The sequence below is a fragment of the Agelaius phoeniceus genome, chromosome Z, assembly GCF_051311805.1.
Source record: "Agelaius phoeniceus isolate bAgePho1 chromosome Z, bAgePho1.hap1, whole genome shotgun sequence".
Classification (NCBI taxonomy): domain Eukaryota; kingdom Metazoa; phylum Chordata; class Aves; order Passeriformes; family Icteridae; genus Agelaius; species Agelaius phoeniceus.
Genome location: NC_135303.1, coordinates 89,219,515 through 89,291,603, shown reverse-complemented (window position 1 = coordinate 89,291,603; position 72,089 = coordinate 89,219,515). Strand labels below are relative to the sequence as shown.

The 72,089-nt window shown below is 38.2% G+C and overlaps 1 long non-coding RNA gene across 1 annotated transcript; it reads right to left on the bottom strand.

Annotated features, from left to right (window-relative positions):
- Window positions 1–18,739: 18,739 nt before the first annotated feature.
- Window positions 18,740–57,187, bottom strand: LOC143691989 (uncharacterized). The gene is made up of 3 exons (XR_013179829.1): window positions 57,066–57,187; window positions 49,634–49,749; window positions 18,740–18,751 (listed from the first exon to the last, which is right to left on the bottom strand). It is a non-coding gene; the product is annotated as an uncharacterized LOC143691989 (long non-coding RNA).
- Window positions 57,188–72,089: the final 14,902 nt, after the last annotated feature.

Below are 72,089 nucleotides of genomic sequence, written 5' to 3'. Positions count from 1 at the left end.
TGCAATGTGTTAGGATAAGAGCTCTGAAGGACCAGCTTTTCCTTCTCCCTAACAAAGAAAACTGAATATTCTGCTGGTGATAATAGTCCCTACAGAAGCCTTCAGAAACTTCTTTAAAGTTCATGTTTGTATTAAACCAATGCATTGAAGAAAACTAAATAGGTGAGGTTTATGAGGTTTCATGGGTAAAATACTTTTCTTAATTGAATTTTTTTAATTCATTCTCCCTCATTTCACTATGAAACTAAAACAAAATACAAAGGAAGTTGTGAAAAAAAATTAAAAAATCATTTCTGTAAGAAAATGAAACTATGTTTGGAATTTGTATCCATTTTTCAGGGTTGATATTGGAATTTTTTGTGTGTGTTTATATTTGTGGCCTTTTCAATAGATATTTATAACAAAATAATTTCTCGACTAAATAATTTTCATCATAAGAAGTCACATTTTCTTGTTATATGGTTAACTTCATTAAATAGATAAGGCAAAAACTGTGTCGTAAAAATGAACTTGATAAATAGAAGTGCACAATTTCAAAGAAAACATTAATTAAAATAAAACATTACAACAGTAATAATGTAAAATTTTTCACTACACATTTCTTTTCTGAAGTAAAATAAAAGGTATTTTTAATGAGGAAAACGGCTTGTGTGGAGTATTTTCTGAGCAGTTTATAGGAACGAGATCTTGTGCTGAAATAACCCATCTCCATGATGAGAGGTTCACTAAAAGACAGGAATCCCCTTTCTGCAGAATAAATCTTGAGAGATCCTGTTGTCTTATTATAGTAAAAGGCAAAGTTCTTTAAAGTACTAAGTGTGCTTTCAGTCAGCTCCTTGATCCTTTGCTTGTAATGAATTGTAGGACAGAATATGGGGGATTTTTTAGCAGTTTTCAGGAAGTCTTGTCCTGATTTAAAACTTACAACTGTTGTGCGTGATGATCAGATGATCACGTATCCCAGAGTAAGTTCAAAAACAACCTTCAGGAAAACGGGGATGAGACTCACACTCCCATGCTAGGCCGGCAAGATCTAGCAAAGTGAAAATCTGCAGTCAGCTGGGACTCCTCTCAGAGTCAGAGGATGGGAAGAGGAAACCCAGAAATCACTTTTCTTGGCAGCTTTTGACACATGCACACTAAAACTTTTGCTTTCTTTCTGTTGACTTGAAAGGGGGAGTTGGGGGCTGATAGGGATATCCATACAGATATCTCTACTAGTCAGATAAATGCAGGCCATGTTTTCCCACAAAGATGTACACCACAGTATTGGACTAACTTTTCCTTTTCATTTGACTAAATCCAAGAGGTGTTATTTCTCCTCAACACAAGCAGTTGGCTTGGTCCCTTGCCACTGATAAGTCAACCAATCCTATCCCAAGACCATAACCAACAACACCCCAACTACCACAAGCTTCCGGTTAAGGATCAGCTGCTAATGACACTGAATAAACAAACACTACCAACATCCCCCCTAAATAAACTATAACCAGCACCAAAGGTACAAAAGAAACCCCTAAACTTACTAGTCAACCGCACCCTGCAACCGCTGCTCCAACTAGCCCCAACACCCTGTAGTAAGAGGGAAAGCACACCTTATTGGCAGTAAAATATCTGAGATGTGGTTTTACAGTTTTAAAGTCCTGACCTCCTTACTTCTCCTCCCAAGTCCCTGCAAGCTTAAAGACAGCCACCTTTGCAATTCAGACGGTCTCAGTCACCATCCAGGTTAGAATGGAAAGATATGGACCGCACCTGGCTGTGCCTCAAGCTGCCTGCATGCTCAAACTGCTCCTAGCACTGTGGTGAGATTTGTTTCATCTTCTCATTGTCATCCTGACAGACGCACAGAGCAGAAACTGCTGGGTATTTTACCAGTGACTGGGCTTCTTTTACCTTGACATGATTGCTAGGTTGGGGTGTGGTTACCCAGGAGCATGCAAGCTCATCGTGGCCGTCTGTGCTCCAACCCCTCTTGCACAGGGGACTGATGCCTGGAAGGAGCTGGATTCTCTGCCCTGAGCCTCAGGGCTGATAAAGTTTTCTGTTTGCTTATCTCTGCTTAGAGGCACAAGGATGTTTTCCCCTCCTCCCTCACCACCCCCACGCACTTTTTTTTTTCTTTTTTTTTTTTTGGATGCTTAGAAATTCCCATTTGAAATGTTAAACTGTAGATGAAGGTTCTGATGTTTGTGTCAAGATTAGCATGGTGGGTGGGAGGGAGAGTGAGATGTTTTCCTCAGGAGCAAAGCCCTCAGCGCAGGAGAGTATGTCAATAGAGATGAGGGGAATCTAAAGCATAAAGGTTGGCTTTTTAAAGGGCTAAAGTCAAAAAGAGTGCTCTTTGTGAAACTGGTCACAAAGGGAGCAAAGTGTCTGCACCAGAAAGACTGAGTGACCTTTTCAAAGCGTTAGGCATTGTTTATTTTTATTGAATTAAGTATGTATGTGCATGTGAGTGTGTTGGGTGCTGAACAACTGACAGATGCTGCAATTTTTTTTCCTAAACTTGCTGAGTCTCTACTAATGAGAACTGGGATGGAGCTGCATTTTGTAATTCACAGTTAAATTCCTAATTTTGAAATACCTCCCAAGCCAAAATGGACACAAGTAGGACACAAAGTTTCCCTCCTTAAATCTGTTACTAAGCAGATTCTGGAGGAAGTTTTCTTGGTTTAATTCAGCACTTCATTCACATTTCAATACACTTTTTTATATAGTATTCACTTCAAACACCTCAATGTTGATTGGAGAGACAAAACAACAGAGCAGGGGCAGCCCAGGAGGTTCCTGGAATGTGCTGATGACAAATTCCTTCTCTGAGTGGTAGAGTAACAACAATGAGGAGGGTTGCTGCACTGGACCTTGTGCTCAACACCAAGAAGGAGGTGGTGGGGAACGTGAAGCAACAAGGACACATTTCCTGTCCTGGGCTTCAGGAAAAGGAGACAGGTCTCTTCAAAGAGCTACCTGGTACACTGCTGTGGAAAAAGGCCCTAGAGGCCAAAGAGGCCAAAGAAATCTGGTTAAAAATTAAAGATTATCTCCTGAAAGCTCAATGGTTATGTGCTCCAACAAAGAGAAAGTTTAGGAAAAGCCACCAGAAATCCTGCATGGATAATGGGTTGATTGAGCAAGATTTCAAAGTGAAAAAGGGTTGGTTTAGATCAAGAAATTTACTTGGAATATAGAGAAATATTTGAGCAGGTTGTCTAAAAATGTTGTGGCTGTCCTATCTCCATAAATGTTCAGGACAGGCTGGGTGGGGCTGCGAGCAATGTGGCCAAGGGAAAGTGTCCCTGCTTGGTGGAACAAGGTGAACTTTAAGGTCTCTTCCAACCCAAACCATTCCAGGCTTCTACAACCCAGTGTTGTGCTGTTATGTAACACAAAATGTGAAAACAAAACCACATCTCTACTAGTAAATGATACATGCCCAGAACTCGGTTTGGATGCAGAAGCCATCTGGCATGGATCAGTCCAGCTCCTCACAGGGAAGTTCTTCTGGGTGGCCACATCCAAAATGTCTCTTTAGAGTTATCCATGTTGTCTCCTGAATTTCTGTTCCCAGAAAATGTCTGGGGGAATGCTGGCTACCAGATGCCAAAACTCTACCAGGGACAAGTTTGACAATTTAACTTTATGGGCAATTGTATTCCAGAACACAGGAATATTTTCTGGCACTGATTAGTTTAGCAGTGCAAGTACATCATTAAATCCTTTGGACTGTGCTGTTCTTAATTTGGTCAAAAACCAAAAGAAGAAGCAGGTCTTATTGTGTAACACTCTGAGGAATATCTCTTTGGCTTGATCCTTAGATTAGCCTAAAGACTGTATTCACTCTCTTGGCTGACAGCTCTAGGTGATAGGAAAATTATCCTTCATTTGTCTCTTACATGCTTCTCTGTAAACAAAGCTTTAGGTTTGGACAGAAAAGACTATACAGCTAAAAAACACAAGTCAAAGGTAGCTGTGCATTGGTGACTCTTTGTATGTAGCTAAAATATGTATTAATTTTCCTTGACCTGATTTTATGCACAGGAAAAGCTACTTTACTTTGCTTTCATATATCAAAGAAATAATTTTGGATTAACTAGATTATTCTTTACATTAGAGTACATTTTAATTTTAAGCTTTTTGTAGCAGCAGAGAAAATGCCATATTATGACAGTTCAGCCCAGATGTAGATGAATAAATAGATAGATAAATGGGGAGAAAGCAATTGCAAATTATGTTTTTTTTTTTCTGTTGAATTTTAGTTTAGGAGGTAAGATCCTAATTTTATTTTCTTTTTGGTTAAATTTTTCAAATATTTTTGTTGCTTCCTTCAGCTAGTGAATACTGTTTCTACTGAAGATGTTTCAAAATACTTTAAAAAATACCTATGTTGTCTTATTGTATTATAGGCAATACAGGACAAAATAACGAAATTCTTAGAGTAACTGCAGAAACAAAGATTTCAACATGATCTAGTTGAAGGTAACCCTTCTAATTGCAGGGGGGCTGAACTTGATGGCTTTTAGAGGTCCCTTCCAATACAAATTGTCCTACGGTTCTATGATTCCATCAGTGACCTGAGTGGCTGGACAATTCCACTCGTGATTCTTAGACACAGTCCCACAATCTCACTCTGCAATGGACTTTAGATGTAGGCACTCAAAGAATGGATTATATGAACCTGTTCAAAAGTCTCAGCATCTATTTAAATACTAAATATCTATGTAAACAACAGTGGAATTTCTAAAAGCACTAATTTGAGTAATGCTTTTAAAGAGGCTAGCTTTTTTTTTTGTTTTGGTTTGGGCTTTTTTTTTTTTTGTTTGTTTATTTCTCTGTGTGTAGGACCTGAGCTGCTTTGAAATCCAGCAATAAATCTACTGGAAAAGAGTCAGAATCACACTGAGAATGATATTTAGAGCTACACTTTCAAAACTAGTGAATAATTTCTATTGATCATCCTGGAAAACAAAATCCATAGATGTCAGGCATTTCCACATATCTTGGAAATCTAGGCAGCTGTCTTTTATGGTGAGGCACAAATTTTTACTGCTGTTTCTGGCGGAATGCCAAGTTTGGAAGAAAGTTTGTACCCTTCTTATCCCCTTCCCCTCCCCCAAATATACAGAAAAGCCACAGTGAGTCCATTTTAAGTCATAATTGAAATCTTCATGTCTCTAAAGAGAAGCACCCCTTAAAATAAAATAAAATGCCACATAAAATGCAATTCCTAGTACAATATAAAATGTGCTTTCACTCAGGCTCCTTGTAGCATTATCTCTAACTGCAGTGTAACTAAAAACTAATAACCTCATTTTTAATTAGCTGGGTTTGTGGCATTTTGCACCCATCTCACAGTTGTTCTTTCTTCAGTGTATATCATTATTAACTCTGGATGTCTTCAAGGAGATCTTAAATATACTTTACTTGCTTTCTCCTTTTTCTCCTTTCTGAAAATTGTTCTCAAAACCCTCATATTCATTAAAAAGAGAAGAAAGCCCAACATTTTAACAGTCATCTTAAGCACAGTATGAGTGATTCTGACTTTATGTAGCTATTCTCTTTGTTCTTCCATTATCTGAATTCTTTCCTCTTTGTTTAGTCAATAGAGTGGGAATATATTTTTTAAAAAATATTATGGTGTTTCAGTCTGACTGCCCTAAAAATCATTAAGGTGTGAATTTAGAAAGGAAGACCACAAATATTGTGCATTGGTTCCTTTGATGTCAAAATAGTACTGAGTAATTACGGAGGGTACATAATGTGTTGTGGCTTTCAGTTCTTTTAGAGACATTACTTATACTGAGGGCTGATACAAAAGGACACTTTTATATAAAAGTTTTCACTGCACAGCAGAGGTGTAAACAGGAAGCTCTCTCGGTTTACAGCCCTTCATCACAGCTGTCAGAGAAGACAAGACACCTTGTACACGTTCAGGAAAAAACTTGTAAACCATTGAAAATCTGACCTGGAGCATACCCTAAACCCAGCTGGGTCATGTCACTCACCCATACTTACCAACAAGAGGCGCAGGCTGTGGCCATTGCACCTCCAGGTGTCATCCCATCACCTCTCAGGGTCCTCTTGGAGCTGAGCAGGGCTGGGAAGGGAAGCATGGTCAAGCCACGGAGGGCAGAATTCCCTGTCCACAGCAGCACAGGTTTTGGAATTAGTTGGTCTGTAAACATCCTTTCCACCCAAACCATTCTATGGCTCTGTGATTCTAAGAATAAAAAGGCGTAATGGTCTGTACGTACTGGCTTGTGCCAAGGGACAGAGTACCTTTTTCTTTTTTTTTCTTTTTTTTTCACATTTAGACAATTGGAATTATTCCCAACTGAAACCTTTTCTTCTTCTTCACAAAAGATGAACCTATTTTTAAATGCATATAAGGACGACTGTTCAGACCCCTGTTTCTTTAGAAGGCCTTTGTTAGTGATCAGTTAAATTTCTTTGCATCTGCAGTTATCTAGATTTAGAATCACTGATTTTTTTAGATTAGAAAAGACCTCTAAGATTGGGTCCTGCTGTTAATCCAGCACTGTCAAGCCCACCACTAAACCATGTCCCCAAGTGTCACATCTACATGGCTTTCAAGTTCCTCCAGTGATGGGGACACCAACACTGCCTTTGGCAGACTGCTATGCCTTGTCAACCCTTACTGTGGATAAATTTCTCCTGTTATCCAATCCAAACATCCTCTGATGCAACTTGAGGCTGTTCCCTCTCCTCCTGTCCCTGTTCTCTGTGAGCAGAGCCTGACCCCCCCTGGCTGTCCCCTCCTGTCAGGAGTTGTACAGAGGCAGAAGGTTCGCCCTGAGCCTCCTTTGCTCCAGGCTCAGCCCCTTCCCAGCTCCCTCAGCCTCTCCTGGGGCTCCAGACTCTTCCCCAGCTCCGTTCCCTTCTCTGGACAAGCTCCAGCCCCTCAATGACCCAGGATTCAAGGTGCAGCTTCACCCAATGTCCAGCACAGAGAGGTGGTCACTGCCCTGGTCCTGCTGGTGCACTGCTGTTATCCTGTGCTCTGCCGTGAAGCCACATCCCTAGCAAACATACACCTTGATATTTTAGAAGTTTGGGCAAAGACAAAAACTGCCTCTTTTATTGTGAAAAGCTGATGCCCAGTGCTGGAGCTGACGCAGCCTGAACACATGAAATTTTTTCCTTCCACATGTTTACATAGATAGTAAGTAAAATAAAGCAGAAACTTAAGAAGGAAATGGGAGTTATTAATTCGACTGACTTAAGCATCTATCCAAAGTATCTACAATTTAATCCATAGGGTGACTCATTATACAAATTTTCAGTTTCTCACCTGAACTCATCCCCGATCTCTCAGGGATTTTATCTCATACCAGATTAGGAATTTATTTTGAATGTCTATGATTTGGCCAAATCTGCACTCTCTTCATAACTTCATAACTCTCATGGCTAGAGCAAATCTGCTAAAAGAGACATAGGTTCTTGAATTTGAACCTTAAATGCGGGGAACACATAGTTTTCTTCCTATATGTTTTTCCTTGCAGGAATTTATGCTTCCAATTGTCACCTGTACAATTGCACCTAGATCCATTTGGTCAAAAAACTTCTATGAAATAAATATGAAATTCCTGCTACAAAGATAATGAAACACTGAAGGACAATGGGAACGTATTTGAGGAACATTTGTTTTTGTAAAAAGCTCAAGAAAATATGTTGCTTTGTATTCTGCTTCTTTTTCTTTCTTAGTTCTCACTGACTGTCTCCTTTTCTGTCTCTATGTTCTTATGTTTTTGGGGATTTTATTAGATGGATTTCTAATCCTGTTTTTAGTGTGTCCTTGAATAGATTTCTATAATTAGCAATTATAAATAGAGATATAGTCTTGGGTTATGAAGTTTACTTTTATTGACTGCAACAGAAGGTTTAAGTTCAACTTCCCCTTATCTGATTATATTTACCAGAACTGTGGGAATTCACTGTGCTATAAAAATGGACCTTGCTGCTAGCTGGCATACCCAAGAACATTTAAATAAAAATAGCAATGAAAACCCAAGCAAATATTATTTATGTCAGTTAGATACCAATGAAATCTAAGGCTTTCAGGAGTAGACAGGATCGATTTTTAAATTTTTTTCTCTCTCTCTCTCTCTTTTTTTTTTTTATATGACAGAATGACACACTCTTCACTCAGCCACTCAAGCTGAAGAATGACTCAAGAACCCTGTGAAGGTCAAATGCATTTTCACCCAACTGATGCTCTTGTAAAACTGACTTAACCCTCCTTGTGCATTTCTGCACAGCATGGAAGTTAGCTGCGTAGCTCCAAATCAGATGAAAGTGCAGCGAGACCTTCCTTTTGTAGAGCTCTTTTGTTTTAAGCAGAACAAATTCCCTATAAGCAGAACTGTAATTTCCACATTGGAATGTCTTCTGCCTATAATGATCTCGCCGGCAGAAAGCACTGTCATTTCACAAATGGCCCCGCAGTGCTCCCCAAAGCTGTGCAAAAGTGCACAGACACAAACAGAGAAAGGAACTAATACAGGCCCTGATCCTGCAATGGACATCTAGGGTACAATGAGGGCAGCACTATCAAATTGGAGAGATAATGCTTTGCTCACAGTATGCCACAGCAGACAAGGCAATGTGAGAGAGAAGGGAAAGGAAGCTTGGATCCACTGCGGGTCGGCAGAGACACGTTAGATTAATATCTAAATGTGTTCCAGTAAGTAAATTTAAGCCACAGAATACTATTTGTGGGGAGGGAAATAAAAACAAAAACAGGCAAAACCACCTAGGCACAGTTCATTCAGACTTGAGAAGTCCACAAATCACAGAATCACAGATTTTGCTCAGTTGGAAGGGCCTCATCAGGATCATTGAGTCCAGTTCTGGTGCTTCACAGGACACCCCAAGAATCACACCATGTGCCTGATAGCATCGTCAAAATGTTCCTGGAACTCTGTCAGGTTTGGTGCTGTGCCCATCCCTGGGGAGCTGTTCCAGTGCCCAAACACCCTCTGGGTGAAGAACTGTTCCTGATATCCAACCTAAACCTCCCCTGACATGACTTCGGGCCACTCCCTCAGGTCCTGTCTGTCCCTGGTCACCACAGAGCAGAGATTAGTGCCTGCCCCTCCTTTTCCCATCTGACTTCCTTATGCTTTTGGAGAAGAACAGTTTGGAGACGAACGGAGATGACATAACCCACTGACAGATCTTTGCAGTGCCCACCACCAATTCCCTGAGCAGGGAAATCGAGGTGTCAGGGGGGCCAGCAGCCTTAATGAGCCTCACACTGAAAGAAACCTCACTAGAAGAGGGATGCTGCTTTTCCAGGCTCTGTTGCACATCTCATCGTGTTTCAAGTTGCGGATTTTTCCTCATAATATCAATCAGAACCTTAAAGAAGTAGCTGTGTTATACAGCCATATTCTCAAACATCAGGTGACAGTGAGCACTGTAGCACTAAGAGGACTGGTAACAGAACATGGCCCTGTAACTCACAGTTCTGAGCAACACAAGTTTTTCTTGGCTATTAAGACAATATTCAGTTCTGAGCACACATTGAAGAAACTTTCCTTCAAGTTAGGACAGTGAAAAGAGAGAATAAAAGTAACTTATGTGGAACTTCTGGTTGGATCTGGACATTTATATTATATTTCTGATGATCTCCCTTGCAACAGTCAATGATATTTGTGAAGAAAATGTAGAAGGAGAAAGAGATGAGTAATAAGACAAAAAATACAGAAACAAAAAGCAGTCAAAAAGGATTAAACTTGGTTCTTAGAAAAAGGAAGCATGAGAGGAAGGTAGAAGAAAGGTCAGTGCTAAAAAACTGTACTTTACAAGATGTCCATTCTTATAAGGGCTGTAATTCTGTACTTCATACTGAATTTTGTCCTATGAAGAAAGCCTTCCTTTTAACTTGTAAGTACATGAGTAACAATAAAGAAAAGAATATTATTTTCCATAATCGGGGGAATATATGCAAAATACAAATTTTGAAAAATGGGGAAAAAAATTCAGATATGAGTTTTATAAAAACTTAGATTTTCTTTAACTACAGGGTAAGGATTGTTCTAGAATCCATCACACCAAAAGCAAGGATCTGCAAAGGAGGTTTAAGTTCTGTTCTGGATATTTTTTGTATCATAAAATATGAGAGGTTTCAGCTCACATCTCCTGGTGAGACAGACTAGATTGTGATTTTTCTTGAGCATGAACCCTTTGTTTCCATGTAGGTTCTGTTTCTAAATGCCTGGGACTATTCCAAATAAATTTGGACATTTAATTGCAATGCCAAATGTAGAAATTTAGTGACTATTGTTATAGTGAGTAGAGACACTGAAATAATTCAATCCTTTTAAGACCCTACTTATTGAATTCTCTTCAGTAACCTGTTGAAATTTTTGAGTGATGTCTATTTCCACTAAGCTCACTAAATTCAGAAACAGTGGCCCTAATATCTATAATATTAAATATCCCCTTCCATTTTGTGTTTTTTCCTTTAGGAAAATGAAGGACACTTGTACATTTCCACACTGCCCAGCATGTAAATCATGATATGGTCACTGCCTCACTTCTCTCAGAGGCCTCATCCTTCTCATGTTTGTGTCTCTCCACAGCACCTCTTGGCATGAGAAAATACTCTGGAAGTAAGAACTTTTGAACTTTGTCAGCTCTAAGCCTTGCAAAGCTGAGGACCTTCCTCCTGTACCCACTTTTCACTCACTGTGTAGTGGCCTTTTATCAAACTACCCAAGGCTTCTGCCTCATTGCCATAGCCATGGCACCCCAAGTGTTCTTTTGCACCTTGCACCGCAGGATTCTCACCAGAATCCAGTGCCCAGTTTCTACTCAAAACCTTTTTTTTTTGTGATGTTCAAATAATTTTGTTCTTCCTCTGTCTCTTCATGTTTCACCTAGTAGCTACTAATCTTTGCCTGTGTGTGTAGATCCATCCACTCTTCACCCTGTGGGTTTTAGTTTGCAGTTTCATATTAAAACAAACACAGCTTAGGAGAAAATGAATGATACTAATTTTAAAATCCAGAAAATGTTATCAAGAATATACACACCAAAACTTAATGGCCAATTAGTGTGCAACACCTGCACCTAATCAGGCATGCACCAACCAGCACCGGCAGTGACATAAACAGTAACTACCAATGGGGAGATCTGAGCAAGTCTTAATGAGAAGTATAATTGTACTCTTCTTTCTGAGAAGAAAACAAGAAGAAAAAAAAAAAAATTTTAAATCATTTTCAACTTAATCATTGCCACCACCTGCTGCCCTGCAGAGGATGCCCTGAAGAGAAGGCTTGTTAGGGTAGTTCATCATTTTACTTTCCACCTGGACTTGGGGGAGAGGGTTAATTTTTCTCTCTTTTCTCCTCCTTGTTTCATCCCCCAGCCTAAGGCAGCTGTGAAGGCTATCTATACTGTCAGCTGAGGCCCCCAATAATAAGCTATATACAGGTAAACCTATTTGAACTTTCAATGTGCAGCAAAGGAAGGCATAAAAGGCAGGGCCAAGTAGAGAACAGGAAGCAGAGAAGGCAGGCCTGGATTTCTCTGCAGACCAGTTCATGTCCTTGGATCATTAAACTTGTGCCAGAGTCAGGTATCTACCAGGGGAATAGCAGCCACAAACCAAACAGTTTATCCAAAAATTAGAAACTTTCCTTCCCCCTTCTTCCCCTCGATCTGAATCAGTAATGTGAACATCAGGGGGCCCTCACATCTCCGGTCAAATTGTTTTGCTGATGATACTTTCCCAGCATTTTATGTTCTTAAACTCTTAGTCACCTCTTCGAAGAAGCATTTTAGAGACATTAAGCTGGAAGTCCAGGGGTAATTGTATCTCTAGAAAGTAAAAAGGGTGCCACTGACAGGTATTTCAAAAATACACCAGGGGACATACACAAAGGCAGAGCACCTTCAATGTGAAACTTGTTTAGACACAGGACTGGGAAAGAGAAGCCATTTCAAGACTCATTTCAAATACTACAGGAGGACATGTTTTTCCACTATAAAACAAAATATCTGGAATTCATTTCCATGAGAATGTGTTAAGTATGATAAAAATTCATTTTGCTGAAAAATAAACAAGCCAGAAAGTATAATCAAATGGAAACTCTTTCTACCTCAGATGATTTTCCTTGTTGGTTTGTTTGGTTTAAGAAGTTATTAATTTACAAATAGATTTGTTACATTTAATCATAATACTTAAACTTAGAAGTAGATTATAAATAAATATTTATGGGTGCTGGCCATCATTCAAGGGTCCAACTGTGCTGATGAGAATTGATAAAGGGAAAAAGAGTGATTTGAACAAGGGTAGCACATCTGACGCTCACATCACAGCACCATGCATACGTGAAAACTGAAGAGTTCCTCATATTCACTGTATGATCCCATGGTTGTAAATAATAAATAAATAAATAAATAAATAAACTCGTTTCAGGGGTTTAAAAATGTTCTGCCCCTGAGCCAGCTGCTGCCTCCCTTCAGATACAGCATGGCAACCACTAACAGAATCTCTTCTGGACTGATACAGTGCAAAGTTAACAGCTAACTTAAAACACCATCATTCTTGGTAATCTTAAACCTCTCAGCAAAGCAGCACTTTGATAGCACTCGTTCAACTATATCTCATATTGACACTAGAAAACAGTGGCTGAAATGAGGACAGCCCCATGACAAGATCAGAGTTTATATTTTCTCCTTTTCTCTCAGAGATGTTGTGGAGAATGAGGAAATGATGGATGCAAACAATATTCAGGTAAACATATTTTATATTTACAGTTCCAGAAAGGCCTCTGAAAGGGAAGGGAACGTGTGCTTTACAGGAATTCAATCTTATGCAATACAATTTACTCAGAGGAAAAGGGTTCAGCTGAAAAAAAGAAATTATAAATTTGTAGAGCAAAACTCATACCTATGTAGTAAAGCTCTTTACAAATACATATGAGACTGGGTTTGCTTACTAATGTGCAGAGGAAACTGAAGTCTGAGATTATTTTAGGGCCAAGTACAATTTCAGGTTAAATTTTAGCTCCATTTCTAAAGGAGTGGCAACCAATACTGGGGAATGATTCCTGGGTTTCTTATGGATCAGAGGAGTGATCAGATTATTAAGTTACTGGACAAACCTTGACTTTCATCTGTTTTATTCCTTTTCCATGAGAAAGGACAAACCTAGCTCAGTCTCTCAATAGCTGAAGAAGATCCCTAAGTGTTCCAGAAACATCTAATTTTCCTCTCTAGGGGCAGGCAACATCCATGCTTAACTCTTTCCCCATCTTTTTATGATATTAAGGAGCAAGTTTAACTACCTCTCCCTCTTGCAACGTCAGAGGAGTGTCACCTCATGTTCTAGGTTATGTGCTGAGACACATGCTTGTCTGCTTCCAAGAGGGAATTGGTGACCAAAAATACTCGAGGGGAGGAGGAGGAGGCCATGCAAGCAGAGGAAAACCTGCTCAGCTCACCATTGACTGAAGCAGAGGTGCATAGAAAACAGACTTTCCTGAAACCCCACATGCAGGGCTTCCTCCTGACCCAGAACAAAGTTTTAAGAAGGTTGTTTTTTGTTCTTTCATTGTGTTCAGTTCGGGTTTTTTTGTCAGATCCATAGATTTGTGCTGAAGCCTTCCAATGAGAGGTGCAATGAACCATGAATGAATATGTGAATATATATCTCTATATTGTGATATGTAAATATGTAATATTTAAGGGTTTAGATGTAGCTCTTGAGTAGTTCAGGAGTTCTCTGCAAGACAGGATTACATAATGTGAGTAGTTGTGGTGTTATGGTGGAGAGATTTACTGGTCAGCCTGACTCCACAGCTGCAAGCCAGCCCAAATTTCCTGGTTTCAGATGCTGAAATCTTACTGCAATCCCAGCAGTTAAGGGGGAAAGAAACCTTGGATTGGCAAAGTAAAAACTATTGCTTTATACAATACCATGAAAGAAGATAAACCTGTGGAATTAGTATTATCAATTAATTCTCTTAAGAAAAGGCTGTCTCAGGAGATTTCTGGTAAGTTTTGTTTTAAATTGAGTCTGAAATACTGTAAGAAAACGTCATCTTTCCACACAGCTGTTTTTACACTTATTCTTCAAATCCCAGGCGATGCTGGGGATTGCAGATGAGAGTGAAAATGGGAATGTGTATCAGAAGTACATTACAGAACAGTAATGAGGTTTTATCAGCATGAATTTGGAGAAGCTGGAGTGCTTAGGATGCAGCAGAGCTGTGGGGATAGGACAACATGTGTTTCTGTTCCAGTGACATTAAAGCCAGGATCTCTGAACAAAAACCCATGTGGTCAATTGAACTCTGTATACAAATTATTTTCATTACACAAGAAACCACTGAAGTCACTAGTTTGGCCTTTAGGGAATCTGGGTTTAAAAACTTACTTGCCATTTCAGGTTAGATCACAATAGGGACATCCAAATTACTTAGTTTAAGAACGCCAGAAATATTTTCTTAACAGTGAAATTTAATTAATTACATCATTAAATTAGTAGAAAGTTCTCTGGCCTGGTTGAGACACAGTTTAATGTGACCCTATGTGCACTGTGCAGCCAAAATCTAGCAAAGGAATTCCAGTGCCAGATTTCTGGGACTGTATTCAATTACTCAGTACCTATTTTTCTTTATTTCTTTGCTAACTTTTCATGTCATTTATGATCTTGCCTCTTAAAGCTCAGATTTTACTTTCTCTCATACTGCATCTGCCTGAACCCTTTCTAGTCTTGTTCCAAGGTTTTTATGGACTCTGTCTGCTTCCATGACTTTTCTGGCTTCTCAGTTTGTTTTTAACTTGGGCTCTATCTTGCTCCTAAAGAATTTACACTGGCTCTCTCTCTGTGACCTCTATCCATGCCTTTGTGTAGTTGCTGAGAATTAAATTTCCCCTTTCTTTCTCTTCCCCTCTTTGATTTTATGTGGAAAAAAAAGTCACTCTGGGCTTGACAGTCCTATATTTACCTGTACTTTTACCCCACTCCCTTCTAGCAATTAATTAATGAACATACCAAACCCTGTCCTGTTTTTCTCTTGTACTGTAGTGTTTGCAGCACTTTCTTGCAGGCCTCTAGTTCTAAATAACTTTGGTATTTAATGCATATATTTACCTGATCAGAATTTAAGGCATTCAAAGTATTTATGTCACTGCAAGAGCCTCATCTGGTTGGCCGCCACATGCTGACCATATCACCACAAAAACTGTGTTATCAGGAGTGTCCCTTTCATCATCACTGCTGCCAAGACAGAGACAGATGTTCATGACTGACTGCCTCTTGAAAACTGGTCTGATGAGGAGACACTTCCTCTAGGACAGAGAAAACATCTTCTGGGGCTGTGTAATGCATGAGCTTCCCACCCTCCAGCCCCTGCTGTCCTGAATATGTCCTAACCCTCAGGTTTATGAGACGTGAAGGAGAGATGTAATCCCTTCTGCTGGAGATGGGCCACTGCAAGGAAGGGCATGGAAGATTCAGGAGGTAAGAAAAAAGGAGTCCCAAATGTAACTGGGCAATTAAAGGCAGCCTGTGGATAAGAGGGGCCCTTAATCTGGATCTCTAGCTCCTGTTCCTCAGCTAGCCTCACTTTAAAAGGGAAAAATGAGCCCTTCTAAATACATAAAAGTGGTTTTCCTCATGGGAGCTTTCTGGGATGAGGATTTTGAGAAGACAGAGAGAGTGACCCCTCCTGCAAGGTCTTCAAGTGCCTGTCTCCTGAGCCCAGATACTCAACAGACAAAAATGACTGAAATGTCAACCCTGCCTGTGAGAGCAGATACCCAACGTAGGCACACAGTCCAAGGGAGCAGGATGAGACTGCAAGCTGACAGGGGGGAGGGACGCACACTGCAACAGCAAGACAATTATGATTAGTGTGGACAATTATGATTATGATTTAGCCGTAGGATCCCCAATAGCCATTAACATGATACCACATTTTCCTGACAAAAAAAATTAAAAAGGAAAATTCAGTGGCTGAGCAGCAGCACTGAAACCCAGGGGTAAATGTTTGCCTTGAACAGGGCTGTAAGCCACACAAGAGAGACTAATTAAATGAGTCTCTGGTCCTTAGTTATGACAGAAATGAGAGAAAGGGGGGATTGTTGAGGGGTTTTTAATCCCCCAGCTGAGGAAAAGCAATGTGGGGAGAGGCATGGGGAAAAGAGGGGAAGCAAAAAAAGATATTCCAGGGCAAAACAGGATTTCCAAGGTTTCTTTTGTTTGAAAAGCCAGCTAAAGGAAAGGAACGCTTCCCCTCCTCTCTCCCAAAGATGGAGCTGTTGGAACAGGAGAGGAGAGGCCGTTCGAGCTCACAGGCAGGCACACAAAGTTCTGCATTCTGCAGCAGGACTTCCAGGCTTCTCCGAAAACATGACCGCTTCCTTTCTGGAAGGAGAAATAAAAATCCGTATTATTATAGCAGCTGCGTTATTGCAAAATTCTACCCAAACACAACGACTGATATTAAGTATCTAACCCCTCTTAATTGTCTATTTCATGGGCTTTAGATTTCTGTATTGCTAAAATAACCATCTGAAGACAAGACTTCAATTCATTTTGTTTTATTAGTATTATTATTTCCTTACAATAATAATAACACTTTACACTTATACAGCACTCTTCATCTGCAGATACAGACAATAAGGACTGGATTGCTGCTATTATCCTATCATACCCCACAGATGAGAGGGGATGGGAAATTCTTTGGATGAAGATGGGGCTGAGGGAGAAATTTCCTGAAACCCTGAGGCCCAGGAGTGATTCAGAGGGAAGGGTAACTAACTCTGTGACTGAAAGGTCAGCTACTTTGGTGAATTTCTTTGCTGATAAATATTTCCAAAAGATTTTGGCGTTATAATTTTCATTGAAATGTAAATTAATAATAGAAAGAGTTTGGTACTGTCATCTGAGCAGTCTTGAAGCCAAAAATTTGGGGGTCTGGTATGATTTCTTTGGAAATATACGCTCCAGCTGAAAGAGAGCTGGACAAATGCAAAGGAAGGCAAATGATTTTCTACAGGACACCAGCCTTGACATACAAAATGCACTGTTTACTTTTAAAGTCCGTGAAGAAATTAATGATCTGGTGATACTAAAGCCACTTACTTATGAATTTGTGGGGACTGTATGGAAGTTAATGACTTTTGAAACCATTTTTTTTCAATTCCTTTTCTGCTCAGAAACACACACATTCTGTTGTGAGAAATACCAGGGAGTCTAGCAAGTTCAGTCCCAATTCCTTTTGCCATGCAGCCTAGACAGAGACAAGAAGTTTCAAGAAAAAGGAAAGGGGCAGAAGAAGACATGGGGTTAATATTTCCCTTTGACTGTGTTGACGTGGCTTCTCTTCCCTAGGCAGGCTAAAATACCCTCATATAAAAAAGAAGGTGACAGCAAGACAATTAGGTATGTTATAATTAATTGTTGTCCCATTATCTCAGTTTGTACACAGGCAAACTGTGGCCTGCTCTCTAACACCAGATTTCTATAATGTGGATGGACATCTGAGCTCCTCACCTCTGGCTTCTTGCAATATAAGGATTAAAACATTAGGCTCTTTTAGCTCATGGTTTATTTGCAGTGTTAGCCAAGAGGGGCCTGTTCCTCTTCACTCACGAGTGGGGAAAACAAGATGAACCAGGAGAGCCCCACATGTGGCAAATTTGGGTTGTGAGACACGTGGCTGCAAACTCTGGCATGAGAGGCGCAAACAGCTGTGAGTGCCACCACTTTCAGGCTGTCCTTCACAAAGTGACAAGGTGAGAGCCAGATCCAGTTTGTGCAGACAAGAACAGTCAACAAAAAGCTCCTCTCTGGAGGACACAGTCATCGTTGTGCAAGGCATAAGACATGCACCTGCTCAGCTCCAAGGAAATGGAGCAGCATCACACAGCTCATGGGGATGATCACACATCCATGGTGGAGGCAGGGAGGGAAGCCAGAGCTTGACTCCCAACCCTCATCTCACCCTCAGCCACATTCCCCCTCTTCAGGGTCTTGACTCAGTATCTCCACGTGCTCCCTGCTGCCCCTAACACAAAGGGAGCAAAACTTACGGCAGGGATGGAATCACATAATGCAAACCACTCTGCTTATTTTTAAAAATAGATACAAAAGAAAAAGCATGCTCATTTGACCTGGCACATGGCTCTCCCCTTCGGTGCTGCTATTATTCCCATCTTAGACTTTTTCACTTTCTCTTTTGCCAGCAGGAAAGAAGTAACACAGAGATGTTTTATGCCACTGAGACAAAGAGGTATTGATCCTTTTTGCCTCTGGAAAAGGTTTCTAATAATTTCCAGATATATCGTAGATTGTGGTGCTGCTATCTTTAATTAAAACATGACACAGAATAGAAAGCAATTATTTGGGGTATTTTTCTTTTCTATTTTTTCTTTTAAGATTATGTTAGTTTCTTTTATTTTAATGGGCTGTGGTACCAGACCAAACGACTTGTAAGTTGAGCACACAGAAAGCAGAAAGTGAGAGGAAGAATACTCACCCTTGTGTTTCTTATTCCTGACATTTAAATATGGTGTTTTGTCCTTCATATTCTAAGAATTTCATAATCTGTGGCTTGCCAACCCTCTTGGCCAGAGGAAAAAATATCCTCTGTCCAAAGGAAGTCTGTGCTTGGATCAACAAAACATTCCTCTGTCAGCACTGGCCCTTTGCAACAACTGCAGCAGCACTTCTGTGCACAGGCCTTGGCCCTGTGGATTTGGGAGGTAGCTGTTGGCAAAACAAAAAGGATAATGTGAACTCAGTGACCCTCTTTCTATATAAACCTCTTCAGGCAGAAGCAGAAGTGAAGAATTGACTTCCTTGTTGGCTGCACTCAGATCAGAGTCCCATTCCAGTCAAAATGGTGGGTAAGATGCTAAGGATAAGTAATACTGGTAATATATTATAATTATTGGTAATGTTATAATTATTGGCTACATGCTGGGGAAATTTGTCCATGGACATTAACTTCTTCATTGTTCTATTTTCTTACAATTCTGGCAATTATTGGTTGACCAATGAATTGCTAAGGCTTCCCCAAGTCCACCATGGAAAAATAGTTAAAACAAGGATCTAGTAACACCTTAGATTAAATTAACTTTTCTAGAAACTCACAAAGATACTATACTGGGTTTTTATATACTGAATTCAGGTAGTTTAAGGATTTTTACCTGGAAAAAAACAGGACAAAGGTTCAAGGTACTTAGGGTACACGTAGAGTTTATTATTGTTCCCTGCTTACAGAATAAACATTTCCTGTTAAATGCATCAGGCCTGAGATTTCGCTTTGTCCGGAACATCAATTACACTCCTTTCCATAACTCCAGCCTCACAGGCATTTAAATTTATGATTAATCTTTTCAGGAACACATAGAAATTGAATCAAAGGAGCACTTTGCAAAACAAGCCTGTACAAAACACACGGTTCTCTCATTAGCAGCCGAAATGAAATGCACTGAGTGTTTAGGAAAGAGCAGATATATCCATGTTATCCTGCTTTGTTAGGAGTCCATGGGCACCCTTTGAGTGCTTATAACCTGCCACAGATTTCACGAGACCCACAGGGCCTCTTTCCCCCTGACATCCAACCAAGTTTGGGGTCGACCTAGTGGGAGAAAGGAAGACCCCGCTGGCTTTCTCTGTGGAGCACTCACCCCTGATTCCAGATTCTCTTTCACAGGGCATCTTCAGTCCCTGCCAAATGACCTTCTACAAATCTGCAAATGTGGACAGAGGGTTCAGGTTTATTTTTGGTCGAAGCTCCCCTGTTAGCATAAAGATGCAGGAATTTATTGCCACAGATTCTCTCATTGTAGCAGCTACAGAAATGATGTGCAGAAATCAAAATGGAGGCAAATAGCCTCCAAACTATTTTTGTCCTAAACTGTCCCAAAGCAAAGCAAAGCAGTTAAGTAATTTTGCTGATATTCATGGGGAGCTGGTGACTTCAAAAGCTGACGTTTGAGTGTAGGAGTTGCTATTTATTAGCCCAAGATCACTTCATTGCAGCATGTTGGTTGTCATGTTTTCAAAACAGCAGCTCTTGTGGGACCTGAACAGGATTTTCTTTTTTATTGTGGTAATGACAAGAAAAAAAAAAATCAAATTATTGGTTCCTATATTTACTTATATGTATATAACATCTACTTGAATATTCTTCTGGAAATCTTGCTGCATATATTTCCTTCTCACATAAATATGTCTTTTCTTTCGTGCCCTATTACTCTGTATATTTTATTCAATAATAAAATTAAATGCTGCAAGAGGTTTTTAGTGATGTCTTTCTCTAGCCTGTGAAAAGGATGCTGATTTCATATGCCATAAAGGTTAGCTAACTGATGAGGGAACTTTCATATGCTTCTGATTCAGATAAATATTGATAAACATACAATGAATGTTTATTCAGTTTTTACCTGAGCTAATAGAATCTCTTGAATCTGAAATTTTGGTCTGAAAATGTCTCAGGAGCAGAGCTGTTTCTTGAGAATTCCACTATAACCTCCTGTTCCCTTAAATCAACAGGAAATTGAAAACAAAGGTAATAAAGAATAGAATTTTTGTGAACTTCTATGAATGATCAGTTTGGGTCAATGTCATGTCTTGCATACATGTTAGAGTGGAACAAGCTCTAAAATAAGAGTAAAATAACTTGAATTCATTCAGCCACTTCTTGTGTCAAACAAAACAGTGAAAGACAAAGGAATCCTGCCACTATCACAAAGAAGTGGCAGCAATACATAAGCAAATAAATAAAGCATTTGTTTTGACCAAAACCAAAACCAAAGCAAGCACTTTGACCAAAACCAAAACCAAAACCAAACAAAAATAATCAAAACAAATAAACAAAAGCAACAACTAAAACCCCAACCTACCAACCAACCAACCAACAACAAACAAAACCCAAACCAAACAAAAAAAAGAACAAAAAACCCAAACAATAAACTTCCCCCATTAAAAAAAAAAAAAAAGAAAGAAAACCAAGCTGAAAGAATTTCTTGAGCTGTGGCAAAGAAGAAAAGAAACAAAGCTGAATGACAAACAATGAGTGATAAACTAATATGCCAGGGGAAGAACTACAGGAATGGGAGCAAACCACACCCTTGAACTCCTGTGAAAGAGAAGCATATTGCAGACAGTAATGGCTCATTTGTGTGTGCTTAAAGGGATTTCAGGAATGCCCCCTGCATCCCATGTGCCACAGAGGAGTGGACCTGAACATGTGGTCTGGAGCAAAAAATAATCCAACAAAACCAAAGAGGACAAAAAATGTGGGAACATAAAAACGGCTGAACCTGGCTGGTAGAGATACCAAATCTTACCTGAGGATGTTAATTTGGAAATCACCAGTGTGGCAAACCCCATGAGCTTCTGTGGGCCTGTGGGTCTGGCCCAGGTGACTTTCTGAGGACACTTTACCCTTTCTGCTGCTGGTAACAAAAAACCCTCTGACTCCTCCCTAATGGGGAAGAGCTTTGCTTTAAATCTTGATACTTTAGGGAAGGAAGGGAATACCAGACCTTATACAAATCAATTATCAATTTAGCTAAAACTCCTGTTTCTTGTCATGACACTCATAAAAAAAACAAAAAACCCCAATTTCAGTGTTAAGTGGATATAAAATATAATCTTCTTCCTAGAATACTTTCTCTTCTAGTCTATGCTGCAAAAAGTAGCCCATATTACTAAAGCCTTCATCTGCCATAACCTAGCAGTATTTCAAAATCCAACTGGAAATGAAACTAATTTACTAGAAGAAAGTAATTCTCTTTACATTTTCGAAATCTTATTTACAAATCCTCCAGAGCAATAAATCTCCTGTGCATTTGCACATTGGTACTGGTTGGGATGCTCAGCACTATCCTGTAATATCATATTTGGCTCGAGTGATGGTGGCAACTGCTGGAGTCATTGTCATGTCCAGTGTGATTTGAGGTGAGTGTTCAGAGAGTAAAGGGATTTTGGAGCACTCAGCAGTGAAACAGCAATACCCATGAAGGAGATGGAAAGGAAAAAAGGAGAAAAAAAAAATGTAATCTGGTCATTATATGCTCTGAAACTTCTGACTTTAAAAGAATTTAAAAGAATTGTTAAGAAACTTCTGAAGTGGATAGCCAGGAGTCTAATGACTCCTAAAAAAACCATAAAAAGACATTGAAAAGAAAGGAATGAATTACCTGTAAAAGGAATTCATAACATGTGTTACTGATGCTGCATCAGATGCAGCAGTAATTTATGGGTAGAAGATAAAATGGAGGACTAAAGATGCTTTTTCAAGTTTTATAGAGAACCATCCCTAATTGCAAAATTTTAGTGAATTGATTACTTGAATTGAATCTACATTTCTTTAAAAGAAAAGCAAATACTGATATTACAGTCAGACAATAATGTGGGAAAGAAAGTTAAATAAAGTTAAATTTGTTACTCGTTATGAAAGCTTCTTTTATATATATATATATATATATTTGTTTCAATGACTATCTGATATTTTTATCCTTGTGATCCTGATATTATGAATGCATAACATGTAACAGTGCATATGTTTACACAGACACACACAGAAAATGCAAAGGATAGCTTCTGCCTGGGATATGGCATTCCATGTTGGTAGCTGAGATATTCACTAAAAGCTGTTGAAAAAATCACCTCAAAGAAATACTCCCTGTTCCTAACACTTCTGCAGGTTAAGTGCCCTCTAAATCCTCTAAGAAGATGCAGATGTACCGCTGAGGAAATCCACAAGTCAGTGCAGAGTTTTAAAAGGTCATTCCATCTGCTTTAATCTCCCCTTGTAACTATTTTAGCTGCTTTAGATATTCCACATTGGAAAGAAGCACATATGAGGCTGAGGCAACATTTGCTTAATGAAAAGAAAACATTTTTTACTGACTCTGATGATCTATTTTGTACCAAATAAGAAGTTTTTCAAAACTTCTGGCCCCAGACCGGGTCTGAGTTCTGTGTGTCTTACCTGAATTTTCCTTCATAAACATTTTTAAGAGTACTTGTATGTATTTATGATAAAATGCGTGCAAGCACGTAGGGTAAGTTTAGGATATTATTATTGCCATGATTGTTAATAGCATAAAATCAATAGATGATATTGAAGGGTGGAGAAGGGAAGGGAAAAACACTCATAAAATTATTAAATCTTGGTCAGAGACAAGGGTTAAACACACTGTACTCAAAAAAAGCACATTATAGCTCCAAACACTGAAGCAAGACGCACCATGAGGTGGGAAACAGCCTGGTTGTATTTAAGAAGCTGCAGCATTTTGCTGGTGGGCAAGACCATATGTAAGCATGAGCTTTTGACTTCTTTATATGTGTGTCTTCCTGGAGGTGAAATGGTTAAGCCAGTGGAGCCAAAAAGAATAGATGAGGTCAAAGTGCTGGGGAAAGGAAATAAAGCATTCCCTGTTGCTGATGATAAGCTGTACAGAAAATTCTTTCCTTGACTATTTATCTTGCACCTAAAACCTTCAAAAAACACTTTTAGCTATAAAGAGCTTTAAGTCGATGGACAAGGCTTAACTTGGTCCATGAGTCTAGTGGGTAATTCACCACCTCCCCATTGATCAGGAAGCACAAATGTCACCACCTGGCTTAATAGTGACCTGTGTTCTTCTGCTGCCAAGATCTGCTGAGCAGAGACAGCAGAATCAAGGTTGTTCCTCTCACAATAGATGAAATCAGGAGCTGATATCATTATTCTTATATATGAGCTCGGTTTTGTATGGCTGATACTACAGTTGTCCTCCAACACTCATCCAAATTGATCAACATGGATCAGAAGACCTTTATTTTCAGAGGGAATTATTTGACTTTGGAGATCCTGTCTGAAAATTATCTGCTTTTAATTAATCTCTGAGGGTTCAAAATTACTGATAGACTAAATGAAACAGCATTCCATTGACTGAAAGACATAATTATGGGAAAGTTTCCATCACACTAATTGAACTGTACACCTTATTGATGAAACTGAGACTTTTCCTGGGTTGGACACGGTGGACTTTGGCCCTGAGGAGCACAGCAGAGCTCTGTTGTCTGCCCCACACCTGTGCATTGTGCAGGAGAGTGGTGTGACCACACAGGAGCAAGCAGAACAGGCGTGGCAGATCAAGAAATCACATAGGAAAACGCTTTGTGTGCTTCTTGGACCAACCACATTGAAAAGAGAAAAGATTTTCATCTATTTTAATATCTCTGGAACAAAGCAGGAGAAACACCTACAGTGTATAACAGATGCACAAATTTACCTTGGGTGATTAATGTATTTTGAACAGGGAGCTGTCATATCAGGTCCTATATGTTTTTATCTGCTTTAGTGCTGTACACCTGTGGTTTGTTGATAAAGCATTTACTTTGCAATGGAGACAACTGGCAAATTTAGTGCTTTTGCCCCTTAATTACCACCTGACTTCACTTCATACACCTGTGCATGTGTACACATTGTGATATGCTCAAGTAAAATCACAAAAATTAACAAACCATGACAAGAAAAAATAATAATAACATACAGGATGAGGCAAATGCACCATTTGTGAACAGCGTGAGGTCTTTAAACTTGTGTACCTGTGAGAAACCCAGAGGACTGTAACAGAGGACCCACAGCTTTACAAGATCATCATATGCCTTTCTTTACTCACACCTTGGACTGGGGTACTTATTAAGCTTCAGGAAAAAAATCCTTAGTAATAACCTGTCATCTTAGTACAGGAGAACAACTTCTCCTGTTTTGGTAAGCAGGAAAAGACTTATAACAACATAACCAAAAACCAGGTGTGGGACCAAAACAATAGGTTGTAATAATACAAAAATTTCAAGTGTCAATCTGTCTTTTTATCACCCAGATGGTGATATGCTTTTAAAGTCACAAATTGTCCCATCTAACTTAAGAAATCAATTTTTACTTTAAGTATGAAACTTTCATTGATTTTCACTTCAGAGGAGTACATATTTCTGGTATAACTATTACCACTGCATTGCAATTAAAAAGATAAAATAGCACCTTTTTGTGAAGGTATTAAAATTGAAGAGCTGGACATTTAAGCTTGAAATGTAGTTTGCACTGGCCTAGAAAACAACATTGCTCACTGACAAATGACTCTGCAGTTCTTGTGAGTTTATCTCCATGGAACAATAATTCTGCTATAGATCATAGTCATAAGGTCCAAAATATTGGCCACTGCATTTATGCGACATGATGCTTCATGACCTATCAAACCAGATCACTGTCATAACCAGCCATAGATTAAAATGCATGTCTGCAATTTCTGGAAATTATTTCAATAGGCAATTTATCTACCTTAAGGCTTTCTGATAAAATACTCATATTACAGTTGATGTTTGTTAAAAATATGTATACAACTGTACATTTCATGTGTATTTACATACCTGAATGTTGTCATCACAACATTCAGGTATGGGAGACATGCAAGCTTATTTTCATCACTGTTTGATTATTATATGGATTCTTTCTCCTTTTCAGAATGGCTTGAGTTAACCCACATTACAATCTCAAATCACTAGCTGAGGTCTCAGTTGCCATGGCTGTATTGCTTAAGGTTCATATGAAGATAGATAGCAACAGAAAAGAGAAAAATTAAGAAAAAAATTCCACTTAAAATGAGACAAAATGTACCAGGGAAAATTCACTCACCTCTCTTGGAAAACTTAGCTCTTTTATGTGTGTATGTGAGTGAATGTTCATTCTCCAATTTCCATTGAACTACACTTTCCTGCCTAGGTTGTTGAAAAGGCAAGAGATGGCAGTATTGACACATCTATGAAAGGCAGCAGTTCATTGAGCAAACTAGAATATTAGGATTCTTCTTCACATTTCATTTTTATAGTTTCTTTTTTTGTGCTCTTTTTCCCCACTTTCAATACATACTTTCTAAAAAAAAACCCAAAAAAGCCAAAAGTAAACCAACCCAAATGTCACAAACCAAAATCACCCCAATACTCTCCTCACCACCCCCCTTGAAAAATTCTCTCCTTCAACTCCTGCTAAAACAAGGGAAATATACAGAGAGGACAATCTGGAATATTTTCTGTTATGTTGAAATAAAGAATAAAAACCAAACAAAAGCACAGGGAGAGGGAAAAAGGGGTGGGAGGAAGCAAGCATGATAAATTACTGATTACTAAATGGATTGTTTCAATCAGGAGCTTAAAGAAATGGGGGTGGGGGGGAAGAGAGGAAAGAATGAACTTGCTTCTTTCCTTGATTCTAGCTTTGTGCGAGAAGATCAAAGAGATTTATGACCTGTGTCTCTTTGAGTCTGATGCCAGAAAAGAACATGTTCTCATTAATAGTCATTTTCTCATCAAAACAGAGCTTTTAGGCAGACAATGTGCAAAGCTTTCATAAAGTTGATTGTTGACAAAATTTTCAATAAGTTTCTGTTCTCTGAGTGGCTCTCAGAGAAGAAAACTATGAGGGTGGCTGATAACTGCAGCACATTCTGCAGGAAAAAATAAAATCTGTTCTAAAAACCAAACCCCACTAGTGAATCTTGTGAGAATCTCAACTGTTTGAGCTTACAAGGAGAGAACCTCACTGTTTTTTGGATGGTTTTTGGAGCAAAAGTAAAAGCAGTCAATTTTTTGTTCTGTTTCTTTGAACTTCAGTAAAACTTCTTAAAACTGGAAATCCAGAGAGAATAAAGTTTCCTCTTGAGATTTCCTGTTCATCCAGGTTTCAGATGAGTTAGTAATACAGGCAGCTGGGGACAATCTCCCATGGTATATTACTGCATAATTAGTTACAATACGGGGATTTTATGCCTCCCACTTCAGACTCCAGAGACCAGATACTGGGTAGAACGGGCCATTTGTTTGTTCTGGTGTGCTGGTCCTCGTTGCCAAAGTGCCAGTCTCACTCTGCTTAGAGAGAATTTTCCAATCTTAAATAATAACAAAGTGATCTGCAGTTATAAAGTGAATATGCAGGAACATTTTCACAATTAGAGGAATATAGGATGTAATGCACTTATGTTTGAGGTTGGGTTGAGCACCTGGTCTGAGTCTTAGCTCCAGTGTCATCCCTATTGCAGAAGGCAGTCCAGCTGAGAAGATTCCTACTCCTGCCTTCCAACAGAAATGCGTTCTTTCATCCATTGACCTGTGCTTGGGTGTTTTTCTACTCTCTCCTGCTGTGATGTTGTCTGGTTTAAGAAAATGTACCTACCTCCCCTCAAAACTAAGCTTTTACTGATCTTGTTTTCAAAACCAGCATATTTTACTGAAGTGTTTTAAAGAAATGTAATGAAGTGACAACTTTTGAAAATATAGAAATAAGCTGAAACTAACATGAGCAGAAACTTGATGTATAATGAATCCTCATTTATACATTAGTACTTGTATCTTTTGTGGATTTGGTTGTTGGGTTTTTTTTTTACTTTGTTTTTATGTGAATTTTTTTGGTTTTTTTTTTGTTTGCTTTTTTTTTTTTTTGCTTTGTTTTTAATCCTTTAATACAGAGAAACTACTCAATGTGTTGTTCAGGTCCCATCAAATATATATAATAATTGAGGACTGGAGGAACTGCTAAGGGAAAGATCCAAAATGGACACAGAACACCACAGGATAAGGTCTACAGTATAAGATTTACAGAATTATAAGTGCAACCCATTTGATGCAAAAAAATAATCTTAAGGCATTTCTGCATGATGCAGTTGTTCTTACATGACTGGAAGCAAGCCCTGATCTAGGGCTAAGGAAAAAATAGAAGTATTTTGAGTTTCTGAGAATTTTTTTCTGTCAGAAACGTATCTTTGATGCATCCACTCTCTCTGCAGTGCACATGCAAGGCCGTGCTTCATACATATAGTTATGTATATGCATTTATTAATATAAAAACACCACAGATCACAGCAATCCCAGGATATTCTGAGTTGGAAGGGACACAAAAGGGCCATTGAGTTCACCTCTTAAGTAAATGGCCTGTACAGGGATCAAACCCACAACCTTGGAGTTATTAGCACTGTTCTCTGGCCAACTGAGCTAATATATATCCATATTCAGATTTGTGAGGCAATATACAGATTGTGGGTTTATACTGTAGGTTTAGAGATTTACTGCACACCAAACTAGTGAAAAGGAAAATTATTGTTGAAGGCCATATTTTTTTTACAATTCTCTCTCTCTTTCTTTGCCTTCATAGCTCTTCCTATTGTCACATCTTGACGTTTTGTGCAAAGGCAGAAGCAAATAAGCAATCATGAAAAAGAGCAGGAAAGCTGTCTGTTAACTTGCTGTGTCACGGGAAGAAATGTAACATCAGATTATATCCTTAGGAAGCCACCGGTGCAGTCCTCCCACAGCACTCAGCAGTGCTCACAGATGCCTTTCTCCCGCTGCACTAGTTACATGATGCCATAATTTGCCATGTTTCTGTTCCAAGGCATCTTAGGTCTGCATGCATCAGATCTCTGCTACTCCCTGTCTAGTTCTCTGCCTTCCATTCTCTTCCATTCTCCCACCCCAGAGGTCTGCAGGGACTCATTTGCCCCTCTGCTTTAGAGTCCAGGTAATCATTCCCTGGAGTAGGCACTTGCCTACATCACCAGCTGCTGTAGGTTGGGGTATGGAAACAGTGAAATCTGAAATTTCTGGTGCATGCAGCACATAACCACAGAACCTGGGTAGGTAAGCTGTTTTGTGCCAGTTTAGGTGGTGGGTGTGCATTTGTCAGCCCTCAGTACAGACTGGGCTGCCAAACTAGTATGGAAGCATACTGAAGGAAACAATTGAAATATCTAACTCCAAAGCTTGTTTTCTTTGTCTGCAAGCAGTAAGTGTTAAGACACGGCAGAGCATTCAGTAATGAACTGAGGAAAAACATTGTTATCATTCCTGGCCCTTAAGGAAATTTCTAGGACAAGGAAATACTTGTCTGTAGATTTGAAGAAAGAGAATGTGACACATGTTTAAGCTAAGTGCTTTTTTTTCAGACTGTTGTTCAGTGTATCTTCAGCATTCTCATTTCACTACCACAGAAAGCACTTGGCTGACAAGAACTTGAAGGACAGTAAAAAATTCGGCCTGCACCAGTGTCCTAATTTAGAAATCGTTGCAAGTATAATAGGTTTGTCATAATAATTCCTAGTGTTCAACATTTTCCTACACCATCAGAAACTCCTGACTTCATCACATTCTAATTTCATCAACTGGTGCGAGTGACATCAGTAAATAGCAGCCAGGAAGGATGTGGAATAACAAGCAAAGATGGTTCTTGGGATCAAATTAATGGCTGAAGCAATCAACTAAGCCTTGTGCAGCTATGGAAAGAGCAAGTGGAAAGTTTTGTGACTGCTGACAAATACTTAGTGCCAATGAGCTCTCCTTTCTTTTTTTTTTTTTCCCTCAGTGCACTGCAGTAGAATTCTGTCTTCACAAACTCAATGCACCAGGATCCACCAAGAGATGAGTTTTCTGCAAGAATGATGCACGTCAGCTCGCTGAGTGGTGACTGAGTATAAGAATGTTAGGACCTAAGAAATGTTGTGAGCACTTTCAAATACAGGGCCTCTATGTAGCTTGTGGAAATTAATTTTATGCATCATTATATGTATCACCAGAAAAATGCTCTTGTACCTTCCCCATGTTATAGCAGCACATCTGTGAGTGTGTTTTCACTAGATGAAAATCCACACATTTTAACTTCATAATGCAAAGTCATTGTCACAAATAAAGTGAAATAAATATTAAACTAGTTTGTTTGTTTTTTACAAGTGGGTTCTGAGTTTCATTTTCAAATGACAGTGATTGTTGTGACTCTTCGTTAGAATTTCCACTAACATTTCAAAGCAAGACTACATTTCTTCACCCTTAGAAGTACTGTTTAGAAGGTAGAGATGTATTATCCAGGTAATTAAATGTCACTAAAAGTTGCTAGATTCAGTAGTAAAAAACTGCATGTGAAGTCTAATCATAGATGAACCCTTATTGAAGTATATGTTGAGGTATTAATTGAAAAATATGGCTTCAAAATGGTGTATGTAGCTTACAGTGCCTCCAACTGTAGTGAGGGGCATAGAGCTGAGTGCACTTTTTTCAAACAGAAGCAGGGTTAGAAGAATTAATGCTATGCTCCTTCATTTCAGAGCTCACATAATAGAAGCAAGGAACTGGCTTATATCTGTTGTGATTTAGGAACAGAAGACACTGAAGAGATTGCACATATATTAATTTACAAGGTGAAATAGGGAGATGCAGAATCCTCTCTAACGTTTCTGATATAGAAGTGAGATCAGTCCAACAGCTCAGGCATATATTTTATAAGAGGAATGAATAGATGAGTGTTCTTATAATATTCAAAAGGCTTCATATAGCACTTTTTATGCATGGAGTTAAAGTGTTTTAAAGTAAAAATATAGGCCATCATCTCAATATTATAGCTGGGCACACCAAGGCTCAGGATTGAGGACGTGTATGAAAAGTGATTTAGCCAGAACTGTATAGGAGAGCCTTGTTTGAGTCAAAGCTGGGACTCAGCTATCCTATCTGATTTTTATCAGATTTATATTCAGTCACCCACATGCAGGGGGAGAACTAAGTCATTTTCTTGTTTGTTTCTACTTTTCATTTGTGTCACAGTTCTGGGATTTATTCCATAATAGATCAATTTATTTTGCAATACATTCTTTTTATTTTTATTTCTGTTTTAAACTGGTGACTTCTTTTTGCAAAGGTAGCATAAAACTACACAGATATTGTTTTGTCCATCCATCTGTCTAAGCCTCAGGGCCTGATTATCATTTTCACTGAGACTACTTTATACTGCTCTAACCATGTCAATGAACCTTACAGTCATGGCCATAAATGTAATTTACACCTACTTGAGAGCTCCTGTGCTTGCCAGAAAGATGTATCTTAGGAAGAAAGGGCTCTAGTAAACTTTGAAATCTAAATGTTGATCTCTTTTGTGGAAGAATTTCTTGTATATTCAAGTGCACAGTCCAGAAGATATAGGAAACCTGCTCTATTAGTGATAATCCTGACAGGAATGTCATATAGACTCCCGTACTCTTAATCCAAAAAGTTATTATGGTCCTTCGTGTTATTTTTTAAGGTAGTGTCAACAAGGGAAGAGCTGTGGAGAAAGAATAAAAATGGATGTCTGCAATGCCTGGAAAACACTTTTTCCTCATTGACATTTGTGACTGTGATAATAGAAGAAAAAATAGATCCAAGCAATTAAAATCAACTCCAAGGCAAGATGCCATGACAAGGTCTAATCAGTAACTGGATGTGGAGTTGTAAGTCTACACCTGCCTCTACTCTGAGGCTGGTGAGGCACTAGCACAGGTAGGTTGTGGACCTCCCATCTCTGAAAATGTTTGAGTCCATGCTGGATGGAACAGTGAATTCTCCTGGTCTAGGGGAAGGTGTCCTTGCCCATGGCAGGGGTTGGAACGTGATGATCGTTTAAGTCTCTCCCAACCCAGGCAATTCTATGATTCTATTATCACATTACTTTGCAGAACACTTGGTTCCAAAGGGAGGCCTCCTCTGGAGCAGACAAGAGGTATCTCTGAGCACCCATCGCTCTGAGAGGGCTGTTGCATCAAGACATATTTGTCGACCTAAAGCACGTGATGGAGGCTGCTTTCACTTATCCCCAGAGTTGTTCAGTTTCTTTATTAGGCACTGTGTGAGCAACTTGGCTTCATTCCTATTTGCTGATCAAATCTACTATCAGAATCAATAACAGTGGTATTCATCAACAATGATTGGTCTTTTCAAACTGAAGATCAAAAACAGTAAATAAATGTTTTACAAAACAAATATTACATTCTTCTAGACTTCTGGTGTCTAGATAACATCAGGACATCAGTTGTCCTGATGTACAAAGAAGAAATAAAGCTTCAGAGAAGTATTGTGCCCACCAGCTTGTAGCAGATGCGTTTTTCTCACCCAGTAACATATCTCTAGATGTGGTCAATGAAAACAGGTGAAGAATATTCTCTCCTAGTTTCATAATATTTCACTGATTTTCTCTCCATGTCCATATACTTTTTAATTCACCTTGGTATTTATGGTCTACCCTGTGCCAATAAGTACCATAATCCATTTATGAAAAATGTTTTCATGTTGATTAGCTAATAATGAGTTGGCTTGCAGATTCAATGAATATCTACTTCTTCTTCTAGACAGTCTATTATGTCTGCCAGACTAAATGAGAAATTTCTTTGCTTTGTCTTTCACGTATCCTATGGTTCTTTCAGATCTCAAGATAGAAACGAACAGGCCACTGAAATGTTGATCCATCCTTTTTTTTAAATTTTTTTTTTTAATTTTCTGACATTGCTATTTAGCCTGTATCTCAGGAAAGTTCAGTAGAAATCTCCCTCCATTTTTTTTTTTTTCAAGGCTTCTGAGATCTAGGACTCACAAGCTTTGAAAAAGCTTTCCTTTCAAAGCTTGTGAGATCTTGAACTCTGAAGCTCTTCAGGTACTTCATGATATCATTACCCTGGGAACTCCCATGTGAAGTAGACAGATTTAAATGTTTAAAAAAATCTTTTAAATTTGACAATTTAAGGATTTCCTTCAAAAATCCCAAAGTTTACCTGTTCATGGTCAAGAGAAATTACCCCTGACCCAGGTCTGACATTTAAATAATTTTGCTCTGGGCTGAAGCTAGGATTCCTCTGTTGCAATCAAACTTTCCTACAGAAAGGGATTTATCATTTTCTTAGATACATCAGCAGAAACACAAGGGTTTTGGGAAGGAACTTGAATTATTGTTCCCAAACTCCAAGCCCTCATTTTAACCGATGAGTTTAAGTAAGCATATCTAATGGGCATCCAAGTTAGGTGCAGGTCTCATTTCTTCACCTCCTCGTTTTATTCTCACAAAGCAGAAATAAACAGAAATCTGATAGTCTGCTCTTTGTATCCTCCATAATATCCCTATAACTTTATTTTCTGGTCTGCTGGTTTTAACTGGTCCATCTTAAAGACCTCCTCAGAAATGTTAGTCATGGATGAGGATTCCTTGTCTGCCACCCACACAGGGATATCATTAGCTCTCCGTAGAAATCCTCCCAATGGGGAGAGTGCTGTGATGCAAACTGCAGCCTGGACTCTTGAAGTCAAGCCTGAATTCCCAGCTTTTTCATTATCAGTGTTATATATTGTGTGACCCTGGGCAAGGCACTTAATTTTTCCGTCTGAACCTGTAAAATGTGGTAATAATGTTTCCTTCCTCACACCTCTCCTCTCGCTCGTCTGTTTGAAACCTCAGTCATGTCATGGGCTGCGTGCTGGAAACGACCTACTGTAAGTTAATTGCAAGATCACAGCTATGGATTGTAAAATCCTGGTGGGAAGGACTTGTAATCTTTTTTAATAGCATCTAGCAGACTGGGGCCCTGATCCTGGCTGAGGCCTCTAGACCTCAACCTAGGCTTAAGGTAGTAAAATCATAATATTACACCTAGTATTCATGTCATGGGAGCAGATATTTTGCCTTAATTTTTACTTCTCCTAGCCCAGCTTCTGTCAGATCAGAGCTCAGTTTTCAGTCAAGGGTTTTGTTTGTTTGCTTGTTTTAAATTAATTTTGTGCTCTACGAGACAGAGAAGATTGTGTTTTAATTATAATTTATGTCACCTATGCGTGTGTGCATATATAATTATGTATTAGTTATTTTTATTGTGGGTTATTATTACCTATTTGATAATTCCTTTTAGAATGAAGGTGCAGCAAACAAAGCATTAAGGTCAGAGCTGGCTTTGAACATTATATTTTTCTATTTTTTCTCTTTCTCCCTGGTCTCTTTCAGTTACTTCCCTCCAAAGCCATCTCTTGTGCCAAGGAACCTCTCTTGCATCAGCAAAACTATCCAACATTTTGCAGCAAATTTCCTATCCAACAATTTGAAGAAATTATTGCTGTGAACAAGTGAAGAAAAACTTCATTCTTGCTGCAGCATTCTGTCTCATTCTGATATAAAAGAGAGAGAGAGAAGGCAATGAGGAAAGAAGGGAGAGAAATAACCTCTTAAATCATAAGCTCTCCATGCATGTAAACCCAGTACTTAGTACACAGCCTCGTCACCTTGACATTTATTCAGCTTGCTGGAGACTCGTGTGCCCTCAGTCAAAGCTAATTAACACTTAATTGACTTCATGAGAATTTTGTTCAGCAGTTCTGATTTGCCACTCATTGTGAAACATGTAGCTGTAACTTTTGAGAGCTCAGCAGTTGTGGGAGGGTTGGCAGGTGTCAGGGGAGTCGCAGAGTGAACGGGGAAAAGGGAGTGGAGGAGTTTGCGTCTCCCTCTTTTTTCTTCCTCTGTCTCTCATTGAAACCGATACAAGGGCACAAGAGTAACAAAATAAGGCATTCAATAAATTGTCATTGGGGATACATTTTATTTAGCTAAAAGCACAATTTACAGTAGTTGAAGTTTGATTGATCTGTTGATAAACACTAATGTTTTGCAGTTGACAATTTTTCCATGTTAATTTCCTTAACTTTGGCAGTCCTGGCTGGCAGGACCCTATAAATAGTATCAGTGTCATCATCCTTTTTAAGTTATTAATGAGCCATCGTGTTTATAGAGGTTGGGATTTGGGGACAGGCTGTGCTTGACTGCAGTTTCTGACATTGATGCGTTAGCAGTTGGAACTAGGGCTAGATTAGAACAAGGAGGGGAAAAATGGAAAAGAAAAGAGAGAAAAGAAGCTGGTGCTAGCCAAATGCTTTTGGAGTGGACAAGAACTGTTAATAATTAAAAGATAATTAAAAGTATAAAGAAAATTACAGGGTACCATACACAATCTGCTCTGATGCTGGTGCCACTTGAAATACACGTCTGACTAATTATCATTTCACCTGTGATGGAAGAGCCTTTTTTTCAGCCCTTCTTCCCACTGTGCAGTGCCTTAGCCTATGTCCAGACTTTTAGATTGCCAAGGACTGACAACACACTTGAGAAGGCATGACTAATTAACTAGGCCAAGGCATCCACTGGCTGGATTCACAGAAACTTCAGTCAAAGCTGCCAAGCATGTGAGTACATGTTTGGATAAGAATGTCCTTCTCCAAATGTCTTCTAATGAGATGTTAAATATTTGCTGAGTATTGAGTGGAAGGTGATTTTTGCTAGGAAGTAGCATGGTATCATTATTTTGTATCCCTTGAAAAGTCAGCGCATCTTTCTCTGCTTTGTAGATGGGCACACCACAACTCCCCTCTGCCACTGAGTAAATGGCAAGCTGGTGACATTGGGAGAGCCTCCAGGCTCCCTAAGAAATTCTGGGGGTGCCCTCTATGCTGCAGTAGGATGACACATCCCAGGAGAGGAACCTCTTCTCTTTTCATTGGGCCATCAACAGTCTTGGGTGCAAATCCCACAACTAGACAAATGTCACCTGCGATTCTTCTGCTGGCAAAATACACAAAACATGGTCTGCCAGAACCATTTTGCACTCTCTGGAGCTTCCCTTTTCTTTATACTTACAGAGAATTCTATTTTCTTTGTACTTAAAGTATTTTTTTTATAGAGAGATTTGTATGTGTATGTAGATGCATGGGCACATATATGTTCTGCCCATTATGTGACCACACAGAAACACATGTGCATGTATATACACAAATCCAAAGTTATTAAAACAAGTCAAAATGTATATGAAAACCCATATATAACAGTACTGACATTTTAAGGAGCTATCAAAAGAGTAATCTTTGTAAGCAAAGACCTAGAAGAGACCACTAATATCACAAAATAGAGCGCTTTGCAATCAAAAAATATCCCTTTTTTGTGGATAAAATTGGATTAATCTAATTCCCTTTCTTATTAAAGTATGCATTTACTTTAGGGCACGAGAGAGTTTGTTTATTTGCTTGTTTCAATTTGGATCAGGAGTGCCTTTCTCAAATAAATTCGCTGCTCTTCCTCACTGGCTACGCCTTGGTTCAAATTGTGAAATTTACAAACTAGATTGTCCACAGATGGAACCACACTGTAAAATATGCTTCTAGAGCACACCAAGTGTAACCCAATCACAAGTGGACATTTAGCCCACAGAACCATGGCAGAGCTGATCTGAGATGGAAAACCCATGGACATTATGGGCACCAGCTCCCCAGCAGCAGCACAGCTCAGCTCCTGTTGGTCTTCCCTGCTTGCTAAGGCAGACATATCTCAGCAGATCACTGATTTAATGGTTCTTCTTTAGAACACAATCAGAGATCAATGCCTACAAGGCTGCTGCATTTCACTCACTGGGCATATTTACCCAAGGAAATAAAGTTTCTGTAAAGAAGCTGTACTTTGGAGAAGGTGTGGAGCCTGAGAACTATTTACTGGTGAATTTAAGATACACCTTGATCACCTCTCTGAGATACATAATTATCTCAGTGCACATAACAAAACACAACTTAGCATGCATTTACTTTTGAGGATCAAAGGAGTGAAGTGCAGGTATTCAATCACACAGTTTTGCAGGAACTGATTTTTTCTATTAGATTTAGTTATAAATTCTATAGGAAAGAAATTCTGGTTTTTGTATATATGTGTTTGCATAGCACCCTCTGCAATAGCTTATTCATTACAGAACCAGCTTAAAGGTTGGTACTAATAAGAATATTACTACTCCAGGGTAAATAACCTTTTTCTGATCTAGCAGAAGGAAAACTTCATCTTAAGGACAACAGTACAAAAAAACAGCTAACATATTTTCCATGGTATAAATAAGTTAATTTAGTTGTGTAATATACAGAAGACACTGAAAATCTCTATGAAGAATGGAAAAAAAATACAATCTAGAATTCAATATGGATTCAACTCAAATGCTGAAAGCTATAAGAAACACACCAAAAAATAGTTGTGAAGTCTTACACATCACTTTTATCAGTTTCATTTATTTTGCACGCCACCAAGTAGTAAAACATACATCCAGTACCTGAGGCAACTTACTTCACCTTACTGTAGTAAAAGATTCATAGGGAGTTCAATTATAAAATGATTGGCTAATTTCAATAGCTTGTTTTAGCTATTAAGCCCTCCACAAAGACTTTATGAATGTTCTAATGAATACCTTGCAAGACTTTCAGTGTAATGAAATTTGTATTAAAACACTAAAAGGAGTGTCCCGCAATGTAAGGTCACTTCCATTTGTTCTCATTACAGCCCTAGAAGGACAAAAGAAGAATGACTAGTTTCCTTTTTTTTTCCCCTCTTTTTTTTTTTCTGGCTGCAGAAGGGATGTTGATTTTGAGAGCATAAGTTGAAGTGTTAACTTGTAAGTAGCAGCATCACTGGCTTATGGTGACGTAGGAGGTTGTTGGATAAAATTGCCAAATTGAGCTTAGCCTGGACAAATCCACCCTTTACTTCTTTTTCAGGTAGTAGTACAAATGCTATTCCAAAACTTGAGATTGAGTTAGAGTGGTTGGGGGATGTTGGAGGGTCCTTAACGGCTCATGCAAAACAAGGATAAATGACGTCATAATTAGAATTAAATGATATATGAATACATATCTCTTGACCAGTGCAAAGAGGGACATGAGAATTTCATTACCATTCATACCATTTGAGAAATAGCGTATAAAGGCATCCTAACTCACTGAAAATGTGAGGAGTCATTTGGAGATAATAAGCCTAGCAGCCTATCCTCAAAATGTGGACCTATAAGAAGAAGACATTGCTCAAAGATGTGGAACATTAGTTATTAAAAAAAAAAAACCAAAACCTATCTTCACTTTCAGGACATTGATTCATATATTTTAAGTAAGTGGCTTCCAGGGGAAAATCTCAGGACATTCCCATGTAGGCCTGAAGGTTTTTGTCACTTCTGATGGGGCATAACTGGCTCGACTGCACTGTCTGAGAGGCAGCTGTCATGTGTTAGAAGGTGCAAAAAACATCAAAGGTCCCCAGAGCACTCCAGATTAATCTCTGGGGCCTTCTACCACAGGACTGTGCATGATCCACAAAGGTGCATCAGGCAGTGTACAACTTCCCCTCAGGAAGAGGTACCTGTGTAAGGTAAGAGGTACCTTAATCTGAACATAAATTAACCCACTGAACTTCATATTGCAGGGGCTTCTCCCACCCTTGGTGGTCAAGACTGCAACTACCAAGTCTAGCTGCTGGATCCATGGGTATATCTTTCCTCTCCACTATCTACTCTTATCCTTTCTTTTTCTTTCTCTCTTTTCTTTATATATGTTCTTAAGTGATAGATATGTGATCAGACACAGACAGTGTTTGAGTTAATTTCTGTACTTTTTCATATAGACTGAACTTGTGGCCTTACTTTTTCTGAGTTGTAGTATTGTGGAGCTGTGAGGGATTTGTCTATACAGAGGTGAGACACTTGCAGAATTATCCTGAATTAATTATTAAAGTGGATTATTTCAATCTCATTAAACTGTCATGTGGATCTCTGACTGAGAATTAAAGTGGTCGTGCTTTGCTTTTTCTATTCACTTCCAAAGTTACACTGAATTAAGGCCATTTGAATTTTGAGTAAATATCCAAAGAGACATCTTAGGGCATTCCAGAATAAATTCACTGATAAATGCAGGCTAAATTACCAAATGGACACAGGGGGATGAAAACAAGTAGGGATCAATCTCAAGTTCCTGGTATTTAGATAAATGTTAATCAATTATTGGAATTAATTGTTAAATGCTGTCCTTATTTGAGCATGTAACGAGCACAATAGGATAACATGCATGTGGCCACTTATACTAGTTCAACTGATAAAAATGGACTAACACATTTTCGTGGTGGATGGCACTGTCTCATGGTCTAGTAACTTTTAAAGTCACTCAAAGATGTATTAGAATGAGAATAGTTTCCTAAAGCCTTTGAATGAACCAACCTTCCTTCCTTCCTTCCTTCCTTCCTTCCTTCCTTCCTTCCTTCCTTCCTTCCTTCCTTCCTTCCTTCCTTCCTTCCTTCCTTCCTTCCTTCCGACACTTCCTTCCTTCCTTCCTTCCTTCCTTCCTTCCTTCCTTCCTTCCTTCCTTCCTTCCTTCCTTCCTTCCTTCCTTCCTTCCTTCCTTCCGCCACTTCCTTCCTTCCTTCCTTCCTTCCTTCCTTCCTTCCTTCCTTCCTTCCTTCCGACACTTCCTTCCGATACTTCCTTCCTTCTTTCTTCTCCTATTTGCAGTGTCCAGTCTCCTCCTGCTCAATTCCATCATTCAGCCATGCACAGGCTGCTGTACGTGTGCCTCTTCCTCAGGACTTTTCCTCAAAATCTTCACCCAACTTCATGTCCAGGAGTCTGAAGCTGTGAAAGTGATAGGTACTGAAGATGATTAAAAGAATAATTTGATTTTGCTCTGAAATGAGCCAAATGACTCCATATTATATCTTTAATTTGGAGCAACCATAAGTGCCTGAAGGCAGTAAGAAGAAATTGAGGGGCAATGGTGTAATATGCACCTCAGAACACAGAGAAGCACTTACCAAACATCTGCATTGGGGTTTATGTAAGTAAATGTAACTATTGCAGCACTGACATCTGCTTCCAAGCTGCCTTTATATTTGGAGCATTTTTGTATGAGAATCACACCATCATAAAATAGATTTCTAAAACAGTGTCCCCAAAATCCCTGTTTTTGGCTGCTGATTACACAAGAATGCAAGATTCTTATCCTAGATACACAGAACTAGTGCAGATGAAGTGAACTCCTTTTGTTTGATTGTCTTGCTGCTGTGCTGCATTATTGGGTTATTTTTTCACTTATGATATATTACAGCCTTGTTTGCCATGAGTGAGAAATGATCAACGCATGACAGTCTCTTCTAAAGTTAATTTTAAAGATGAAAAAACCTTGCAGTTCAATTTCCTCATAATAAGAGGTGCCATTTGCTAGGCTGTTGCTTCTTATCCATTTACATATGTAACAATATACCCTGTCAATAATACCTTTCCTGAAAGGTATTTCCGGAAAAAATGAGTAAGCCACAAAGTGGTGGAGGAAGTGACTTTAGACAGGTTATAATTACCTGAATAAAAATAGTGTTTATTCTCACAGTTGATATTAGGAAAAGGTAGTCATGAGACTTGTTCTGACATTCAATTCATTCTGGTTATGTTTTTTAGAAAATAGTAAAAGAATAAATATCTGACTGAAGTCTGCTCCATCCACATCTGAACTCTAGATTGCTTAGAGGAGGAAAAAGGACTTGTAGCCTCAGATAAAATGTTATAGCTCCTAGAAAGTAACAAAATTTTGAAATATATATTTTCCTCTTAAACTACTTTTTTCTATCCAAATTCAGGAAATCATAATACTTCCCTTCTAGAACATGTCACCATAACCAAGCTTTTTTCCTTTCCCAGTATTTTTTCACAAATTTCTGGGGTTGAATATCAACCAATTTTTGCAGAGTTTTCTGCCTTTATAGAGTTCTGAAATTTAATTGTGTGGAAAAAAAAATCTTTTGAAGAAGACAAAATACAACCAAAGACTGTTTTACAGAAAATATAGGAGGGTTTGGTTTCTACAGTTGCTCTTTACCATTTGTAGGATCCATCATTATTGAGACTAGTCTGTTGTTAATAAGTGATAATTTCTACTGAAATAATTTCTACCTTTTCATTCAAATTCTGGAAAACTGACCAAAAATTCCCTTTTGATTTTGCAGAAAAAATAATTCCTGTACGTTCCAGATTTTCTGACATGTCTTCTCACTTCAGAAAAAGTTGACTTACATCTCCTATACCTAAATTATCTTTAATGCTTCTCAGGAGACTGGGGGAGAAATGACAGCTTAAAGATCCTCCTATGGGCATTTAGATTAAACAGCAATCCAGGTTGATTTGAAAAGATGGACGCAGTGTACTGTGCTTCAACATCGGAGTTACTCAGAGACAGTGGAAAGAATGAATCCTGATCATTCTGCTTCTTCTGGACTCACTCCAACAGGCCACATGCTATTTATGTTGGGAGCCACAGAGCAGGATGCAGCACTGCAGGTGGAGTCTCAAAAGAGATGAGCAGAGAGGGAGAGACCTCTCCCTTGACCTGCTGCCCATGGTCCTTTGGATGCAGCCCAGGACACAGCTGGGGCTACCTGGGCTTCCAGTGCACTTGGCTGGGTCATACTGAGCTTTTCACCAGCCCACAACCCCAAGTCCTTCTCCCCAGAGCTGCTCTCAGACCATTCTCTGCTCAGCCTTTACTTGTGCTTGGGGTTGCTCCAACCCTAGTGCAGGACTTGACGTTTGGCCTCATTGAACTCCATGAAGGTCAGACAGTCCCACCTCTCCATCCTGTCCAGGTTCCTTTGGATCGCATCCCTTCCCTCCACCGTTTCACCTCACCACAGAGCTCAGTGTTTTTTGGCAGAAGTGCAGAGAGTGCCCTTGGACCCTGCTGTCCATTTTGATGACGAAAACCTCAAGCAGTGTCAGTCCCAGTTCTCATGTGTGAGGTTTCTCCACTATGACATCAAGCCACTGACTACAAGCCTTTGAGTCTGACCATCCAGACAATTCCTTATCCACTCAATAGTCCATCCTTCAAATTTATTCCTTTCCTTTTGAGAAACAAATATGTCTTGTAGGACAGTGCCAAATATTATGCTCATCAGATTTCCAGCTTATAAAGAAGCATTATTCTGAAACATGTCATAAATCCCATCCCTGTGCTCTCAAGAGGGCCTGAAAATACAAACATGGGTATCCAGAATGGCATAACCGTGCTGAATCCCTAAACACAGCACAACAAGTGAGATTGTTTTTGTTTTTTTTTTTTTTTTGCCATGCAAAGACTACCTTAACCTGAATAACCTGTTCTTGAATTGTTCTTGTGTGTGGAGTTTGAAAGTATGAGGGAGAAACAGAAGACAAAGAAGGGAAATGGAGAGTTCAATGCGAAAATTTTGGTGCTGATTGACACTTAAGCTTTTGTGAAAAAAAATTGCAATAGGGATGTGACACTAAAGACTTTATTTCTTCATGAAACACAACTGGAATCAAATTAGATATGCACATTTCACTGGGAATAGCTCACAAATAATTCTCCATGGCCATATGCACTTCATTCAGTCCAGAGTTAATTTTGCATTTTGTTATCCTCAGAGGATAGTTTAACTTTAGTTCTCTTCGAAGGATGTAATGAATAACTAAGAGAGTGGTTGTGTGTGTATGTGTACGTGAAAGAGAAAATACTTGTTTCTTTTAAAAAGAAGGGAAAAAAGTAAAGGAGATGGTCTTTCTTCCGACTTCTATTCAAGATACTGAGAGTTAAGAATCTCTTGATTTAAGACAATTTACGGTAAATTGTGGATTAAACATATATGTGTGGAAGCAGCAATTCCATATGCTCAAAATGCCAATTTTCAATATATAAAAATCACAATTTTCCTTTAACAACTAATTTCTTTCCACTAGCTAACTGAACTGTTTCCACAGTTCAGTGCTACTAAAGATACCGCAGTAAAACCTGATTTCCCCACAAACAGGAAAACAACAGAAAGTTTTGCAAATTGAAGATTTACATTTGAAATTAAATGTGCTAGATTATCTTATTATGAGAAGCTCTATCATTACAGAGAAAGATGAAAATATCATACAGGAATAACTGCATGATCTTGAGGACAGAAGAAATTGAAAACAAATTAATTTAACAGACTGAATTGCCATACTATTCTCTCCAAGAAGGATACTGAGAATCTTGCTTTTAGAACAAAGACTGATAGGGATGAAGATAATCATCTTGGGTGCAGATAATTTTCATCAATTATTATTATCAGTTTAATTTGGATAGTTGTTGGAGCTTGGGGATACATGGAAGAAGAAATGTCGTTTGTACGATGTACTCCTGTGGCTTGATAAGAAATACCAGGAATAATTATGGGAACAAAATCAAATGGGAGAAAGCACAAAGAGGGACTGTTAGAGAGACCAGAGAATGAAGAATCCATCAAACTACTGCAGATGAAAGCAGCTGGGTGCTTTTAGCCTGGCAAAATGAAAGATGACAGAATATGACTGCAGCAAATAAACATTTTGAGACAGTAAACATTAGAAAGCTAGACAGGCTACTTAGAGAGAAAGAGACATGCCAGTAGAAGAGGAAATATGTGTATAATGGCTGGAAAGCAAATAAGCCAAGGTTTTAAATTATTTTCTAAGAACAGGAGAAGAAGGCTCAGGAACTGACTTTGTAATGTGGCCACAGAAGCAAAACAAAGATAAAATGGTTGAATTTCCAGTGTTGCCTCCAAAAAGCAAGTCTGGACTCTGTGTCTCAGGAGGTGCCTTTCTGCCAATGTCCTGAAGCCTGTGGTAGCTTCTGAAACTTTGAGGTTTTCAAAATTCAGTTTTAGAAGGGAGTATGTGAACAATATACAATCCAACCACAGACAACTGCATCAAAATGCCAAGGAGCATGAAGTATGCCACCTACCCAAGCGGGTAAAATTGTCAGTAAGTCACCTACCCGAGTGGGTAAAATTGTCAGTAAGTCACCTACCCGAGTGGGTAAAATTGTCACTAAATGCATGGTCTTGAAATAACCCAGAAGACTGAAACTTGCTGAGACAATGCATTAGAAATTAGTGGATACTTCCAAAATCAGGAAACACCACATAAGTCTGAAAGCCATAGAGAAGGAAGTGCTGCATATTACACGCATAACATTGAGAACTGAAAATAACTTTGAATTTAATTTACAAAAAAATAATAAGTAAAATTATTTTTATCTTCACTACTTTTTCCTTTTTATACTGAAGGAAAGTATTAAGAACATAGGCAGAACAAGTTACTCTATTTGATTTCATTCTAATCACTACTACAGTTATGAAAAATCCAGGACCACTTTTTAGATGTGAATGCAATTTTTATGGATTACTTTTAAAATGAATGAAAATAATCCCTAAACTGAATGAGAAAAGGATTTCCTGAAAGTCTATATAGTTTCACAAAAGGAAAAGAAGAAAAAGCAAAACAAACCCAAGCTGAATAAATATGAAGTTCTCAATTCAGTTTTTTCAGCTTTTGTGAAAACTGCTCTTTTGTTTTTGTGTAATATTTGATGCTGTACAGAAGTTTCACACTTAGCACCTTGTTGCTTCTCTGCTCTTATCCTGCTGGCAAAAGCTGTTTTTTTTACATATGGTAACTACTCATGGGACATTGGGCTGAAAAATAAAAATAAAACTGTTTGAAATTCTGATGCATATGCTGAGAAACACTTGATTGAGAAAAAGATGCAGATGAAATTTGGTTTCCAAATTTTTAGCTTTTTAAAATAACCATCAAGCAGTCCTGGTCCCTAAAGGTTTTTATTTTTCATGCATGAAAATTCAGTTTATGAGCAAAACATTTTGTAGGGTTCCAGTCACAGCTCATTGGGTGTTGTTCTTCATTTGTCTTCACCACTGGAAGCAACTGTCTAAAAAAGCTCTGTGCTCTATTGACTTCATAAACATGTGAGCTTGAACACCAATAGGGTGTCTCAGCTTGCCACCTGTGATCTTTTCCTCTGGAGAGGACCTTTTGATTCCAAGGCTGTGCAGCATGTATGGAAAGCAGCACTGGACAAACTGTGTGAAAGCAGCTGTTTCACACAGTGAGTGGGGTTTTTTTCCCTATCAGTTATAAAGTCTCTTACCAGTTCCTAACCTCTGTGGGGTTAATGTGCTATGCTTAGGAAAGGTTCCCGGTGTGGTATGGAAGGTGAATTTTGGACAGAGAGAGAGAGAGAGAGAGAGAGAGAGAGTGTGTGTATGTTTATTTATCTATTTTTTTATATTTTCAGGAAGATTTAAGTGAAATAGAATAATGGAATGGTTTGGGTTGGGGAAGGAACTTAAAAATTATCTAGTTCCAGCCATCCTGCCATGGTCAAGGACTCCTCTCCTTGCATCTTTCACCTTCCCCATCCAGCCTGGTCTTGAACACTTCCAGGATGGGGAATAGACTCCAAGTCTCAGACAAGATCCTCATCCAGACCTTTTTTGGGTGAAGTTTGGTCTCTGTCTGACTGTGATGGTTATTTTAAATAATCAACCTGCCTCTCTGCTCACTGCAATCTGTCTCACATATACCTGGCCCATAAGAGGGGAATTGTGTCTAGGTGATCATTAAGGTCTCTTCCAACCCAAACCATTCTATGATTCTGTGATTTGAAGTGAATGAATAACTAATGGACATTGTTCTTGTTTTCAGGGCAACAGCTCCTGTTCCAGTAAGGCTCCTTGCTAGATTTCATCTCCTAAAGAGATGTGGTATGTCGGACAAAGTTCTTTTTCATAATGAAAAATCTTTACACAGAGATTTTGAGGACATATCCACCTTGGGAATTGAATGTGGGGAACCCCTGACAAGTGGTTGTGTTGAATGTGAATCTTCTCCCAGCTTTTTCTGGTTAAAATGGCAAAATCTGCTTACAATAGATGCAAAAGGTATAGATATCAGGATATTTTTTCTCTCTCTTTGTTAAGAGATATCACAATTGAGAACCAGGCAGATAAAGACAGGATTGTCCTGCTCTGCTCTGACCTGGTACACCCTCACCTTGAGTTCTGGGGGCAATTTTGGGTGCTACAATATAAAAAAGATGCAAAACCATTAAAGAGTGTCCAAAAGAGGGACACAAATGTGGTGAAGCTCCATGAGGGGAAGCTGTGTGAGGAATGGATGAGGGCACTGGGTCTGTCCAGCTGGAGAAGAGGAGGTTGAGGGGAGACCCCAGGGCAGTCACAGCTCCCTGTGAGGGAAGAGGAGGGCAGGATCTGATCCCTGCTCTGTGACAGGGACAGGACCCCAGGGAATGGCCTGAAGCTGTGTCAGGGGACCCAATACTGTTGTTAGATTGGAATATTTGTAAAAGGTTCTTCCTCCAGCTGTTGGTTGGGCACTGGAACAGGCTTCCCAGGCCCTGGTCACAGCACTAAGCCTGATGGAGTTCCAGGAGTGTTGGGACAATGCTCTCAGGAATGTGCTGGGGTTTTTGAAGTGCTTTGTGCAGGGCCAGGAGTTGGACTTAATGATCCTGATGAGTCCATTCCAACTTGGCATATTTTATGGTTCTGCGAAAGGACTTATCACTATCTATACTTCTGAGGACTGATTCAGTCTCAAAAAAGACTCAAAAAAAATGGTTTTCATGAGGAACACAGATAGTGGTGTGGAGAATGCTTTCCTGGCCTGGGCTCAGTGGCTGATACAAGCATGCAGAGGGAGAAAAGGGTTTTGAGAGATAAGCATGGAAATAGCTGAGAATGATTTCCTAATTGTGGTGTGTTCAGGTACAGAAAAATAAAGAAACAGTGATAAGAGCTGTTGGCATTCCTCTAAATGACGTTAGCCAGTCTGGATGCATAATAAAGAGTTCAGAGAAATTAGGAGACCCGAACAAAAAACTGGCCCATATGTTTGTCTTTATCTTGTTCCTCCAAAGGGCAAGTATCCCCCGCTCAGAGTGCAGCATAAATAGTGACAGAAAATGGGCACACAGCATGCAAGCTTGTTTAACAAGTAGTACAGCTTCTTTCCAGTTTTGTTATCATGGGAAAATATTGTTGTGTAATCAGGAAAAGAAATTAACAAAGTTCCATCACACTTTACCTTTGTTTGGAAACACAGATCCTCCAAGAACAATGTCTTTTATTTCACATTAAGGGAAACATTCTTTTCTTGCTGTTTGAACCAGATCTGAATATTAATAGCATAATATTGGCTTGATAGTTTCTCAGCATCTTCTATTTGATGCTCTGCTAAAAGACATAAAGCTATAATAACAGAAGACAAATCTCCCTCATGTACCAGTGTCTGAAATCAAAGGGTTGTCTGCTGTGTGGCTCTGCTCTTTGCACTGCTGCTTCTGTTTTCAAGGCATTTCCAAGGCTAAGAATCTTTTCTCTCCCTCTAGAAATTAATGCTGGTAGGGATGTGCTGGTACAGTTTTGTACAGAGACAGAAAGTGACTTAATGAATAATATAAGTGCACTATGCAGAAAGACTGAATTCCTGCTGTGGCAAGTTCAGCAAGACTCCTGCTGGCTTTGCTGGCAGGAGACCCCACTTCAGCAGAGAGTTTATTATGTCCTTACCAGATGCATCAATTTCCTAAGGACTGGGAGGTTCTGCTTTTGGAGTTGGCCATGTTTCTTTCACATGGACTTCTTAGTGAATGGATAATAATATTTATATTTGAAATTTCAGTCAGAAAAATGTCTTAACACTTTTCTTTGTTGTCCTTCCTCCTTAGTGATGAAGTAAATCAATTATTTCAGTTTTCTGAAGGATGGGTGTGGACAATTCTGGACGAACACCTTTTTCTCTCTCTTTAAAACCACATAGGCTTATAAGTTTTCTCTCCCATCTGAACACTTTGGCAGCAGCAAAACCTTCAATTGGAACATGTTATGACTCCAAATCAGACTAAAACTTAAGGATTCCAATTAAATGGCCTGGTGGTCAAAAGGAATGATCTCCTAGAAAAACTTAACTCTACCATCTTAGCATGTATTAAGAAACTGCATGTTAGGCTCTAGTTTCAGAAAATCTTACTTAAGAGGATTAACTAGAAAAGGAAGGTTAAATCTGCTTCAATTTCTGGCAACAAGTGTGATGAATTCATTAGTAGAGAAAATGCGGTAACTGAGCTCTGCAGAAAAGCTATTTTTCCAGACCTCTTAGTAAGGGGGAAAAAAAAGAAGATTCTGTAGACGCCTGATTTTTTTGTTTGGAAAAACTGATATGAAGCATTTTTCTTTTTCAGATTAGTTAATATATGATAAATAGTGTTGTTTTACAAAAATATCTGTAAGCTCTTGGTTCAGGCTAGCTCTTAAAATAACAATAATAAAACCAAAACCCAATATATTATTTGTCATTATTCTGGCTTTTCTTATTGAAACCCTGGTTCTAAGATCTGTGATATCAAACAGCTTAGGCTTTCTAGAGGATTTTATTTAAAGTAAATATTCTTTCTGTGGTGCATATTTTCATATTTACAACTCACTCCTGTCTAGAACAAAAATAAAAAAGGGTCTGTGCAAATAGTTGAAGATCTGAGTGGAGTTAATCAGTCATCTGTTGCAGAAAATATTTTTTTCTCTCTTAATACACTAGATAAAATTTCCGTTTTTAATTTATTTTTCCTCCTTGGTATCATAACACAAATTTTAAAAAATTAATATAGTCTCTCATTGGATTGTCTTGCTGTACAGATGAGATGATTGTGGAGAACACTAACTCAGGTAACAGTATCTAAATATAAAAGGGGAAAGTTTTGATGAGTTTCAGAAATCTTAGAAATCTTTGCATTGAAGTTTAGTGATCTGTGCCGTAGCTCTCTAAAGTAGAATGTTTTTTTTCTTCAGAGTTTAGAGTCCAACCTGCACAGGCAGTGCTGCCCTGTGCTTGATTCTGGTACTGTCTTTGCTCACTATTAGTGTACATATCTGTTGTGCAATAGAGATAATATTTATGAATTGAAAAACAGAGCCAAATATTCCTGTTCCTATGCCACATGGACAGTAAACTACACAGCTCAAGCTGGTTGGAAGCCTCTGCAAAAGTTTTCAGTCAAATATTAAAGTAAGTATTTCCAGGTGTGTTGGGTGTATTGGGGAAATACTTTTGTTGGAAAAAGGGTCATATTTTGGTTTTCCTTCCTATGCTTGTCATTTCCTTTAAATTTGAAGCAAGGGAAAAGAAAACAAGAAATTAAGATACATAGAAGAAAAAATGCTATTTTGATTTTAGAAAAAAGGGTAAAATCCACCAAAAGTGTAAAAATACTCATCAAAAAAATCCATAAAAATATTTAATGTAAAATGTTCACCAGTTGCAACACTGCAGTAAAGATGTGTTTCTATATCAATTCCAACTGAAATGTGCATGGTGATGTTATGTCCCATGTTTTCTCCTGGACAGACAGTTAGTGTGTATAACTTCTGGAATAATCACCAATAATAAATAATAAATAATCACCAATAATAAACCAAATCTCTTAGATTCTTAAACAAATCATCACTTAAAACTCCTATTTCAATGTTCTGCATATTTTCTGTCTGAAACTCAGCTGAGCACTGTCTGTTCCAGCTGCAGAAGACAAAAGCTCCAGTTGCTTGAAGATCCAGAAGGAAACTGATGCCTTGTGAAGGCTGACCTAGAACAGAGGCTAGATGGAGTTAAAGAATAAAGTAGGGATATATTAGGAGGCCTCAATGGAGCCACCTTGGGCAGCACAAGAGCCCAGCCAGGGCTGCCCCCAAGATGGACCCAAAATGGTCACAAAATGGATGACTGGTCACAAGATCTCTCATTTTTATCAGTTTTGATTCATTTGCATATTGAAGGTAATTGTCCAATTATGGCTTTAGATTATGAAATCCCATCCTTCTTATTTTTCTCTCTTCATTCTGCTGTTATTTATGCTCTTGGGCCTGAGATTTGGATCATTTGTCCTTGGTCCCCAGCTAGAGAAGGAATTGTTTTGTCTACCTGCTCTCTGAAGAGAGCTCACCATCCCCTAATACGAAACTCAGAAATACACACTAAAGCAGCACAGAATCTGAAAAATATAAAAGGTAAAATCTGAGGCATCAAAAGTGCTATTCCAACAAACATTCTATTGTAAATCATTACAGAAACAAGTTTTTCTGTCTTGTACCTCTTTAATTTTCAGTCTTCAATTTTCAATTCTCTACAGTTACAGGATTGTTTTCAGGCTTGCCCGATGGTTCCTTGGGACTAGACCATCTTTGCTCCAGAGTTGTGTGGTCTGGGCTAAAGACAGGTATGAAATATTATTAGCACAATTTATGGTAAATATCTACTTAGTTCTTTCCAGGATAATTCATAATACATGGGACTTCATACTTTATATTATGTTTTAATTTGTATGTCTCAGGCTGTTCTAGTTTAGTACAATATTCATCAGCAAGAGAGACTGCTTGCTCTGTGAAACACAGCCCTTTGTGATATTAAGGGTTTGTGCAAAGTTTCTTACAGTGATATGAATATTTCAAGTGCCTTGGTGTGCTTTAGGTGAGTTTTCTACTCTTGAAATATTGCAGAATTTGCTCATTAGGAGGGACTGCGTCTTACACAAGGACGAGGCAGCCTGGGCATGACTGATGAAATTTTGCTAACAGATACTCACTTATCTTTAAGAAAAGAAATGAGCAACAAACACAGCCCTTCCTAAGCTTTTACATTTGTGCTTTTGCCTTTGTATTGTAGTGGAGTTTCTCTAGAACCCAAAGTCTCAGACTGCCTTCCTGGGAGAAAGAAAACCCAGATACCCTTGAAAGATCATAAGTGCAGTAGGTGAATATATCACTTTCACCATCCAGAAATCTGTAATAATAATGCATATTAGACTCTGAAGACAACTGGTGTCACAGATTTTCTCACTGAAAAAATTGAATGTACACTAACTTCTCTTGTTGTTATCCTCTCAGGCTGTTTTTCATACCCTTAAACTTAATTTCAATTATAATCAGGCACATATATATATACACATTCTATGCTTCCCTCTTTGCATCTCTAGAACTTTCTACAATTATTTTTCCTTCTTTTTTTTTAAATGAAGAATTTTTATTTATTTTTCAGTCTGGATTCCAACTGCTTACCAATTTATGTTTAATAGACTAGCAAGTTTTTTTCCTTAGTGGCATAAGTAGTTCTTTTCCAGGAGGAAAAGAATGAAGAATATTGCATTAATTAAGGAAGCAAATGTATAATAATAGCACCAGATAGGTAGGAATAAATGCAATATATGTTCATAATTTATGAGAATTGTTGAAGAGATAATGATACAATATTGCATGTTCTATGTCATTATTTTCCATAAAGACACAGAAAATAAAGCCAATTGATTTTAATTCTAATTCTTTTTACTGAATCGAGTCTGTTACTCATTCCATAAAGCATAAAAGAACACTATAGTACAGAGCAAGGAATTAGACAATATTTCAAAGGCACCTTTAAGTGAATAAACAGCCACAGGCAGGAGAATGGATGGTACCATCAAAGGCAGAGCAAAAGCTGTTCTTGAACCTTTTTCAGGCTGAGAGCAACAAAATAATGGCCCAGGATTTATTTTTAATAAAACCCAGACTTTTTCTAAGAATACCAAAAATAAGTAAGTATATAAATAACTGTGTATGAATTCATGAACACAGGTTGCAAGGGGATACGAGAAAACATCAGAGACAGCACAGAAGAAAATGGGGAGGAGGAGGACGTAGAAATTCTAATTGTACATACAATAGCCTCTATGTTCTCAGGAAACCTTGCTAAGTAGTTCAAACAAATGAATTACAGGCAGGTATAAATAGTGGCATTTCAGTAGAGACCTGCTTTGTACCAGAATTCCTCTGCTTTTGATTCTAGAGACTGAGCTTAAATCTCTCTCTACTGCACAGGGGAAAAGATCTTTCTACTCGGCAGGCTCGTGCAGAAAGGAGCACACAACCTTTGGGGCAGTGCACTGAGGCACCTGTGTACAATAATCTGGAAGTACAGATAGGGAGGAATGGTCCATTTCTTGGTTGTTCTGGTTTGTGCAGGTAAGGCCAGAATATTAATAAGCCCACAGACTTCTGCCTATATTAGTGCAGTGATCTGGAAATCCCTGATGTCTCTATCACCTCCTGAGCCTTTGCATCACTACAGAGGACTTCAACTCACCGTGGATAATTCAGTGTTTCCCGGAAAAATGTGTCAAAATTAACTGCATCTCAAAAGACTGTTCTCATCTTCACATGAGATTATATTCTCAGATGTTTTGGAAAAACAAAACAAAAAACTAAAATAAAAGCTAAGATGGCATTACCCACGTCATGTTTCAAAAGTATTATTCACCTTGCTGCAGAAATGAAATGTTTCCAGCAGTTTCCTACACATGATCTTGAAAATGTGCATGGGGAAGTTGTGAGTAACAGAGAAGAGAAACAAAGGCTGGATCTACTCACAGAACAGCAAAAGATAGAAAATAATAGAGGAAAACAATTCCACAAGAATCAAGAAATTAATATCTTGCCACTGATGGCAGAAGACTGGACATAGTGACAGAAAACAGTCCTTGCCATCATGTTGCTATGATTAATAGCTCAATTTCTGCAGCTTTTTTCTGCAGAAAAAAAAAGGTGATTACACTTTTTTTCATGTTTTTCTGCTTTTTCACTTTTTAAAAATATATATTTGTTGGTTAATTAATCAAAATAAATCATTACAACTTATCAAAGACTTTCCTCCAGCATTTTCTCAATTCTGAAAGTGTCAGATTCCTATTGCATTAACATATTGAAATAGGAAAGAAAAAATAATCTGGTCAAACTTTATCCCTTTTTCTTCTAAATTTTGATTGTTAAAGTGGGCTAAAGCAGAATTAGTGTCAGTTCTGGGACTCTGCCAAACACTGAGATTTATGAAGCTGTGCTACTTTTTCTTTAGGGAAATAGCACACTTCTCAGACCAAGGAAAGATGAATTACAGAAAACAATATAGTGAGAATTCATCATGGAGATGAACGTTACATAAAATCATAGGACTGGTCTTCCTTTTCTTCCAAAATAAAGTTAGGGGACAAAATGGAGGAATATATTCTGGAGGAAAAAAAAAGTCAAATAAAAAAAAAAAAAAGTGGTTTTAGCTCTCCAGTTTTAATTTTCTGGTTTTCAGACAAAAAATATATAAACAGACAGGCAGATAGATTGAGTACAAGAGAGAAAATACAGACTACTTAGATGAAATGCATTGATAGACTTCCTTACTTCTCTCAGTCTCTAGCTGGGCTATTCAGAAGTTACTGGCATAAGTTAGGAACTTAGTTCTCATCAGTAGTCATGGCAAAACTCTCAAGAAGTTCCAGCAGATTTATGATGATGCACTAACTTTTCAGATTTTTTTGGTTTTAAAAGTTCCATCTGACCTAGGTGTTTCTGTTATCCTTTTTTTTTGTTTTGTTTTCCCTGCTTGCTCCACATATGCAGTTATTATTTTTTTTTCTGAAGCTTTTTGTCCTGAGCTGAGGTATTCTTTAAAAAAACACTTTGGCAGACTCTGATCCCAATACTCAGAAGCACTGAAGTATGTCCTGACATAACTGGGCCATTCCTCTAGTTAAGACATGACATTTACCAGATATATGTCTAAATGGTTCATTAGCAATTAACTAGAGAAATCTTAGATTTTTGAATGAACTGTGCTATATTTTTTTTCTTTCTTATCAAATATCTTGCTTCCTAGATTTCAAATAAAATTGAATTACATTTTCCTTATATGTTACTCTCAGTTCTCCTTTCTATCTCTTCTGTTTTTCATTATTTAATTTCTGTAGCTGTGTTGTACACAAGAGCTTCTAAAAAAATAAATTATATTGTTCTGGAGTAAATCAGTGGACTCAGTGGAGTCTTTCTGTCAATGCCAAACACTATATACAATCCTGATAACTTGGAAAGTATCTTAATCCCAGTCTGCGTATTCCCCCCAAAGAAGGAATATTTTTTTTCCAGAAGAGCACCTTGTGCATGTACTTACTAAGTGACTGTGTTATAAAAGTTTGAAAATGGTGTACTGTGCTTCATGCTGAGCTGTATTCATTCACATATGTCTGCCTTATCATTGCTTGTGCCCATAAAGCCCTGGTTTATGTTATTTAAACCTTGCAAAGATTTTCCTTTCTAATGGATAAACCTCAATATTATTCAGGGAGCACACAAACATGGATCACTTTTCTAATTTAAGTGTGAGATTTTCTCAACAGCCATACATTAGTCAGTGGCAGGTAAATTAGTCTTTTGAGATGGTTTTGCACCATTATTCCATTTTTTTAAGCGGAGATCTTAGCTTATACCTCTCACCTATTCAAGTTAAAGTCCCAAAAATACCTGATTCCAGTTCATTAGTAACAGGCATTTTGGAAACATAAAACCAGTAAGGATATTTATTTATTTTCCCCCCTGGGAATCTGGACAATTAGTTTGGTTGTGCATTTGTTTCAGTTTAAGTTTTTTTTTTTTTTCTTTATTTATTCTTATTTGCAGGCAAAAATCTGAAAAAAAGTCCTTCTTGAAAAAAAGATGCTTTTATTTACATTTCCAAATAATGTTAATAAAGCTCATGAATTTATCCATTTCAATACTGCATTTAGCTGATCAAAACTTTCTCACTGACTAGTATAAAGCTCAAGACCTGCAGGACAAAGCATCTAGGATTTGTGATTTGCATAAAATAAGCAACTATTTGAATTCATAGCACTGGGTTCAGTGTTCACTGGGGTCAATGGAAAGCTTCTCACAGATTGAAAAGGCCTGGACTGGTTCCATATTGAATCACAACCATGTGTCGATTTTATTCTATTTCAAAATCAAATCTCAAATCTCTGGTACCCTCTTCACTGTTACTGTGGTCATCTTAACCCATGAATGCTCTCCTTCATGTTGAGGGTGGTGTCAGGGTGACAGTGGGCCCAGAATGATGAAAAATCTGCAGAAACAGTGGTGGTAACAGGAATAAATATTAAATGTGTACTAGATATATATAAATTTTCTATTCAATTTTTCTTATGGACAGTGGCTATGGTAACCCTGAACACAGGAACTGCAGTGAAACATCTGAGGAGAGGCAAGTTGAAAGCAGACTCTACTCAGCAGCACTCAGGCCATTTTTTTTCTGAGAGAATGTTTCTGTGTCTCGACCAGCAGAAATTGCCCTCTAATTTAGGCATGCAACATGGGGGGGAATGTGTCTCTGCCACAGTGCCAGCCTATTAGCATGGATCCTTCTCTCATGCTGCTGCTGATACCTGTGGGACACTCCTCAAAAGGGTTTGCCAGGTCATTTCCCCTTCCTTCTTCAAAGTTTTCCCGTTTCCATACAGAAGTTTTCCTATTTCTTTTTGACAGTATCTTGTTCTGTTCAGATCGTTTCTGCTCATTTCTGCACTCTTGTTTCTGATATATTACCTCCAGCTTCTGCTTTCCTGCTGTGATTCCTGTTGCACATATTTAAGCCCCAAAGGCAATACTCAGATAAAATTATCATTGTCAGGGCACTAACTTCCATTCCCATCTCCACTCATTATTTACATTCTTTGTGTTGCAAATTACACATCAGCAAAGGAAGTCTAGTTTAATTTACCTACCTTAGAGTTATTCTCTGAGGTGTAATATGTTAATAAAGAGAAGCAAGTAATTAACAACTAATAAATTACATGACTAATAAATTCTGGTGTGCTTTTTTTCTCTTGTGGAATACCTACATAAATTCTAATACTTCTTATGCTGGCTTCAGCTGGGATAGAGTTAATTTTCTTCCCAACTCAGCTGGTACAATGCTGTGTTTTGGATTCAGTATGAGAAAAATGTTGATAACACAGTGATATTTTTAGTTGTCTCTAAGTAAAGTATGTAAGTTAAGACCTTTTCTACTTCTCACCCTACTCCACCAGGGAGAGATCTGAGAATGTGCCAGAAATTGGGATGGGACAGCTGGGATAGCTGACCCCAGCTGACCACAGGGATATTCCTCACTCTACAGTGTCATGTTCACCATATACAGCTAAGAGAAAAAGGAATGAGGGGGCACTTGGATGATGGTTTTTGTTTTTCAGAGTAACCATTGGATGTTATGGAGGCCTGCGTTCCTGGGGATGCCTGAAGACCTTGCCTGCCTGTGGGATGGGTGAGTGAATTCCTGGTTTTGCTTTGTTTGTGCTTGTGGCTTTTGCTTTGCCCACTGAACTTCCTTTATCTCAAGCCACAAATTTTCTCAATTTTACCCTTCTGGTTTTCTCTGGCACTCACGAGATGAAGTGTACAAGGAGGGGCCATGTGGGCCCAGCCTGCCAGCTGGGGTTAAAACACTTCTACTCACAGTGTATATTCTGCACCCTTTTAAAAGTCTTTTTAGATAGTATAAGACCAGCAGCAGGTTTAGTTTGCACTAGAAAAACGTTCTTTACTGTGCAGGCACTGGAATATATGAGGCACTGCCTCATCCCTGGATGTGTTCAAGGCCAGGCTGGATGGGGTTCTTGAGCAACTTGTTTTAGTTGAAGTTGTCCCATCCCATGGCAGAGGGGTTGGAACAAGAAAATCTTCAAGGTCCCTTCCAACCCAAACCATTCTGTGATTCTGTGATTCATTGGTTCATCTCACTGAGTTTTAGACACCAGGAAGTGAAGTATATAGAACAATCCATTCTGTCAAATTGTAGATCTTTGTAGGAGGTCTTAACTCAGACTTGGATAACCAGTTTAGATCAGGTGTCAGCTGATGGGCAAGGTTGTGTAAAATATATCATCTAACCAGTGTGGACCAAATGTATTCTGTCCTGTTAGTTATTACTTGACATCCAGCCACCATATTTCTGCTTTGTTCTTCAAATTCTTCCTCTGCCACATCTGTTTTTTGACTGGATGAAAATGACCAGTGCTTTCTTTATTTTCTTCTACATTTTTTTCCCCTTTGAAGTGGAGGATTCTGGGTGGGATGTTGCAAATTAACACAGACATGCACATTTATTTATGGATACCTGGTTCGCATGTGCATTAGCTGTTAGGCAACATCACCAGTAGCTTCCATGACCTGAAAGCCCAAAGATCACTTGAGACATTTCTATTAATCTCTTATGGGCCTATTAAAAATAACTATTTTTATTCATTACCTAGTTCAGGCAATCCTGGGATTTATTTAGATTTTCTCTTGCATTTCTTAACCAATTTAGATTACTTTTAATTAGGATTTTTCTCTCTTCAATACCCCAGCAACATAGCTGGAGAAATAGAATATGGAAATATCCATAAATTCATAACAGTTAAGAGTGTCTGCTAAATATTCATGGACCATTGTATGAAAAAGCCTTCTATATTCACATTTAGTATATTTCAGTTTATAAAATCAATTTATGTAATAGTTGATTGAATCTTTTTTTATTTTCCTCTGTAGGTGACTCGAAGTTCAAACTAGGCAAGAGAACTAGTTCCAGTAGGTGAAGGAGAAAAAAAAATTACAGGTCAACATTATAAAATCAGAATAATTAGTGTCAGACAACTACCTCTAGAGTATAAAAATCATGGTGTTATAGGTACTTACCTTTGTATGCTGACTTACAGCAAATTTTGGGTAAAGACATGTTGCTTTATTAGAAGCAGCTCTTAGATCAGTTGTTATTTCACTGTTTGTTATTTCACTATGAGCCTGGTGGTAGTTTATTCTGTAACAGAGATGGGAATGAGGAGGTAAAACACTTTTTCTTTTACATGGAAAATTCCCCGGCTTTTTCAAAAGCAGTTTGGAAAAAAACAAAACAAACACTTCCAAAAAAACCCCACAAGCCCAAAGTGTTCCTTAGAATGGAAACTAGGGCATATTGCTCTGAGAATGCAGGACACATCACTGGATTCTTTATATATACCTTTGGAATTAATTACAATTACCACTGTGTGCATAATGTACCATACACTAAGAATTCACAGCAAACTTATCTACTTGTGAAGATGACGTTGTAAAAAGGTCATGGGAGCTAAAAAAGTGTTTGGAAGAGTCAAACAAGGTACTATGTGCAAAAGTGGACTTTATATCCATTCCTCATCTGATACAGAACTTGAAAAATTAGGGTTTTTGTTGTTTTTTTGTTGTTTTGTTTTGTTTTTTTTTAATTCTGTTCCCATTTCATTGTGTGTAATTTGAGTTTTTTTAAGTGTAGCCAGGCACAGTAGCTCCAAAAATAGTACAGTCTGGTCTTAATTGTGTTTGCATCTTAGATTAGGGCTTGATCTCATGCTTGATGTAGTTCTTTATTTGCCTTCACTGGACATTGGATCTGGCCATGGGGACTCCATTTACCCATGTCCCTCTATGTGTTCCCAAACATATATTAATGACAAGCTTCATTAACCCTTTTGATTCTATTTACATGTCAGTAGTTAAATACAAATGTAGTAAATTTAGGATTTCAACAACAAATTTCTTCAAATTCATTAGGATATTTTAATATTTTCATCTAGAAGATGACTGTGTTGTGGCTTTCATATATTCAAATTGCTTTTTACCAGCACATCAACCCCGGTACCTCAGATCTCCTTTCACTGCAGAGCAGGAATATACAATACATTTTGGAGAAACTAATTGCACTCTTCATAGCAAACAGTCAAGATAGGTTTAATTGAACCCAATTCATCAGCTATTTGCATTTCCCAATAAATGCCTTCACTTTTTTTTCTCTAGAGAGGTTCAAGATCTCTCCTTGCCAGGTGCCATGTTATTTTCTGTTGTACAGAAGGCTCCATGCAAGACCTAAGTGTGCTGAGCATGGATATTGACAATCTGCTGGTGTAATTGCTCTGTGTCCAAAAGAGAAACCGGCGTTCAACTTCTCATTTCTGCCAAACATGTAATGAGCTTGTTTTCTTACAGAAAGCATTAACCCAAATATTCTTTGCTGTTGAACTGGTCTCAACACTCCAGTCTTGATGCCCTTGTGAAAGATATTTTATTCAGGACTTTAAGACAGCCATTTGATAAAACTATATCTTCCGTTAGCTGAACTCTTCCAAACTGTACAATACCAAGTTGCTGCCTACAGCATTCAGAAAATAATATACGGAGTTAAGCAACAAGGGTGAAACACACCTCCTTGTGTCTGGAGACTGTTTCAGGAAGTGAAAATGAGAGTTGCAAAAAAAGAACTCAAATGAAAGTTGAGCTACAGAGAAAACTGGTGTGTTTAGGGCATTTTTTTTTTGTAGTAGATAATACAGCATCTAAAAATTCCTACAAGCTTTTGCAGTACATCCTCCTGCTGAAGCTCCATGGATGGTGATGGTCCACGAAAATCTCTGATCAAGGAAGCTTGAAAGAGAAGAAACATAAAACAGATGATTTGTGGGTAAATGTGTTAGTCGCCTGGAAGTTAATCTAGTGATTACGTGAATTAGATTGATGAAGATTGATCTTCTTCTATGGTAACGATCAACATAGTAAAAAAAAAAAAAAAAAAAAAAGTGAAGGTCAAAAAATGTAATTCCCAGAGAAACTAAAAAAATCCTGTAAATTCTAATTCTGACCCAATAGTAGCATCACCATAAGTCAGTGGTGCAACAAGTTTCAGATATCACCTTTTCCACTGAGCAGGAATAACAATCTCACTTTCCCTACACAGATATTAGTTGTTGAACAAATCTGAAAGATGGAAATATAGAATAAACCCTGTTTAATGTGGAGACACAGCACCAATTAGTACACCATCATGCTTTCACATACTCTTCCAGACTCAACATGTTTCCTGTGTTTCTGAGTTTGGGTATGCTTGGTTATCTAGTTCAAAATTCACACTTCTTATCATTTTTTTTTCCTTTACAGTAATATTTTATACTGATTTATCATGCTAAGTGGAAACAAATTGGGAATACTGTTCTTATTTCTTTAGAAATATTCATCTGTGGGGAAGCATCTTACTTGGATTCACTCAATAGTCTAGATATGCTCAGTACTTGGTATTGAACAATTAATAAATTCACTGTTTCAATATTTGTGTTTTTAAATGGGTGGAGGAATATTTGCTTAGCTCTCAGAGATGTTCAGAAGATGAGGGTCAGCTCATTAGCCTCAGATTTTGGAAAAAACATTCTTTTATCCAGTTTTTCCTGTAAGTCTGGCTGTGCAAATCCATAATATCCAATCCTGTGCCTTGTTGTAATATTTAGTATTTCTAAAAGATCTGTCTTGCCACACTAAAAGACTATATGAAGAAAAGACTCTTGTCTTAGGTAATTAGTCCAAGAGACTGTAGATAAACTAGTTGCAGAAGTAATGCTAATATGTTTTATCCCTTTGGGTGAAACTCTCCCAGCTACATATTGCCTATGAGACACGTAAGTCCCTCTGAAATCCTATTTTGAGGGCTTGAGTGGGATTTAGGAGGTGCAAAACTCTTGCTTTGAATTCTTACACATAAAGTAATTTTATTCTTAATTTATATTTAGGGCTTTCAAACCTGAATAGTCGTATAAGAAATATAAATCTTTAGTATTTGAAAATGTGTATTCACAATTTGCACAATTAGATGCATATAGTAATTTCAAAATTATATGGATGAATTCTCATATTTTCAGGTATCTATTTTTTGAAAACAGCTCATAATTCTTTTTGTATTTTCCCCATTTCTCCCTACTCTCCCCTTTCTTTTTTTCCTCAATTTTTGCTTCAATATGCATATTTAAACATGCAGTACTTCTGCCTGATCTTTGAAAAGAAACTGGGTTTCTGACAGGATTATTTTCGTTCACTTTCTGTGTTTTATTATTTCCCCATTTTTTTGTGTCTTTTTTTCTGACTGCCTTTTTGTTTTGTTTTGTCTTTTTCTATCCTCAGCACTGTGATTTGAATAACAACTGGTGTAGAAAGAAGAAGTTCTGCAATGCTTTTCATAAATGAAATTATCAAGTTTCTACAATTTAAAGGTTCTATTTGTAATTCTAAAAACCTTTTCCATTCCCTTTGCTTAGCTTGGGGCATGAATATAAGGGGGAGCTATTTGCTTTGCTTCCTGTTAATGGATAAGAGATAACTAAATGCTGAATTTACAAAATACTTGCCTGTTGTGAGTTTTATGCATAAGTACCATATTAATATTATCTCCAGATCTTAACTGAATAATATCTGTAAATTCAGTTCACCATGTATTGGAAAAAAAATCTACATTGTTTAACTCTACAGGAGTTTTAAATGTTGTCCACAAGTATTCAACATTAAAGCCTTCTCTGAGAATTTGAATTGCAAATTCTGAATTTTCCATCCAATGTTCTAGTCTACCACACAGTCAGAAACAAGCTTGGAATAGAAAAACAAAAGGAACTTTCAAATATAACTAGAGTGAAATATTCTGCAATGGCATTGGGTTAAACAGAATCTAGCAATTTTAAGGTGCAAATGATCTAGGTCAGGGAATGTTAAGTTATTAGAGCCCAGGGCTTGTGTGTATTCTGATGCTAAAATTATAGTACTTTGTGGAATTAGAAAAATCACCTTGTCTGTCTGTAGCTAATTTTGTATTTCCAGAGGAATATGTCTAAATGACATTTTCAGACATGACCAATAATATCAACACTTACAGCAGCAATTAAATTACCTAAATAAGGATAGTAATGTCTTTTATATAGTATAGTTGATTGCCAAATACACAAAAGTGTTGAAATGTAGTTCTTGTCCCTCAGATGAGTCAGTTAAAAAAACTAACATGGGCCTCACGTGCCTAACATTTGTGTGTAGCTCATCCATGGATGTCTATCATTAAACAATGACTTTTAACTGCCTAAAACCAGGTGAAAAACCTTCCTGTCTGGATGTTTTCAAAACTCTACTTCCATTTTCCCTTGAAGAGTTTGCTTAGGCATTTTTTAAAACTTTTTTTCTGTCTGAAATTTTATTGTAAGTTGAGCACCAAAGTTTGGAATTCCTGAAGGATGTTTTTGCTCTGCCAAGGTGGTTACATAGCTATTTGAAAAGGCAGATATTATTAATGCATCTGAAGGTGTGGGAAGAGTGAGTTCTGCTGTTTTAGGTATCTTTTGTACTAGAAAACAATGGTTTGGTAGCAGTTATCTCTCTTTTCACATGTCCAAAGGAAAACTGACATATCCCTTGTGTAAAAGGCTTCTTCAGTATTTCACCTTTTTGCCTTAAAACTGTGCAAATGGGGAGAGGAAAGGAAGGGATATCCCTTATTTTCTTTAGTAGGAAAACCTGAAACCTTAATGCTGTTATGATTCTATAACTTGTCTTTGGTTGCCTTGAATCTTCGTAAATATTTGGGTCCCACCTCTTCAATTTCTGCTGTGGATTGCAACACCTTGAATGAAACCCTTTCTTTTGCAAATCTCTCTCCAAAGTGTGTTGCCATCTCAGATATCTGCCACTAGAAATCCTTTCCCTCTGCCTGACTACTTCCATGAGCCACAAGAAAGGCTGAGCATAAAATTGTTCTCATATATTACAGCCCAGTAATGCCATTGCCATCTCACCAATACTGTGTTCTCTTAAAACTAGTTGTAGCATCTTTATTTATGCTGACACTCACACATTCTGTCTTCAAGCCAGTATAGAAGTCCACCTTGGCAATTCAGTTCTCTTTTTCTTCTGGTTTTTTTTTTCCTTTTTCCTTACATTCCATTTAGGTTTGACTGACTTATTCGGCTCCAGTGTTTTAGCTTGTTTCACTGTGCTCTTTCTTTCAGTACATTGGTGTTAAAATTATGTTCTCCTCTTCTCACCTCTCCTTTTCTCTTCCCAGTTCTATATTGTTATAATATGACAATCAAATAATACATTTGAACACACTTTAGTCTGGCATAAATAATATAACTTGTGTCTACCGTCTATATCACCAAAGCAAGTAATTCCATTAGTGACAAGGAACATTTAAGTGAGGTTATATAATTTTATTTTTCTTTTAGCTTTCTTAATTGTATTTTTTAATGTGTTTTACATTAAGGGCATAATCTGTTTTGGAGTTCATCCTAAACTATGGAATACCTAAATATTAGTTGACAAGGCTGAAGTAGTGATCAAGAGTCCCTTTATGGTCAATGATGGGACAAACCAATGTCTACAGGAAGATTTTTGTTGGTTTAAAACTGTGATCCAGCATTGTGTGTTGAGTCCCATTAAGGTAGTTTTAAAATTTTTCTATTGACTGTCAAAGAGGAATGCACTTCAAATTGCAATAGTGTTATAAAAGTTATGAAAGATATGTGCTGCTCCTGGAAGGGAAACTGAAGGGATTTATTCTGCAGCTTTGAACTGTTATGTGAGAACACCCTTTCTTCAACATCTGCCACAATTCTTCCCTCTAAAGACAACCTGGAAACATATGCCCCCATCTGTACTTACTCACACGCATCTGTAAGCAAGTTTCTTTCATAAAGCTTGTATGCAATATGATTGGATACATAAATATGTCAAAAGCTGAAAGCTGAAACGCACCTTCCCTCAAAAAACCCAAAAACCCAACAAAAATAACAACAAAAAAACAAACAAAAAAACCCCAAACCAAAACAAACAAAAAACCCAAAAAACCCCACCAAAATCCCCAAAATATTCAAAAAACAGTAGCAACAACCACAAACAGAAAAAAACAAACCAACAAACAAATTACAAAACCCAAATCCAACCAAAATAAACAAAAAAACCCCTAGTAATAAAAGTGTTTTATTAGAATTTGCAGAGTACCTGAGTCTCCCTGATATTAAAACTGAGAACTGTAAGGGTACATTTTCTGTCTAACTGGGTCAGGGGCTATCTCCTCCTCTCAGAGAAGTTTCTGGATTTTCAGAAGAAATTAAATAATTATAAAAGGAATGATTACTTGAGATGGGTTTTTCTCATATTAATGCTCCAGGTTTTTATACATACATTCTGATTTAGTGGTGGCATACTATGAAAGCCAGAAGACATCAGACAGACAATCTAATGGGTTAATATTGTCAATATAATGGGTTAATATTGTGTTGCACATTTATAATCCAAAAGGCTTGTATAAATGCATCACTAACATGAAAAATCCAATGGAATTTCCATGGCATCAACCCATGAGATTACATTGACATTTCCATTTCAACAAATAATAAAATCCATAATCTTTATGCAGCCAGTGCCACACTCCATATGTTAGCTCTTATTTTATTAGCTCTTTATCTTTTTTTTTTAAATTTAGTACACAGAAAACAAAGTCTCATTCACATTGTGAATCAAAGAAACAGCAGCAGTGATAATAAAAAGACTTCAGTTTTGATCAAGAATCACAATTCAGTTATTATAGTCCTCTCTTTGTTAATGGTCTTTCATTTCTATACCCTATAGTATGTCTACATTCGAAACAGTGATATTGACTGAGCACCGTGTCATTCTGAGCTTGCTTTTCCTTCTGTCTAGACAGGAGCCAAGAAAAAGCAATGACATAGTTATTGTTTGGAATTTAGTTGGGTTTCATCTGGAGCACTTTTATTGTTTCATTGTTGATTTCAAAACCAAAGTTTAAATTTTTATATGAATAATCCATTTCACCAGTACTGCCCTTCAGCTTTGGTGTTTAAGATCAAATGAAAGATCCTAAATTGCCATCACTAAAATTTATTTATTTTCAACAATATCTCCTGGAAGTACAAACAGCTAAGATAGGAAACCAAGTAAGGTAGGAAAAGTGATTAACCACAGACTCATGCAGAGGAAGGTGAGAGAAGAGGGAACAATGTACCGAAAAGTGTAATTCCATTTCACTGTTTCCAGCAGGGTGATGAGTTTTAGCACTTGACCTTATGATCCAACTGTTATAGTCAGATTTATCCTTCCTAATATCCCATTCGCTTCCTGGGAGCACTAAATTTAGGCTCCTGTTCAGCTGTGTTCTTTGTCCTGTCAATGGAAGGAAGAAATAAGCTCCTCTAAAAGACAATTCAGCTTATTTTAGATCTGACACAGCATCTGCAGGTGCCTTTTTTGTCTCCACTGAGTGTAATGGGAATCTAGGATGACTGTATGCCTCAATTAGTTAACTTGGTTAAGTGACAAATTCAGAATACCTTCATCAAGCCTTTAATGGGTAACCAATTCACTTAAATTGCAGCAGACATAGCTATCCTAAGAGATTTTGAAAACTGATCACTGAAACTAGAAAGAACCTCAGGCAGAGTTGGCAAGGTCATGATCCAGAGTTTCTGTGACTTCTTCATGGAAGGGTGGATATGATAAAGCAGCTGCAGGAGCACTGAAGTGATTAGAACATCAGCAGATACACTAAGACATTTGAATAAGAAATAAATATCTATAATTAGGCTAAAGAATTTTTTCTAGATATGAAATGCCACATTTTCTTCTGTCATTCTTCACCAAATTAGTTTACAAGCAATCACAATTATAATACAAAGAACAGTGGATAAAAACCTGCAGTGTTTTTATGCTGCACTTCTTGAAAACCAAGCCTTGCTCAATAGTTATGCTGCTGGTGTGCTGAGGTCTCTGCCTGGCAAATGATGCACAATATTTTCTTGCTGATCCTTTGTGGTACTTAGACTATTGGCTGGTGTCATATCACTGGGGCTGTGGACAGGGGACAGCTCTCAAACCTGAACCTTCACCTGCAAGTCCCTATTTTTCTGCCTCAGTGGCAGACCTCCCAATACAGCTAAGCAGGTCATTTAGGGATTACAGAATTTAAGCCTAGGAGAAGTTCATCTGGATATAAGCTTTAAGAGACAAAAATATCTTTTCCTTATTCCAATATAGGACAAATACAATGAATTCAACTCCATGACTGCATGACAACAATAAAAATAATATACAATAATAGTAGCTATAAGTCCTCTGGAAATGTCTTTTTCATCTATCTGTAGTAATATTGCTCAATTACAAATAGGGAAAGAACTGGCACAATTTCAGTATAGATAATGTACATTTTATCAGTAAAAGAGGCAAAATCCTCTGAGTTTTTCAAAAGATGATTTTTTAATTGCCAAATCTACAGTCTTACCCGGGGACCTGAATAAAGATTTCCTCATTATACCTGACAGTTTTGCCCTTGCACCAGGTGGAGGAAGAACACAGGAACATAGGAACTGCCACACCAGATCAGACCTGCAGTCCATCTAGTCCAGTCTTCTGTTGCTAATATTGGCCAGCGCCAGATGTTTCAGAGAAAGGTACAATAACCCTTCCATAGACATACTCAGACTTTCCCCTGTGAAAAATTTTGTCCCAGCCCTCTACACTTAATGATTTTAAGCATGAAATATGCATTTTGAAGCATGAAGGATATAGCCCAGACAGGTAGAGCTGTCTGGGTAAGGGTAATCCTGTCCCCAGATTACCCTAATTGCACTACTAGTGGTATAAAGATGGTTTTGTCCTCTCTGTACAAGCTTTAATTTACCCTAGAAAACTTTAGAAACTTAATACAGGCACCTAAGTTAGAAGTCAAATTGCTCTAAGCTATCCCCAAAGTTAATGATGAAAGAAGAGTCTTTTAGGTGCTCGAGTAAGTAATTAAAGTTTAAAATGGTCTGAAATATTGGAAGAGTTGACTATCTTTCACTTAATGAGTATGGGGTAATATTCACTTTTTAGTTGTGTTCATCAGTTAAGTGCCTGAAGACAGGTGAAATGAAAGCACCTTCAAGACACTTGAATAAATTTTTAATTGGAATAATTGTCTACAACAAACATATGCTTTGAATCTGCCCTGGACTCGACTTGGATAAAGTTAATTTTCTTTCTAGTAGCAGGTGTAGTTCTGTGGTTTTGGGTTAGGTATGAGAATTATGTTGATAGTGTTGTGATGTTTGAATTGCTGAAGTCATACCCAACTCTTAATCAAGTTCCTTTCTCTTTCCCATTCTCTGCCAGTGAGCAGGCGCACCAGAATTTCCATGGGAGCATGGCCAGGAGAGTTGACATGAGCTGGCCAAAAGGATTTCCATGCCACAGAAATCATGCTCAGTACATGAACTGGGGGAAGATGGCTGAGAAGGCCTGTGGACAGGCTGGACCTCAATCAGCAGATGGCAAGCAGCCATATTGTGCGTCTCTTGTTTTGGGGATTTTTTTTGTTTGTTTGCCTTTTTTTGATTTTATTTTTTTTAAATTTCATTTCTCTCCTTTTTTTTTTTCTCCATTTTCATTCCAATGATAAGGTTATTGCTGGATTTGTTATTATTTTTATCATCATCATCATCATCATCATCATCATTGCTATCATCATCAGCATAGTGGCTATCATCATCATCATCATCATCATCTCTCCAACCCATGGCTTATACTTTTTTCTGATTCTGTGGAGTGTGGCATCAGCACGTCCCTTGCATGGTACTTTTTTACCAGTTGCCATGACAAAAACAAATCCTTCAGCTCAACCAGGATGATTTGCAGCTCTCTACAGAAAGTGAACTTCCATAATTCTAGATGTTGACTAGGTCTTGCAGCTCCTCTGTATGAGTAGTGTAATATAAATCAGTAAAAGCATTAAATTAGGATTAAGATTTACACAAGTGTTTAGAGGCATCAGAGAGAAAAGTACTTAGTGCGAAGTGGTGAACAGATAAAACATAAAAAGATTTTTGTTTTTAGGAACAAAAAATTGCTTGTGTTGCACACTTATTGCAGATTTTTTCGAGTAAAGTTAACCAGTTAAGTTTTCAGCTGAATGACACTGAGGAGTTTGAACAGATATTCAAGTAGTACAATCTTCCCCAAAAAGATAATCACAGCAAAGGAAAGCAACAAGTCAATGAACAACAGCTCAGCAGCAGAGTTATTTGCACTCATGTTGGTCATCCTCACTCCCAGACTTTAGACTGGCACAATTGTTGTGTATGTTGCACACATTTCCTTTAATTTCACCAAATGTCCATGTTGAATAGTAGGAAGAGTGTCTCAGAACACATGCTTGGTTTTTCAATGACTCAAGTTAAATGGGATGAAGCCAAGGGGTGAAGGTCCCCTGGCTTTCCTGATGAAGTAACATTGCAGGCACCATCAACATGAGGAAAGGACTGTGATAAAAACAGGTCAGCGATATGGACACCAAAACAAAAAGCACTATGAAACTTAGGTCTACAATATATACTTGGTAATCAGAACTGATTATTCTTCTATAATCTGGGAATTTATCAATTAGAAATTACCAAAAAGGGAGGAGACAATCTATGAGTGTGACCCATTATGAAAGAGACTAATGTAATCTTAGGGTCCTACATGTTGGGCAAAAGAATTTAAGTATTCTATGCTTGAACAGTTTTCTTTGGATGTTGACATCCTATGTTGGGCACCTTTTTTAAGAGAAGTTCAGAAACATCAAAAGTAATAAGTTGACAAAAATAAGACTGTTTTACACGAAAAGAATTTGACTGCATGAAGGCTGAGAATAGAATATGATTTCAGTCCATACATCCGATGATAAATGGTGACAAATAGGAGAATGAAATTTATAGGAAACAAACTAACAGATAGAATAAAAATGGATTTAATAAAATTCATTTTCAGTTTAAGATTAAAACATAGATGCAAGTTTTCCTAGTTTTGAAGTTGTAGAATAACATCTTGATAGATACAGACCGGGTAAAATATGGTTTTAAGATGTGAACTCGTTTGTTTATAAGCAAAGCTGCATGTCATGACTGTATTAAAGACAGTTAAATCCAGTTAATTTCAGATATTATTTTCAGTTCTCTGCAGCTGAGCTACTTTTATTTATTGAATTTATGAATTTCCACAATACTTCTGTAAAGGCTGTCTGTACATTGTTCACATTTTGTAGGCAACCAAATAAGAAATTAAACAATTCTTTTTTTTTAATTTATTTTTTATTTTAGGTAAGGCACTGATGAATTCCTGAAAACTGCACACTGCACATTAGCACAGTACTGCTGGACTGTTTTAAGTCTTAAATTTTCTGAGAGAAAAGTATGGAGGAAGATCATGAGGAGGAAGAGGAGGAAGGGAGGATTGTAATTAGCTGCCATGGAAGTGGTGAAAAGATGAGAAAGGTCAAATGTCACATATCAGATATAAACTGACCAAAAAAAGGGCCCAGAATCCATTTATTTTATTTTCAAATAGCTTGATTTTTAATTCTATCTGATGGAATGTTGTGTATGGAAAATACTGCATTCTTCTTTCTCCTGTTTTTTACTCTCAAACATGAAAATAGAGGTAGAGTTATCCACTTTCCTGCCTCTACAACACCAAAACCTCAGATGAGATGAAGGTGCCAGTATCCTGTCCATGCCAAGGTGCTCAGGAATCTGCTCAACAGAATGAAGACAAATGCATGGTATTATGAACAAATCTGAAGTGATTGTCGCCTTTCAGATATTCAGCCTCGTTTAAAAACACGAGGTGAGACTCCTCAACCACTTCAGCATAATGAGACAAGTATTTGGTTTTTTTTTTTCTCAGACTTTTAATTTTCTGTGGTGTTTGAGGTTGGAGGGTAGGACTGACCTTCCAGTGGCAGCTCGTTCAGGGTAGCAGCTGCATTGTCTCACAGGGATCTTACGGCTGCGAACGAGAGCAGGCGCAGCTACCCAGCTGCCTAAAATATCCTCGTGGATGTCTCTTTGTCCTCTTTGGCATACGGCAGTTTTAGATGAGGGAAGAAAAGGAGACAGGAGGTGGTGCCAAACCAGACAGAAGTTTTTTATTAAGCAAGAACAGGGACACATCAAGAGAGATGAGGCAGCTGCGAGTATGCCAGCAGCTGCATCTGCTCTCTGAATGGATGATAACATGAAAATGACAGGGCCTTCCAAAGGAGTAAAATTTTGGGAATGTCTGATCATTAATGCCTTGGTTATTTTCCTTCTAAAATGGGTTAGGGACTTCAAAGCAAAAAACAGGCTTCTTTTACCCCTGAATAACCTTTACTTTTTTACCCTGATTTTTATGCTGTGGATTTGTGTGCATGGCAAATTTATATTCACTCTCTGATATGATAAAGTAATAATTTGCAATTTTTTTCATTGTCTACAGGGAACTCTGTGTTGTCTGAGGACTCTCAATGCTTCTATATTGCAACAATAAACATTCTAGTGAGCTATTTCACAGTGTTGCCCACGGACAGATGGATACACTGGATGCATATCTTTATTTTCTTTGGTGTTTTAGTGGCCGTCCATCTTTTTTTTTCTTTTTAAATTCCAAAGTATTATTAACATTCAACAACTCCATTAGAAAGTCACAGGCAGTAAGAGCCCATCTGTGCCATGTTAACATTTAAGGAGGAAATAAAAGAGTAAAGTGGACAGGTGGAGTAGACAGCAGGAAACAGCACCAGGCACACAGCAGGTAGGGAGTTCAGCAGAGGAAAATGCCAGACATTTAACAGGTAAATGGAAGGGCAGCTGAATTTCTATGCCAGTCCATAGAGAGAGCAGTGAGGGAATAGTGCCTGACAGAAACAGGAAGATGTCACATCTTCAAGAAAGAGCACTTGCTTTCATTGAGAATATTAACCCAATTAACCCAACTTCTGAATAATTATGATTGCTGTACAACCTGGCTTTTATTTCCTACAACCTCTTAGAGCCTCTCATGCTTATGCTCTTAGATCCATGAAGCTTGGAGGGAGATGCACTTGGGGAAGATGTTAAGGGGAACTGACCAGGGAGAATGATGACCCTCCATCAAGGACAGACGGTGGTGGGCTGGCTTGGCAAGGATAATGTGCAGGGTGATTTGGACAGGGTACCCCGTAATGGACAAGACAAGGCTGCATATGGTGTGCCTCAGTTGGATGCACACAAATAGGGAAGTGACAGCAGGACAACATTATGGGGAAAGCTCCTTGCATCCTTTCAGGGGAATCAGTATGTCTGGGTGTCTCTCTGAAATGTCTGCTCATTAAAGCACATAGCAAGGGGTTAGAGTAGGAGAAATTAGAGGGCTGCATGTAGTTCAGGGCTATAGTCTCACTAGGAAGGAGAGCTCTGTACCTGGAGTGTTGCAGTGGGTGGACAGAGGCTATTTAGGAGGGACAATCTGAAATGACAAGAAAGAGGAGTTGCCCTTGATGGGCAGGAGCAGTGGGAATGCTTGGAGCATTGCCTGGGAGAAGATAGAGGACACATCTGAAAGTGTGTGAGTTATGATCAGCCATCAGACCAATACAGAAGATTTTGGGGGTGCCTGTATCACCTGGTCAGGAAGAACTGGGTGAGGACTTCAGACAAGAATCTTCATGTTTGCAAGATGCCCCTGAATGAGGAATTTCAACCATCCCAATGCCTGTTGGGAGGATAGCACAAGAGGACACAAACATTCTGTGAGGTTTCTGAAGTACATTGATTACACCTTTCAGACACGGGGCACTGAGGACCTGATGATTGGAGGTGATCTGCTGAACTCATGCATATAAACAGAAGAAACCTTAGAGTGGATGTGAAGATCAGGAACCAGCTTAATAGTAGTGAGAATAAGATGATTGTTTCCAGTATGCTGACAAGAGGTAGCAGGGCAAATAGTGAGATAATGAGTCCTGAAATTCAAAATGGTATACTTCATTCTTTTTAGGGTTAGATAAATCAATTTGGATACAACTGTTAAGAGAAAAAAAATTGGCCCAGGAGGGATATCTATTTTTAAAAGATAACCCTCTCCAATTTTAAGAATACTCCATCCCAGCCAGCATGAAAAATCCACGTGTATGCACAAAGTTAAACCTCAAATCTAGAATGGAAAGTGTAGAAGTTGGAAGTTAGAAAATTTAAGAAAAAGAAAAATACTCAGATAGTGTCTGAGTGTGTAGGGATAGGGTTAGAAAAGCCAAACCCATCTGAAGTTAAATCTGGTAAAGAACATGAACAGCCACAAAGGATACTATTGGGTGCATCATTCTCAAGGGGAAGATGAGGCAAAATATGGACTCACTGGTGAATGGGGCAGGGAAAGTGGAAAAGAAGGACATGGTAAAGATTGAGACATTTAATTCCTGCTTCACTGTATTTCTTACTGCTAAAATTTTTCTTCAGGAGTCGTGGACTCTTGAAATGAGAGAAAATGTCTGGAGCAAGGAAGTCTTACCCTCTGTGGAAGAGGATGATCTCAAGCAATGTATAAACTGGTCACAGGTATCTGCTGGATATTCCTTATCTTGACTTTAGCAAGGCAATTTAAAAGAGCAGCATAATGGAAACATAATTTGGGGCAAATAAGTAAAATCTCAGCACCTCAGTGGATGTGCCGTGAGGTCTCTAGGTAACCTTGGACAAGTGTCTTGAAGTGAGTCGAATTAGCTACCCAAATACTATTGAGAGTTAAAGATCGAAGTTAATAAATATGCCAAGTGAACTGCAACAAACTGCCTGTTACAAGTGGCTGTGTAATCAACAGAGCAATGATAACGTGTTGTTTTCTGTCAGAAAAGCAACTGAAACCCCTAATATTGCATGGGCAAAAGAGCAGGGGAGCAGTGTGATTCAGGGGGTCTGAGACACCTTCCTAATATGTTTATGTGTCCTAACTGCAGAGTGATCTTCTTAAGGTGTCTCTTAATTCCTGTAATAACTTCTAAAATCAGGTGGATGAAATCCAGAACTAAGTTTCCTCTGTTTTACCTGAGGGTGCTCCGCA